The sequence below is a fragment of the Porites lutea genome, chromosome 1 (genome assembly GCF_958299795.1).
Source record: "Porites lutea chromosome 1, jaPorLute2.1, whole genome shotgun sequence".
Lineage (NCBI taxonomy): Eukaryota > Metazoa > Cnidaria > Anthozoa > Scleractinia > Poritidae > Porites > Porites lutea.
This window is the reverse complement of record NC_133201.1, coordinates 11734608-11790365: the sequence shown is the minus strand read 5'-3', so window position 1 is coordinate 11790365 and position 55758 is coordinate 11734608. Positions and strand designations below refer to the sequence as shown.

General features: G+C 39.0%; 1 protein-coding gene and 1 pseudogene across 2 annotated transcripts; both read left to right on the top strand.

Moving 5' to 3' along the window:
- The first annotated feature begins 4860 nt into the window (after positions 1-4860).
- Positions 4861-34750, top strand: LOC140945150 (ephrin type-A receptor 4-like). Of its 2 annotated transcripts, XM_073394213.1 has the most exons (18): positions 4861-5035; positions 7058-7134; positions 10913-11573; positions 13576-13719; positions 14652-14993; positions 21622-21651; positions 21808-21919; positions 22497-22543; positions 23824-23955; positions 25437-25516; positions 26350-26455; positions 26606-26667; positions 27456-27554; positions 28402-28503; positions 29530-29679; positions 31045-31089; positions 31907-32055; positions 32966-34750. In XM_073394213.1, the coding sequence occupies exons 1-18, from the start codon at positions 4927-4929 to the stop codon at positions 33201-33203; spliced, it is 2685 nt and encodes an 894-aa protein (XP_073250314.1). In that variant the 5' UTR covers positions 4861-4926; the 3' UTR covers positions 33204-34750. The 2 variants fall into 2 exon arrangements, with proteins under 2 accessions (XP_073250314.1, XP_073250320.1); XM_073394219.1 differs by lacking the exon at positions 27456-27554.
- Positions 34751-40232: 5482 nt separating this feature from the next.
- Positions 40233-50205, top strand: LOC140945139 (uncharacterized; annotated as a pseudogene).
- Positions 50206-55758: the final 5553 nt, after the last annotated feature.

Sequence of the window (55758 nt, the reverse complement as noted above, 5' to 3'; positions counted from 1 at the left end):
GCTTTGTTCTGGTTGATGAGATATAGTTTTCTTTATTTTTTAGTGGAATTTAACATCTGTTCGCAAGGCATATTCAGTGTGCGACATTATCATTGCAAGCCAACCAACTAACTGGCTAAGAACAAACTTCATTGATGTCAAGGATGCTAAAATGCTGAATGTTAAACTGACATATAGCCTTTTTGGTTGTCCAGCAGCTTCAAGTTCTTTCTGCAAACACGCGATTAGCATCTACGTGCTTCATGAAGACAAAGAGTTACTTGCAACTGATTTGGTACTGACCAATACAGTAACATATCATAAGGTAGAAACCATTGCACGTCGTCCAACGCGGACCTGCCTGCACCTCTACAAGTAAAGATTTAGAATTATGACGGTAAGATCATAACCAAGGCGAGAGGTGTGTATCTTGCATCCCCGCGCATGTGGCCTTTAATAGCGTTTCTGATATGATCTACCTAAATTTATAACAAATGTACTTCAAGAATACAATATAATTTTAAAGGTTTTAATAATTCAAGACAAAAGTTTAATGTCTAGTGAGATGGACGACAAGTAGTCTTTATTACAAAAGGGGAAACTGTCATGTCAGAAGTATTTAATATAAAGGCTATAAAGATATTTTTTAAACCCGTCACCGTTACTCCAGTTATAGGCTAGAGAAAGGATCACGTGACAAATCACCTGACTAACTCAAACGATATTTATACTTTTTAACGTTACGGATGACGTGGTCATCAGATTTTTTGTACCAAATTTCATTTCAGTTCTTCCTCTTTAACAATGACTGTTTAAACTCATTGTAGCCATTCATTTTACGTATATAAGGCTGAATGAAATACAAAGCTACTTACAATCGTAAAATAATATGTACAAAAATAGATAATAAATCACAAAGCTAGTTTAAAACTCACTAACTAACACCAACTAATACTTAAAAGGACGTGTAATAAAATAGTGAGTGCGCTTGGTCTTATAAACCGAGTTCAAGCGGTAGTTAGCTCCTGACCTCAGATGATAATAAATGCTGAACTTCCTCCAGTTTAGGGAAAATAAAGTGAACCGGGGCGGGTAGTTTTCATTCAGTTCTCTTGTAGACCTGATACAGGTGGACTCATCTCTCATTTTAACGTAGTAAGAGAAATTGCATATAAAGACTTATTGTAATTACAAAAAGGAACTCGCATAGCCCTTTTTTGAATGCTCTCGATCTTAGAAGCCAGAAATTCAGGTATGTTTTGTCCTCAAGGAGGGTACTCCAGATTTCAAGTGAGAGGGATGATCGAATGGGGGCAAAGATCAAAACCTAAAAAAATCCCTAGGGCTTCCAACAATCCTACCCCGGATTTCCGAGCCATAAAAATTCCCAGAAAGAATTAAATGATATAACACGAAAAATAGAAACATATTAAGTTTTGAATATCCCCAAAAATTAAAATCCCTGCTTAAATCAAGCTACCACCAAAAAATACTTGCCAAAATTTTTCTACCCAAAAGATTCCGAAATTGAAATCCGGAGTACCCCCCCCCCCCCGCCCCCACGGGGGACGGCGTATTATATGGCAAACAATAGTTACAAATACCTAAGCTACAATCAAGCCAGTGGAGCGCCACATTGCTTGAGAACTCTGAGAGAGTATGGCCTCTTGTTGTTTGCCCTTTTCAGATGAACGTAGTCAACATGATGGTTCCACTTCAGAGTACTAATAGAAACTTCAAGCAAAACAGTGAATAAGGCTAATTAACCATTTTTTCTAAGTAAACCAGCATGTGCCTAATAAGTCTCAAACTACTTTGATCTATTTATCCGATAACTTTATTCACTCTGCACCTCCACCAGACCCATCCCAAACACAAGTTGTACTATAATAGTGTTTCCTCCTCTTTACTTGTACTTGACTTTTGTGTTCTTTAGTTTTATAGAGACCTCAGTTTAAACCTCAATCCCCCCGGGGGGGGGGGGGGGAAGAGTACTTCAGGAATTTCTGGGTGGGGATGTGCCGCCGGGACCCTGGATACCTGAGCTAGTTCAGCTGAATTTTGCTACCCTATACTAGAGTAAACTCGCTAACCACCCCCCCCCCCCCATCCTAGAGTAGCTGTTTTCCAGAACCTACTGAGGTCACTAGCACAGTAGTCTAGCCAAAACAAAACCTTATACCACAGTCCCTTGTCTAGATAGAATCTTTAACCAACTGATTAGTTTCCTGCAAAAAAGGCTTCCCTATTCTAGACCCAAACGCTCTGATTATATACCCTATCCTAGAGTAAACTGCTTGAAAACCATACCCTTCACAGCGGCACATACATATATGGCAGTACCCCCCCCCCCGGCTCAATTCCTGATTATTACAACACAAAGGCTAATGCATTGTACGATGGTGTAGTAGAAGTGACGCTAGCAGGACACCGCGGCATGTAATACATACTGAACTGGACAACTGAGAAGCCACCACCTTAGACGGTGAAATGGCGATCATAGCTGGGATTTTTTCACATTTATTGATCCCACTAAAGTTTCTGACTGTCAGTGAGGGCCAGAACCCAACAGGCAGGATAGAAGGATGTTCCCAGTAATGCTGCGTTTCAAAAAAGGACGCTTGGTATCCCTGAAGAGCAGACCTTATTTCCCATACTTATATACATCCCACATACATTATATCGATCGTCGAGTATTATATTTTTTTTGTAGAAAGGAGTAAGTGTTTTTCAGTCAGTGATAATGAGCACTTCAATTTTCCACCAGAAAATGCATATCTAGCAGGTTTTTTGAAAACAAACCTAGCAAAATTTGTGCAGCTATCTGATAGTAAAAAAGGGCCAAAAGAGAGTATTTTTTGCGCCAGATAAGGACGAAAATAATCGGCTAAGGAATTCAAGGAAAAGGAAAGGAGAAAGCGAAGAGCGAGGAGGAAGAAAGGAGGTGAAGAGAAAAAATTAGATGCACACTTAGTTCTTATATTAGCTATTTTGGTCCGAAAAAAGACCGCTTGAAGGAAGAGGTCTATTTAGCGGTAACATTTACACAAATCCGGCTAAATATAAATTATAGTTCAATTACGCGTCTTCAGGTGCCATTTTACGAAACTTAAATTAGGGACAAAAACTGTCTTAATGTAAACTTAAACAGCAGCCTGATTTTCATTGATAAAATTTTAATGATTGCGACGATGATTTTGTTAATGAAAAGCGTGTCTTTTACACAAGAGAGCGAGAGAGGTAGGGTGATATATAAAAAACTATATTCTGTCATATCATCTTGTAAACTGATTAATTTGTAAGGTAAAAGGACCTTCTAACGAGGGCGACGTTTCGACTAAAGTTCTAGCTAGTTCTCAGCCGTAGAGAATCTGTATTGATCACCTCCATCTGACGGGTACCAGATGAATTTTAATGAATTTTCGAAATTATTCAACTTTCACAAACCTCGCGTCGTTGCTAAGGCTTTTCCCAACGCACGCGTCTAAACCATAAGGTTAAGCGCGTCTGCGACGCAGGCAAACGGCGAGATTGCGACCAATTTTTTTTTTACTCGAAAATCTGTAAGCGAGAGTACCGTAAAATTCCGAAAATAAGGCCCGGGGCTTATATTTTTCAAAGGCCCTTTTTGAGGGGCTTATTTTAGGAGGGGCATATATTCGGAGGGGCTTATCTATGGACGGAAATTTGCGTTTCAAAATCGATTGGGCTGGCCTTATAGTTGGAAGTAAATTTACCGTTTTTGCTTTGTTTTACTTTATATTTGAGGGCAATTTTCCAAGTACAAGCCCCTGGGGGCTTATATTTGGAGGGGCGATTTAACGGAGGGTTTTTTGCGTTACCTGCTTGGGGGGCTTATATTTGGAGGGGCTTATACATGGAGGGGCTTATTTTCGGAATTTTACGGTATTTGAGCAGCGAAGTCGCGAGAGTTGAGAGGGCGCAAGTAGACTTGCCTACAAGTTGAGTTCAATTTTTTTCACAAGCGAGGCGCGAGCGCGCGGTCGATTTTTTGTGTTTTCTGCGGCAAAAGCAAGCAAGAGAGCGAGAGCTGGGGCCAACTTCCGGAACCGGAAATGAAAAGAGATGGACTTTGCCGGAAAATTCGAGCGGAAAGAGGACTCGCCCGATTTCGCTGCTCAAATACTCTCACTTACAGATTTTCGAGCAAAAGATAGAGATCGCCAGGATGAGTGATAGGAAAAATAAAGAACGAAAACAAAAATAAAATGGTGAATTATATTTGCCCGATATTTTGCAACACAAACCCCCAAAGTGAGCTATACACTAGCTATAGAAGAATAATGAATATAGATACAAGACGAAAGTTACAAATCTGCGAGATTTGAATACGGGTAGGAGAGAACCCCGGGGGACGAGGTTGTTCTTTTTTTGTGCGAGTTATTTGCATCGAGGAAAACTACAGTACATTTATATCAAGCACCGGAAATGAGAAAACTTAAGAGATTTTCCAAAAATGGAATATAAGCTGTATCTGAATATTTAGAAATGCTAAGGAAGACCTAAGGAATTGTGTCGGTTTTATGAATTATCGGACCCGCCCGGGGAAAAATCACTTGTTGTTGTACTTTTACGTAAAGTCAGAAGGATTGCGAGCTATTTAGAAACCCGGGCCATAAAGAAAAAAAAATTAAGGAAAAACAGTAAACATGGCAAACATTTACATATTTTTACTTATTCAGGTACAGACAGTTCGATATGAATTCCTGAAAGCCCCATTGATTGTTTTAGCGATGTTCATTAACCCGTCCATCACAGTTAAAAATACGTGACTGTTAGCGCTGAACCAGGGCCCTTGTGTCGTATTTAGATGGGCGCGGTCGCGAAGGTCAGGCATGCTTGATTTCCGGTTCTGCGCAGTTGTCGTCCATTGACAACCGTACGAAGATCAAGCGAAGGAAGTGAAATCATACTTCAGCAATATTTATGTTTCGCAAGAAGAGTTTTGGACCTTTGCTCACAACCATGAACGGTTATTTGTGGACGTTTATCCTATGGATAACTACGGCCGTGTATCAAGCGAATGGCGAAACTGGTAAGGACGCTTTTTGTCTTCTGTCACGACGAAGTTTTTCTACGTTGATTCGTGAATCCTGGTTAAGTCTTACTAGTTCTGTAATCGGATTACCAGTTGAATTGCTTGGTTTTCTGACTGCTTAGTACGGTTTTGATTTATTTTAAAATGACCGATGAAAAATTGTGAGTTGAAACAACAGTGTATGAGTAATGTTGCTTGATGTGCATGTTTCTTTCAACTTGTTGAAAGCTGCCATAGAAGACTGGCACCCGCTGCGTGATTAGAGATTTACAGTATCCGCGCTCACATCTCTCAAAAGAGAATGAAAGACCACCAATAGCTAGGTAGTTTCGAACCACTAAACTGCTTAAGATATAATTATTTCGTTTTCTCAATTCCACTTCGCGAAGAAAATATAGCCTCCCATCTAAACATTTTTTAAGAACATCACGGAATTTCAAAATATCCGGTTAAGATGATAAGCACGAAAGGGAAAGTTCTACAGAGATTATTGGACCGTGGTATTATACAATTAGGGCTAAAATAAGAAATAAAATGGGAAATCCGTTTTCATAGATGGAAAGGTTTGAATGGATAAAATCTCTCAATAATGTACGAAATTGACAAGGTAAGAGGGCTTCCAAAATTAGTTTGCGTATATATTGGAGGAATTTTGCTCACACTCTAGGAAAGTATCAGTTTCTTCTTCAGTTTCTTGTCTTTTTTTCGAGTACTATGTCCAAGCATGGGATTCGCATGTGATAGAAATCTGAAGGAAAGACTATTAGATCTATTATTTGTAGTCACAGAGATACATACGTAGTTAAGAACCATCTATAACAGCTGGTTCCTGAACTACAAGGTTCATAATGTAATTTTGTGCTGCCACGCGATCAGAATATGCGAATGCTAGGGTAACCCTCTTGCTAGGGGTAAGCCTAGCACCAGGGTTACCCTCCCTCCTTGTAAACAGGACCTAAAACTAAAATGATTACAAAGAGTTAGTCACAGGATTTGGGCCAATCAGAAACAGAGAAATTTTTTGAATGGATAACATTAACAGGGAACTTCTGAAGTAAAATGGTCCCTAATATACTGTACACGTACAGTGTAAGGCCCAGTTCATAGATCATGCTTCTTTGCTGAGCTGAATTTATTGCCAGTAATTTTTGAATTAACATTGACAAAAATATGACATGTCAGATAAACTCTGACCCAACATCTGACTTGAAGCTGTGCTGTGATCTGTGGAGAACCTTACCCTGGGTGCCATAGGCTTTTCGTACGTGGTTTTTGGTTTCAGTCAAGTCTTAAAAAGTGACCTGTGCAAAAAGCCTCTGGACCGCCATCCCTTTGATAGTGCTGGGCCAGTTACAAGTTCCCAACTTATACCAAAACATCCAGAATGTGGATGTTTCGCTAATTTGGTTCCTTGGAGATGTTGAGTGTTTCAAATGTTCTGATGGGATTGTAATCACAAATAGGCGTGTGATCGAGACTCAGGTGTTTTGAAGGTGAAAAAGATCAAATCCAAACAATCCAAGCATGCGTTGTGTACGTTTTCGCTTTTTGGACGAGAATTGGAAATATCAGATGCCTGTATGAATGGAAGATTTAGAAGAGGCAATAGCCAAAGTCATTGTAACATTATTTTGATGGTGAGGAGGAAATAACTGCGGAACTAAGAGAGATCGTTGTAAATAATGTTCAAAGGAAAGACATATTAGCGGCTAGATTATGCTCTGGAGGGTTCTATGTTTTGACTGAGCAAATGTGCATTATTTTTGCCGCTTGTTTTATACTGAGAGGTCGTAACATGCATATTGATTTTCTGCAGTTTGTTTCTGGTCAGCATGATTTGCCCTCTGATGCGATAGCATTTTCTTTGATCTCTTTTGAAATGTAGACTTCTTGTTTGAATGTGAAGGCCTTTGATTGTGACATGTTGTGTACATGTACAAATATTAATTTATATTTAATATTTGAAAAAAACAATATTGTAAAAAATAATTATATAAAATTTCCATTTTATTTTGTCAGAAATTGTACTGAAACAACCCATTGATGGTGTACTTTGGTCGTGGCATACTACAAGGATGAGTAATGGTGGTGCAGGGGTAAGCAATACCCAATTTGTGACTAACTTCAGTTTCGTTATAATAAATTTAGAAATGTATTTTAAAACAAAATTCAAATATATTAAAGAAACTGGACATTTCGATAGCTAACTAGGTATGGATGAGTTTTATTTTAGTTTGAAATGGTTGCTTAAGACAAGAATATCAGTACAAAAAATATTGATGTTTTTTTAAAAGCATTGTGGGGAAAGGGGAGGGGCTGTAATGTTTTCAATAGCCAAATATTGTCTGTGGGTCAATAGTAAGGTCAACAGTCAGTAATAGACTTACAGTGTAAATGTATGTGAAATTTATCACCAGCTTTCGGCGCAACCGCTGACTGTTAGCCAACAGGCTGGCTGGCAGTTGGCAGCATGTTGGTAATGCGTCGGCAATGTGTCAGTAAAACTAATATTGGTGTGCATTGTCTTATATAGTACTTAATATATATGTTGTAGTTAAATTTTTATTTCAGGTAATTTTTGTTTTTCTTTTGTTTTTGGGCATAGTAATGTATGCTCATGAAGTTGAAACAAAGGAGAAATAAAAATTACCTGAGATGAAAAATTAACTACAACATATACATTACTTTGCAAAGCAAAAAAAGGAAGACTCTATAGTATGAATCTGACCAACCCAAAACAAGCCTTCCGATAGGGTGCAATGAAAAATCAGAAATTATGCAGCATTTTCAGCTGGACAGATTGTGCGTTAAGATAGGGCTATTATGTGATAAATTATGTGATTTTTTCAGGGCTAATTTACATTGTTTTGCCAGGTTTCAAAGGAGAATAACCACTTAACTGTTGTTTAACAGGCAATTTGAATGTAAAGGTTAAGGAATAATAAAACATCTACATGTATTTTAAAACAAAATTATTAAATCTGTCCAATTACCGGGTATCTTGATCCAGAAAAGAAAACAATCAGAGAGAAAGAATAAGGACACTTGTTTAACCCATTCGCTCCTAGAGATTTTGCCGAAAAACGCGTTTTGAAGCTAGTCGAGTGGTTTTCTGGTCACTGTCGTGCTATAAAGAGCTAAAACTTACCACAAACTGGTTTACAGGTCGAACACTTCGCGGTCTTCTGATCCAGATGCAAAATATCAGCTTGCGAAGTTCGGGCATGCGCAGAAAGCAAAATTTCGACATAGTTTTTGGGTTTAAAAGTGACACAGCAGTCTTGACTTTTACTTTTCGCTTTCTCTCCTCCCTTCTTTTTTTGCTTTTCTTGCCTCAATTTTTTTTTTCTCTTGCTAGGCATTTAGTAGGCTTGATTTTGGTGGGAAGAGTTTTTAGGAAAGCTTTTAGGATCTTAGGATTAGGCGAAAGGAAAGGTAGGTGGGTAATGGGACAAGATTTTCATGGAGATTTTCAGGTCAATGTCACGTGGTTTTTTGCTTGTTTCTCCGGTGTCCTTGACTGAATTGTGCTCATTCTGGTATGGTTTGAAAGATCTCTTCACTCTGCACAAGTTAGTGAAGAAAGTTGTCCTTGACCGTTAAAACTGATGACGTCACAATGGGTAGAAAGGACCTGGATCCGCACGGGCGGTTACGGGCGGTTCAGGGGCGAATGGGTTAATCAAAAAACCTAAAAATGGCCTTTTACCAACTTTTTCACCTGATTTGACATGAAATAGACAGATTTGGTTGTTTTATGCTGAAAAGTGGATTTTTTTCAAAAAGCTTGGTCCTTTGCTTAACCCATTCGCTCCTAGAGATTTTGCCGAAAAACGCGTTTTGAAGCTAGTCGAGTGGTTTTCTGGTCACTGTCGTGCTATAAAGAGCTAAAACTTACCACAAACTGGTTTACAGGTCGAACACTTCGCGGTCTTCTGATCCAGATGCAAAATATCAGCTTGCGAAGTTCGGGCATGCGCAGAAAGCAAAATTTCGACATAGTTTTTGGGTTTAAAAGTGACACAGCAGTCTTGACTTTTACTTTTCGCTTTCTCTCCTCCCTTCTTTTTTTGCTTTTCTTGCCTCAATTTTTTTTTTCTCTTGCTAGGCATTTAGTAGGCTTGATTTTGGTGGGAAGAGTTTTTAGGAAAGCTTTTAGGATCTTAGGATTAGGCGAAAGGAAAGGTAGGTGGGTAATGGGACAAGATTTTCATGGAGATTTTCAGGTCAATGTCACGTGGTTTTTTGCTTGTTTCTCCGGTGTCCTTGACTGAATTGTGCTCATTCTGGTATGGTTTGAAAGATCTCTTCACTCTGCACAAGTTAGTGAAGAAAGTTGTCCTTGACCGTTAAAACTGATGACGTCACAATGGGTAGAAAGGACCTGGATCCGCACGGGCGGTTACGGGCGGTTCAGGGGCGAATGGGTTAATATTACATGACACTGTTACACCGCTGACCACACTGCTTGTCTCAGAAATCAAAATGGCTGCCCAGATACCTCGATCGAAGGTTTCAGATGTCTTGCAAGGCTTTCTTTAGTGGTAAATCACCTTAAATAACATTAAGATTGGGAAAATGTTTCATTTAAGTTAGAATTCATTGTTTACTTTACTTGAATTTAGCGTTTTTTTTAACAAATTCTGTGATTTTCCTCAAATTGTGCAATAAGATGTGATTTGAGGTCAATTGTGCAAAATTGCACCATCACGTAAGATCAGATGGCCTGCAAAAGTTGATTAATGCTTGGAAGAAAAATGCGAAATTATTATTATTATTATTATTATTATTTTTGTCTCTATTATCGCAGTCTTTGCTGGTGTTCTTTTTGTGCATCAGCCGGGCGTAAACCATGCACCTAGAGCGTCAGTCACTCAAGTCAATCATTCTGTTCATACACTGAGCTATTATTATTATTATCATTATTATTATTATTTTTGTTACGGTCCACCATATTGTAAACTAGATATTATATTTTACAATGGAGGTTCCAGTCCTATCACATCACATACAGTAATGGTACTAAAACAAGACTTTCAGAGCATGATCAAGAAGCAAGTCAGAAATTTGTTTAAAGGACATCAGTTTTTGCAAAGGGGAAAACCATCTGTTACATTTACATAATGTAATATAATCTGTATTATTGGTCTTCAACTTTTGCCACCATAAGCTCATAATAAAGGCATCAGAACAAGACTCGTAGAGCATGGTCAAGAAGCGAGAGATTTATTTCAATGGCATCAGTTTTTTAAAGTAAAAGTTGAGGGAAAACCATGCATTAATATTATCTAAATTCTTATTGGTCATTGACTTTTGTAAACTTGATGGCTATGGGGGTGTCTGTAAATAAAGCATCAAGTGCTGGTCACGTGTATCAAGTAGCATCAAGCACAAGTGTGTGGAGGCAGCATGGCTGAGCAGTTAGGTTGTTGGACTTGTAATCCAAAGGCCCCTAGTTCAAGTCCCACCCTGACCACTAGCTGGATTTGTTGTCGGTAGTAATGAGTTGAGATCCTTGGTAATGCCAAAAAAATAGCCAACTGATTTGCCTCCTACTACAGACTGTAGTTGGGATTCTTTAATATAACTTTGTTATGACCCATTTTCAAGCTGGGAATAAATACTTTGTTTTATAATCCCTGAGAAGCCCCATAGTAGTAGTGGTTAATTGAGTACAGGACTGGTGTATTTTGATTTCTTACTTTCTTGTAACTATAACAAACTGCTAGGTTGTTCTTGCAATTTGCCTTGTGTATACATGTACTTATGAATCATGGTGAGAATATGTTGATAGTTCAGGAGAGTCTGGTGTACTCCTTATAGTACATGTTATTTGAGTTTTGAATTGATGTGTTATGTTTCTATTTTCTTTAGTGGAATTTAGCACCAAGCCAGAGGGCATATTCAGTCTGCGACATTACAATTAAAAGCCAACCAACTAACTGGCTAAGATCAGATTTCATTGATGTCAAGGATGCTAAAATGCTGAATGTTGAACTGAAGTACAATCTTCTTGGATGTCCAACATCTAAAAGTTCTGTCTGCAATCACGAGTTAAGCATTTATGTTCTTCATGTAGAAAAAGAATTAGTTGGAGTTGATTTAAACCCTCTCACGGCTAAAGAAACATACCAAAAGGTAGAAACAATTGTGCCAAAAGTCCTGCCTCCACCTAAAGAATTAAAGGAGTATGATTATGATAGTAAAATCATAACCGAAAAGGGAGGTGTGTATCTTGCGTTCTTAGACCGAGGAGCCTGTGTGTCATTATCACGTGTTATTGTGAGCTACAATTATTGCTCTGAGATTGGCAGTGTTTTGGTGAGATTTTCAAGGACAGCTGCTCCTGTGAATGACTCCTATCTAGAGGAACAAACAGGGCGTTGTACTGATGTGAACTCGATTAACAAAGTGAAACTGTCAGGAGTGTGCCTTAGTAGTGGAGAATGGAATATCACTGATGGAATCAAATGCCTCTGTAAACCTGGCTATCAGCTTGTTAATGGATCTGACGAAAATGTCCTGGAATGCAGTGGTAAGAATTGTATTTTGCTTTTACTAATTAAATAGTAGTCAAAGATTATGGTGCTCAGTCTTTAAGGGCCCTAGGCACCTAGTGAGGTTGCATATTAACAATAGTCAAAAATTTCCTGATCAGGCTTTGATCTATGAAATACATGTTCAGAAAGAAAGAGATTAACCTACAGAGTATTTAAGAAGGAAAATGATTTTTTCTTATAGCCATGTAGTTTTTCCATTTGAACTTAGTTCAATACTTTGTCAAGTTTGTTGTTTGACCCAGCAGTCAGTCTGCTCAGCCTACTTCTAGTGTTTGGATTGGCCTGTGTTGCAGCCGGCCTGCGAACTCAACTAAACCATTTATATAGTCCGTTTGTGAATTAGTGCACAAAAGCTGGTTCTAATATCCTGAAGAGTTGCAAGGACATATGTGAGTGTTTCTGATAGGCAGTTTCTTATGGGTTTCATGATTGGCCTAATTCTTATGTGTGTGTGTGATTGTTGGGCACAGTGACTTGTTAAAATCACAGAAGGGAGTTGGCAAGGATCGTTTACTGTAAACAACGAAAAAGGTTTTGGAACTTTAAAACCTCCTTCTGAACAATGCTTGGAGAGATTCTTCAAGGCCAGAATTTGCTTGTAAATTTGCTGACTGGTTTTCCAGCATCTTCCAATCTCTGCAGAAGCACCACAACATATTCTGCAATCTAGCCGACAGTTCTAATGTCAAAACAAATCAGGAAATCAAGATAATCAAGGCCAAAATTTTTTTTTTTTTTTTTTTTACTGTAGGTCCAGGCATTTCAGAGGAAATCAAAGTTATTTATTTAACAACAAAAAAGCTGAAGGCTTAATCATAGGTTATTTTATCATCTCATGGTTAACAGCATCTGTGATCAAATCTTGTCAGAAAACATCTGCAGAAACATAAACCACAGGAACTAATTACAGATCAGCTTTATAACCTCTAAATGTGAGACTCAAAGTGGCATTCTCAATTGTAGATTACAAAAATATACTCCATGAACTGCATGAACTACGCAAAAAGAGAGCAAGAAAAACCTCTGGTGTTCAAGCTGACTTTAAGGTCACATTTCACACTATCATGAGCTCAGTCTCAGTCTTGTCATGAGCTATTAATTGTGTTTGGCCTGTCAACACTTAATTCAAATTGGACTAAATCACAAACTGTGTAAGAAACTAGCCAATCAAAAATGGCAACATATGTCTTAATTTGCGACTCTGCAGGGTGCGAACATGGTATTGTGCACTAATTCGCAGACACTCTATTGGTGGTTTGCACTGTCACACTATCAAAAACTAAAATCAAAATAGTGGAATGTCTGAAGCCAAGAATTTCAGATATTATAGAATATTGATAAATTAACAACCTGGCCCAAGTCTCGCATCTGTGCAGTTTCCCGCTGCTGAGTTGTTTTTCAAAATAGAAAATTTATTTTCAAAAACAGAAATTTATACATGCAGGGGTCACTATGGGGACGCCATATTCGTGCTCATCTGAGGAGCACAAACAATACATGTAAAGCGGCCAGAAATAATGCAAACATCTGGTTTCAGTATCGCCACAGATTTGATCAGTTGTTCATTGCGAGCAAGCAGATTATTCCCCTAAAGACATTTACAGTGTACTAATACTTTCACCATTCAAAGAGCATAATATCATGCAATAAAATTATTTTTTAGCATAATGTGACGGCCTTCTCAGTCACCATATTAGCATCATGTGGAGTAAACTTGGAAAATTAGAATGAGCTACATGTACATATTGTCAAAATGGAAAATGCTATCACATTGAAAACTTGCACAGAAGTTTATTACTAAGAGATCTTTTGCTACATGTAGATGGAGATAAAACTTTAAAAGTTCTTGCGATTTTGGAGTTTGGATTGTCGTGACATCACTTGAAAACCAAGAATACTGAAGGTGCGGAACATCTGCGATGCAAACAGTGTTTGGATGGTCTTAACTTAAAATGCTCTTATTAATCCTACACGTAGAGTGTCTGAAGGGCTTTTACAAGAGTGTGGCAAACAATAGTAAATGCGACAAGTGTCCTGCAACCTCAGCATCCAATACTGGAAGAACAGGTTGCTTATGCAATGATGGATTCTACAAGAAATCTGAGTTAGCTCCTTGTAAAGGTAAATACATGTACTATACCTAAGACATATGCAGGGTTCAGTTTATCTTTGGTTCAATAATTAATTTTAATAGCCCATGGACAATATCACCCACTGAATTGATGGGTTATTAACCCTACATCTTCAGAATATTATGGTAAGCGCCAGCTGGTTACGAATAAGCTGGGGGATTGGAGCCAATCAGAAATGGCATAATATTTTGAGTGAATGATTTTTATTTAATTGATGTAAAACTCATTTACTTTCTCACTGCATCAAGACCAATGCATGTGATGCATCAGGACCAAAAAAATTCAAGAGCTTTCCTGATATGATATGTTTTGTATAATTACTTTTCTAAAGACTCAGGGCTTCCCTGGACACTATACCCTTTCAGTTGAATGGGCCACTTTATAGAAATAAACTGTTCATGTAGTGCTTTACTTGACATTTGATATTACTTTACTAGTACCATAATAATATAATGATAGTAGATGTACTCACAGTCCAGGTCACAACAGGGTGAACATGTGGATGGTTAAATGTTAAAAGCAATTTGCAACTTCAAAGAAAACACAAATCCTACTGCCTTGTATGACTAGAGGTAATCATTGGTTACGGATCCACTTTCGCCACTTATGGAAACGAAATTGAGTCAAAAGGAGTCCAGTTTCCCTGCCAAGATGCCCCTGCTAAAATAAGTGGGGGCGGCTAATCAACAGTTGCCCCCGATACCTCGAAAATCTGTGGCTTTGTACCACAGGAACACCAAGATTAGGATGCCTTCTGAAGAACACAAATATTGCCTAATATTAAAACAAACTTTACAAACATAATTAATTGTTTACGCCCATTTTGTCAGTTCAAATCACATCTGTGTAGTTTGCCTAGCTCTGGCCTGCACTGTAATTGCACTGCTTAATCAATCTCAATGAATTTTCACCTTTACCCAGCTTTACCAGCGGCACCACTCTATGCAAATGCTACTTTGGTTAAGGCAACGTATGTTGTGATTAAGTGGAAACGCTCAACTGATGACAGTGGTGGGAAGTTAAGATATGCTGTAGACTGTTTCAAATGCGAGTCCAGTAATTACAAGGATTGTAAAGAGCCATGTGGAGCAAGGGTACAGTATATGCCAAGCCAAGACAACATCACAAGTGTTACTGTGACAATAAATGGCTTGCCTCCTGACAGCTTTCTCAAGTTTCGAGTTTACTCTGTCAGTGAGTTGAATGAAGAGGAAAAAGATAGAGACAAATGGAAATATGTTATGGTATCAGTGAAAACTAAAGGTAAGAAATTATTATTATAATAATATTGTTAAGGTGTTTTGATACAGTTTTTTGGAGACCATACTGATGTCTTTCAATCGCCTTAAAAGTGATTTTTTCCTTGTCCGATCACTGCAAACTTTTCACTTGTGATTGACTATGAATTGAAGTCTGTCAGTGTCCGTCAAGTCATGCAGTTTTTAGTAAAATTATTGATATCACTATGACAATGTTCAATAAAAATTAATCCGAATTTTGCATAATCTAGACCTGCTACTGAAAATCCGACACCATGAACTTAAAGTGTGGTGTTTAGCAAATACCCTCTGAGAGAAGTAAAAAATTCTGTACCTTCAATAGCCATGTTAAGAGCGGATGTCAGTAAATATCGACCAGAGGTCTACAAAAGTGAAAATTCTCAAAAAAATTCACAAAGTAGCACTAGGTAAGCTATTAACATAAATGTAATTTTTACTTCGATCCGATAATTATTTTCCACTTACGGGGGGTTATTGATTTCGCGGCTCTCTGACCGGGTTTTCCAGGCCCAAGACCATGTGTCACAAAAAAAATCGTTTTATAATTCAAATCCATTGTAATGCGGACAAAAAATAACTTATTCAGAAGAGTACATAATTGCACACATTTTAAGTGGTGATTTACTCAGTTTGAACGAAAATGTAATATTTTGGAGATTTTTCATTATTTTCAATATTTTGAACGTTTTGGTTCAATGAAAAAATGGCAAATTTCAAAGCCCAAAATTGTCGATTGGTACCTCAATTTCAATAACGAGTCTTATACCACGTTAAAGAGCATTATCTGTTCTTTTAAAATCTGCTTTCAAAACTATGGGCAACTGAAAGGAAAATTTTTGAGGCCAAAAAATACAAGTAGTACTTTTCTGAAATTTGAGCTTTCCAGACTTGGCGGGCCGATGCTAAAAACTCAGAAAAGTGCAATAAGAAATCCGTTTGAGCAACAGTGGTTTAACGTTATCAGCTATCAGAAACCAACACGTGTTTTTGAGCGATCTGATAAAATTTAAAGCCGTTTTCCAACAAGAAAAGCAGAGTTTAGCCATCTTCTGCAACCAAACGCACTTGAAAGTCACGTAAGGTTGTCAAAGGGCAAAGCACAATAATAAACTTCAAAAAGCATGACGTTACTGCATCCAGGAATTAGACTTAAGCGGACAGAAAAATGCCTACGAGTGTATGTTTCATACCTTAGCATGGGTTTCCTAGATACTGGAAATAAAAAAACATCAAGGACAACATTGGCAAGAGCATCTTCGGCTGCTCCCAAACGACGGAGATTGTGTTACTTTTCACAGATTGACTGCTTACCACCGGTTTTTGGGGCTCGCATTTCAACGGAACGCTTGCCTTGTGTGGCGTGCGGCACGGATCTGAACTCTTCTTCACAAGACATCCACCAACAACACGAGCTTTTTTTTGGGTATTTGTCGTTTTTTCTACGAAAAGTGCGGGTAAGCAGATTCACGCGAAAACCATTTGGCTTAAAAAATGTGTTTAAAACCCCACCCTGGATTTGAAGCAAAAAGTATTTCCTCGAAATAAGCTAAAAAATACCCTATTCATGTGGTGAAAAAATGGATGATTATGGAAGGATTATCAAATTCTTTCCTAACCTGAGGGATTTCCCAATTTCCCGTGATGTAGGATTAGGGGTATGAAAAAAGCCCATAGCCTGCTCCTGTCGTTGTTAATTTCCTCAAGATCAAAAAGTTCAGTAAGAACCGAAAAAAACAGCTTAAAGGAGGTGTACAAACCTTGAACTAGCCAGGGAAAAGGGGCTTCTGATTGAGCTAAACTGTCATTAATGCACAGTGCAATTAGTTAGACCGGTTACTGTCCCCCGCACATCCAACTACAGGAACAAGTCCAGTCATTTGGGCAACCTTGTCCCCAGGGCTTTTCCCTTAAAAAATGGGTGGGAAGCCCCACCCATTTTTTAAGGGAAAAGCCCTGGGGATAGGGGGCGGGGCAAATCGAAAATAACTTCTCTTTTTTTTTTGTAAAGTACGTCATTTCTTGCACGGTTGACAAGGTGACGGCGGACTCCGTAGCTGTGGAAAGGTCCTTTTGAAACATGTCCCAGCAACATGCAGGGCATCACGAAATTGACGTCAACACCTTGAATCAACTCCATGAACAGGGAGAGGCAATAAGTCCCATCTTAACAGATGCTTGATGTCTAGACGTGAATAGTCTGTCCACAGTCATTTTTAATTTTGTATTTTGGGACCATTTGACAGCGCACTAGTGAACCGGAGCGCAGTAACGAGCCCTAACCCCATCCCATTGCCCTTGCGGTCAATAAATCGTTGCGTTTTTCATTTTTTTTATGCGCGTTCGAGAATCTCCAAAGGGAATATAGAGGGTCTTTATGCAGTTTCAGTTTATTTTAGCGACAAAAAAGAACAAAACAAAGCAAAAGACAAGTATATAGAAATACGCAGAAGCAATGTGGTAAGGAAGCCCAAAAAGAAACCATAAGGCTTAGGTCATCCCCTTTTTGTTCGTTTAGCGTCAAATAGGTTTCCTGGTTTTGGGTGGCCATGGGTCGGTTGGTGGGGTGAAAAAAAAAATCACGAGAAATGTGAGAACAGGAGGCCTGAAATACCAGCATCATTGCCGTGGAGCCTGAAAACAACAAGACATGGTCACCAAATCGACACAAACTCAATATGGCGGAAAATGTGATGGTCAATTTCATAAAAAAAGGCCTAAAAAGGGTAAAAAGCAAAAAGGATACACCACCGAACGTTTTATGCCTGGAAATGCTGTTAGAATGCTCATTTTTTAGATTAAAAAAATTAATTTAAGTCCAAAAAAAATAGACCTTGTCGTTTCTTTTTCTTGCCTTTTTAAAAATGCCAAAAAACTGGGTCTGTTGGACGACACTAAACGAAGAAAAAATTAATATAGGTATTAAGCTCCCTTAAAGTATAAAAGTATAAGTTTACAAGGCCAGGATCGAACGTATGCTGAGTAACTAAATGATAAAAATGTGATCAAAATTAAATGAAAGGCTAAGACTCTAAGCGCTGTCTGATAACGAAACGGTAAACAAGAAGTGCTGCCTCTCATTTAATAGAGACGTGAAATACTAGGAGGACCACATCCTGAACTCCAGCGAAAACCACAAGAGAGGAACGCTCAGGGCTAAGAGACTAAACAGGGGCGTAGCTACTTGTACGCACCGTTCGCACGTGCGTACCCGAAAAAGTTGAGGAGAAAAAATAAAATGAAATAAACATAACTAACAAAATCGGTTTCCAGAGAAGCGACGACATTAATTGGAGAACCGAATCTTGGATGATTTATTTATATAGCAAGCTTGATGATGTAAAGCGTGAACGCGTTGTTTTCTCCACGACCTATCTTTGCAGTAGACGAAGTAGGGCACAATTACGTCAATGTGTGGTGCTTTTGTCGGTCAAAAATAATGTGACAAAAAAGGGTAAAAAAAGTTATTTGTAAACTAAAGTCGGAGGTACGACAAGCTTGGTTTTTAATAGCTGAATTAATGATAAACAGTTGACATGAATGAACATAACAAGCCAACAGAATTAGGGAATTTTAGAGGTTGTGTCATTTCATAAACAGCAAAAATGCTTTTGCTTACAACCGTTAACCCCACCTTTAATAAAGGCACCTTAAAAAAATGTTGAGATTTGGGGTGGGGTGGGGGGGAGGGGGGGAAGATGAGGTAGAAAAAGTTAGGCGTACCTCAGGAAAAATCCTGACTACGCACCTGCTAAAGCCTGAAACTGAACAACAGGAGTCTTGACGAAATGTCCTCAGTTACCATCTGTCTGGGGTCGTACTTTCAAGGAAGCGCTGATCAAGAATCACTCATGACGGAATGAAAACTCCTTGTAACTTCCAGCGAAAAAAGGAGTGACAACAGTGGTAAGCGGGTGTTCTGTGAAATGTAACACAATCTTTGCCGTTTACGATCTTTCGGCGCTTGGATTTAAAACATTGTTGTTGGTATGTTCTCCCGTGTGGATATTTGACATTTCCAGTATATGGAAACACCATGCTAAGGTACGAACAACAGACATTCACAACATTGTTTTGTACGCTAAAATCTGATTTCATAGACGTGAAACGTTTTGAATTTTAAGACTTTTTAATATTAGTGCTTTGCCCTCCCTTTGACAACTTCACGTGACTGATACACTTGGCAGGAGTTGACAGCTTAAATCTGCCTTTCTTGATAGCAAACGGCATTAATTTATAGCAGATCGCTGTATAAACACATCTTGGTTTCTGAAAGCTGATAACATGAAACCACTGTTGCTCAAACTGATTTCTTATTGTATTTTTCCGAAATTTTAGCATCGGCCCGCCGAGTCTGGAAAGCTCAAATTTCAGAAAAGTACTACTTGTATTTTTTGGCCTCAAAAATTTTCTTTTCAGTTGCCCATAGTTTTGAAAACAGATTTTGAAAGAAGAGAGAACGCTCTTTAACGTGGTATAAGACTTGTTACTGAAATCAAGGTACCAGTCAACGATTTTGGGCTTTGAAATTTGCCATTTTTTCATTGAACCAAAACGTTCAAAATATTGAAAATAATGAAAAATCTCCAAAATATTACATTTTCGTTCAAACTGAGTAAATCACCACTTAAAATGTGTGCAGTTATGTACTCTTGTGAATAATTTATTTGTTGTCCGCATTACAATGGATTTGAATTTTAAAACGATTTTTTTTTGTGACACATGGTCTCGGGTCTGGAAAACCCGGTCAGAGAGCCGCGAAATCAATATTATTGATTTCGCGGCTCTCTGACCGGGTTTTCCAGACCCGAGACCATGTGTCACAAAAAAAAATCGTTTTAAAATTCAAACCCCCCGTATGTGGAAAATAATTATCGGATCGAAGTAAAAATTACATTTTTGTTAATAGCTTACCTAGTGCTACTTTGTGAATTTTTTTGAGAATTTTCGATTTTTCACTTTTGTAGACCTCTGGTTGATATTTACTGACATCCACTCTTAAGTTGTTTAATAAAAAAGTTCTAAATAACTCAAATTAATCTTAAGTAGCATCAAAAGGCTACTTAACATCATATTTTGATGCTCGGAAATTTTGGAATTTTTTTGAGCTTTCAGGATTGCAAGAAAGAAAATACACCAAAATTTCCTAGCATTGAAAAAATTAATGATGTTAAGCAGCCTTCTGTTGCTTGATTAACGTGAGTCATTTAGAACTCTTTCTATTAAACAATTTATCACGGCTATTTAAAATATTAGGTTTGAAATATGTTTGCGGTTTATTGAATTCAAACATACAGAATTTTTTACTTCTCAGGGAGGTTATTTGCTAAACACCACGCTTTATGTTCCTGGTGTCAGATTTTCAGTGGAGCAGGTCTAGATCACGCAAAATTTGGATTTTATCGATTTCAAAGTTTTTTGTTTATTGTTGTCATAGTGATATCGATTCTATTAAAAACTGCATTTTGACAAACTTCAATTCATAGTCGATCACTGGTGTAAAACTTTGTAGCAATTGAACAAGGATAAAATCACTTTTAAGGTGATTGAAAAACATTGGTATGGTCTCCCAAAAACTGTATCAAAACACCTTGATAACAGCACAATCTAAACTGTAGAAAATTGTATCCGCGCCGCTTCCACCGCTCGTATTTTCATTTGACAAGTGTTTTTTTGATTCTGCTTTGTGTGAAGTCTGCATTTTCTTTCTACATGTAGGAAGTAATTAACAACAACAATAACAACAATTTTATTAACCCATTCACCCCTGAGCCGCCAGTAACCGCCCCTGTGGATCCATGTCCTTTCTATCGCTTGTGACGTCATCAGTTTTGACGGTAGGGGGCAACTTTGTCCGCTAACTTAATGTGCAGAGTGAAGAGATTTTTCGAACCATACCAGAATGAGTACAATTCAGTCTAGGACACCAGAGAAAAAGGACAAAAACCATGTAACATTGACCTCAAAATCTCCATGAAGATCTTGTTCAGTTACCCACCTACCTTTCCTTTCACCTAATCCTAAGATCGTAAAAGCTTTCCTAAAAACTCTTCCCACCAAAATGAAGCCTACTAAATGCCCAGCAAGAGAAAAAAAAATGAGGCAAGGAAAGCAAAAAAAGAGGGGAGGAGAGAAAGCGAAAAGTAAAAGTCAAGACTGCTGTGTCACTTTTAACTCAAAAACTATTGTGAAATTTTGCTTTCTGCGCATGCCTGAACTTTGCAAGCTAATAGTTTGCATCTGGATCAGAAGGCGGTGAAGTGTACAACCTTAAACTGATCATGATTTTGTGGCAAGTTTTTGCTCTTTATAGCACGGCAGTGACCAGAAAACCACTTGACTAGCTTGAAAACGTGTTTTTCAGCAAAATCTCGAGGAGTGAATGGGTTAAAAAGCAGAGAAATACAGTGTACATTAAACATACATGTACACACTGTCTGCATTTAGCTAATGCTATTCGAGGCAGGCAGTGTGGGTACTCTACATACTTAAAGATATTTAACAGGGAAAATTAAAGAGATTTACAACATCAAGCAATCATTGTAATCCTTCATTGTAAACATACATAAACAATGTAATGATTATGATAATGGTATAAATTTGTTTTCTTACAGAGGAAATTTCACCTGCCACAAAAGATCCAGGTAGGATTTAATTTGTTTCAGATTTTTTTGACAGTAAAAAGATGTCACTAATTCCTCTTACAAACATAATTGCATTTTCTGATCTATAGTCATTGTTTTGTCTTCATTCTATCTGCCATGAATGACTGAATTGTGCTGCATGTGTTGTTTCTCCAGGTGATTCCTCACCATTATCTAAGGAAGTTAGGATGGTTCTGTACATAGCTGTTCCAATTGTGGTGCTAATCATCGTGGCCCTAATAGTTTTTGTGGTGTGCATGCGGCGCAGGTAAATTCAGAAAATAATTATTTAGATAACTATTATCTTTAGGTTATAATAGTTAGTAATTGATGGTTAATATTTCATAATAGATAATAATTAAAGAATTTATTAGTGAACATCAAATTATGAGTTTATACTCTGATGTAGCATAATTATACTTGTAGGAAGATTTACGCAACAATTTTTTGCCTCTGTAGAATCTCAACTTTGAAGTCCCAAGGGTGACCAACATCAATTTTGTCCTAACAAAAATCAATACATCATCAGGAGAAATTGTTATGAAAATTAGTAAAATGATCACCAAAAAATACCTTTGATATTATTTTGAAAAAAAATTTCTTATTACTTAGAGGAAATGTATGGAGAAGTCTGGAGAATTTGTATGTGTGGGATATTGTCGCTTATAGTGTTAAGGCTGTGAGATGGCTGCCTGTGTCATGATGTCTGTTTTGCATTCAAAAGGAATAGGTACATGTATACTAAAAGAATAACTGCATTACATTTCATGATAGAGCACAGTGTATAATTATCATTTATTCATTAATTAGTAAGTTTTTTTTGGATTTGGTTATATTTCTTTTAGGGACAGGATACTAAAAGGATATGGAAGACCAGGAGATAGTGAGCAAAGTAGGAAATTCACCTTTTTTTTTTCTGTGAATGCTACAATACTAGCAATTGCCCTTTTGATATTTCTTGTTACCTTTTCATCTTAATTAACATCTTAACTTTCATTACTACTACAATAATTTCCTACAAAAATAGGAATAATTAACAATTAATCCTCAAGCCGGAATGGGCTCTGAGTCAATAGCCCATGAGGCTGAAGGCCAAATGGGCTATTGACTCAGAGGCCATGAGGGCGAGAGGAATAATTGTTTTAGTAAAATCCAACTAGTTGGTCAAAAATATTGAGACAAAACAACTTGAGCTAGCAAAACGTGATTCAGCCGCCATTGTTTTGGTTTTTAAAGCCGGAGCTTATTACTACTAGTGGGCTATGACATATAGCCTAGTAGTAGTTCAACCAATCAGAATGCAGCGTTGATAATAGACCACTAGTTGGATTTTACTAATAGGAAATATTTGTAACTTGCCTTTTTCTATTTTCCTACTGCTGTATTGTGTATGTGCAATAAGATTATTTTTATTGTGTGAATTCTTAGGGGATAAATCTAGCTGCTGAAAGATGGAGGACTCCTTTGTGATTGGCACTGATGATTGATTATTTAAAAAATAGCATCAACCGACCTTAGGTGTCTGTGTTATAAAAGTAAAGGGGTATCACACCACCTCTCTGTAAGATGCAGGACACCTTTGTGATTGGCCGTTTCTTAGAGACGTGTGTCAATTTAGATTGATTAAAGAATAGCAGGGATCAACCCTAGCTTTCTGTGTTATATAGGTAGAGGGGGTGTCACACCAACCGTTCATAAGATCAAGGACACCTTTATGATTGGCACTGTCCTGGAGAGGTGTGTCAACAGATTGATTATTTAAAGAATAGCATGGACCGACCCTAGGTGTCTGTATCATAAAGGTGAAGGTGGTGCTACACCAACCTTCTGTAAGATGCAGGACACTGGCACTTTCCTGTAGAGATGTGTCAAAAGATTGATTATATAAAGAAAAGCATGGACTGATGCTTGATGTCTTGGCTATAAGTTAAAGAGGGTGTCACACCAACCCTCTGTAAGATGCACGATGTTTGTGACTGGGGTTTCACATCAATGCAATGTGTACCATTCCTCTACAATGTGCAGCTAAGCTTAACTGGCCATAGGGTATGGTACTTAGTCGAGGTGGTTTCATGACCTTCACCACATTTTGACATACATGTACGCACATGTATTATTTTTTTAAATGCCTTAATTTATTATCTATTGTTCTTTTTTTATATTGATGTAAAGTTGAATTGCCGTCTCATGGTCAGAGGCTGTATATTGACCCTTGTAATTATGAAGATCCAGAGGAAGCCTTGAAAGAGTTTGCCAAAGAGCTGGACAAGAAGTGGATCACCCTAGAGAAGGTTATTGGTGGAGGTATGTCAGGCAGTTACATTTTCTTGAGAATCGACACCACCCCTGAAAATGGTACAGGCAATGTTTTACTACATGTACGGTTAAGTGTTGATTTTGACCTAAGTTCACAGGGTTCAAAATAACATCCAGTCAACAGACATTGTCTGGCCACCAGGATTACCGTTTGTCCGGACAAACTCTCAGTCACTCCGGTCGATTAGATGGCTTTCAAATAAATAACTAAAAAAGTTGATTTATTCACTTTTATTCTGGAAATTACAGAGACTGTTAAATCATTAAATATTTTAGCTGCTTGAAGTCTCAAATTTGGAGAATACGGATGAGAAAGTTACGTTCTGCGGCTGTCTAAGTGACACTTATCGTTTTGCTATAAAATAAAACAAAAACGTGTACATCTGTAAGTACGCTAAACCGTCAACAACAAAAATAATATCGCATCAATCAACATCTACTATTAGTAACGGACAGAAACAACAACTCTCTAAAGTTGTTTGTTATTATTGAAAAAAAAAGGAATTCCGTCTTTGTTGCGTGTTTTATCATCTGCAAAATCATGAGAAAGAATACATCGCAAAATGCCCTGAATGTTAGATGAACAATGTTTCTTTCAATTTTGTTCTATCTTGTAATGCAACAAGTTTTGGAGCGTGCAAGGCAATGTTTTGTTTCGCAAGTGGCTTTTACTATAAAATAAATGTTTCAATATTTTGACTGGTCGAAGATGGTATTGACCGAGCTGAAATCTGTTTGGTTGGCCATATTTTGCCTGGCCAGAAGTGACCCATGATCGAACTTAAAATTGTTTGGCCGGTCAACATGACTGGCCATCATACAAAAATTATTTTGAGCCCTAGTTTATCTCATGTCTTTTGAGTCTGTGGCTGAAATCATTAACTGTGACTGGGTGCAAGCTAGTGTGCAGTGACTGTATGTTATGTAAGAGGCTGGTACTGTAGTAATCTTGAGGTATGAGTGGCCAGCCACTTGCTCTCTGTAAGTTAAGTGGTGACTGGGCAGAGTGACTGGGAGTGTTAAGTTGGTGGAGTGGTGCGTGGGGCTTGGAGAGAAGTTATTTTCCAAACATGCTTGATTTGGGTCATGTTCACAACGTTTTTTTTTTCTTTTTCTGAAAGCAGCACCTACAAAACTGTCTCTGTTGTACTGTATATCATACAGTACAAGGAAGTCTGAGCTTTTGAGTCAATGCATCAAAGTTTTATCATTTAAATAGAAACCACTGAGCGTGTGTAGAACAGTGTATGTGGGTTGCTTTAGTGCTGCTTATTATGCTGTAGAAGGTGGTTCTAAATCTTGAGTTTGTGGATAAGATCATTAGTGTGACCACTCAAATTGTTATTCTTTGTATTAAATTAGGCTGTCTGAGTTATTGGATCATTGATTCTTTGAATGATCAGGTTACTCCTACTGATATACTATGTACAGGCTGAAGGCCTTTCTAATTTACTATATTCCCAACTCAGGTGAATTTGGTGATGTTTACCAAGGGACATTAACACGACCAGATGAAGAACCCATTCTTGTTGCTGTCAAAACTTTGAAGGTGGGTTAATGTTTAGTTGTTGTCTTCTGTAGAATTGGCCAGTTGAAACTGCATTGAGTCAAGTAGCAGAGACTGCCGTTAACTATCGCGTAAAAGCCCTGGGCATATAAGGGGGAGGGGGGGGGGAGAGCTTATATCCAAGGAAGTTTATAACCCAAATAGGAAAAGCGTTTCGAAACAACCTATAGCAGTGCTGATTTAAAGACATTTTGTTTTGACTGTTTTTTAATTAAGGATGTTTCAAAACTCTATACTAAATCGAATCCGTTTCAATACGTTTGGAAAAGAACTGTTTAAAATAATGCTTCATGATAGTAAAAGCTCAGAAGAATTAATAATTCATTGGTTTGAGTTTTGGTGACGTCATGTGAAAACCAAGAATTGATGATTTGCAGAAAGAATCCTCTTTCATAACCATTGGTTTAGAACCTCATAACATTGTACAACTCTTACTTTTGGTTTCATTATTTCCTTGTTTGTTTAACAATATACACTTAATGTCAGATCCCAAGGGAAACAGTAAGTTTTGTTTTCCCGAGAGTCCAGGGAAACATCAGGACTGGAGGGAAAACAAATCTAACTGGCTTCCCGAGGGATCTGACTTTAAGTGTTCTGTTATATTTCTAGACTTTCACTTCAACAGCAACAAAAGAATAACTGGAGGGAATCAAAACAGTACTTATAAAAACCCGAATTTAATTTTCAAAACCACTGAATGAATGATTTACCAAGTACTTTCCTTATAAATTATTATCTGCATCGTTTTTCTCCACCACTGTAGCTGTTGTTTCTCCTCTGGGATAACTTTGATTATCGTTTCTCCTTTCGTGTAGGCTGGAGCAGCAACAAAGAACCGTAAAGATTTTATATTTGAAGCTTCCATCATGGGACAGTTTTGCGATCCAAATGTCATATATCTGGAAGGTGTTGTAACTAAAAGTAAGTGGAAATAGAGAGCCTATGCCTATCATTCACAATCTGTACGTAAATATTTGTTTTAAAAATAAATGAAAAAAAAAAAAAAAAAACCTTTTCTAGTGACTTTACTGAAATGGCCTCCAACTCTTATTTTCTCATATTTACCAACAGCCTTGCCGTTAATGATTGTTATTGAGTTCATGGCCAATGGCTCCTTAGACAACTTTCTTAAGGTAAGTTTACCAGCCTTCGCGATATAATTACTGATGATTGTTGTATCTTGAAACTACAGACTTCTAACGGGCATTATAAAGGACGTTGTTGCATAAGTTTTGCGCCTTTTTTTACCAACTGAGGCAGGTTGTATCCTATTGTAAAAAGATTGTACTCAGGCACTCTGATAATAGTTTGCGATAAAATTGTCATGTTCTATTTGTTTTGAAATCCTCTCAAGTTGTGAATGATTTACTGTATCAGTACCTATCTTGAAAGACTGGACCACCTTGATTAGCTTAGGCTTTGGCCAAACGACGAACTTCTCATGAGACGAATCAAACCCTAATTTGGGTCGACGTAAATTAAGTTAAGATCGTCTGTTGGGTCAAACGTCGAAGTTAGGACGCCTCAAACAAATCAACTGAATCAGACCAAAATAGCAATTTTAGCCGGTCAGCGAGTGTTCAGCGATAAATTTTTCCCCGAACGAGACTACTAAGAATACATTATCATACAAATTTTTAATTAATGAGTTAAGTTTGTTGCATGTGAAGATCGACGTTTGTCCCGGAGACGACCCTCAGGCGTTTTGTACGTCTGAAGCAGACGGATAGAACGTGTTAGACGATCCAAACTCATTCAGACGAACCTCATTGAGCCAGACGTCGAACTTTTCATGAACGCCGGTAACTCACTGAGTTTGGTTTGGCCTAGGCCTTAGCTACCTGCAGGTCGATCCATTGTAAATGTGTCTTTACTTGAAAATAATAAACTTGGACCTTTTTTGAAACTTGATTTTTCTTAGAAAATGGATGGTAAATTAACAATACAGCAACTGCTTGGAATGGCACGCGGCGTTGCTTCGGGAATGAAGTTTCTGTCCGAAATGAACTTTGTTCACCGGGTATGTAAATTTCAGCCAGCTTGTCCCTGGCTTATATTTTTTAGTTTGTCTTGTATGGTGATGATGTGGAGGCGTGTGTGGCCGAGTGGTTAGCACCTCGAACTCCGGATCTGGAGGTCCGGGGTTCAAGCCTAGCCCGTCGCGTTGTTTCCTTAGACAAAGAACTTTACTCCACTTTGTCTCTCTTCACCCAGGTGTATAAATGGGTACTTTCGAAATATTGCTGGGGGGTGACCCTGCGATAGATTAGTATCTCGTTCGGTGGAAAGTAGCTATGCTCTTAGGTGCTTCATGCTAATGAAACTAGGATAAGCTCCGGCCGTTTGGGCCTTTGGCTCGTGTGCGCCTCTACCTTACCCTTGTATGGTGAAATATCAGGAAAGAAAAACATTGAGATATTTTTGAAGGAAGGATTCAACATATTTTACTTCCGGCGACTTCAGAGGAAATGGTTAATCAGTCACCCAGGCTTTAGTTAGAAAGTAGCCGACATTTCACGACGCGACCACTGGTCTCCCCGCGAAGTTACGTCTGAGAAACGACTTCACTGAGAAATTCCATACTGATGATGTGTCACTACCCAGGTCTGGGTAGTGCGTCTGATTGGTCGTACCGCGTGTGACATTTGCCTCAACCAATCAGAAGCACTACCCAGATCTGGGAAGTGCGCGTCATCAGTATGGAATTTCTGCGCTCGTTCCTGAAACGTCATTTCTCGGGGAAAGCAGTAAGGCGTCGCGAAATGTCGGCTGTTTTCTTAGGCTTGGTTATACTGTATGTATAGCCGACTAAGTTGTCGTAAGCTCGATAAGTACTGGCTTTGAAGTTCTGTTGTTTTCTATTCCAGGATCTTGCTGCTCGGAATGTTTTGGTTTCAGAAACCATGGTATGTAAGGTGGCTGATTTTGGTCTGTCAAGAGAGTTGGAAGACGCTGCTTATGAAACGAAGGTATCTCACGGTTTTTTTTTGGTTTGTCAGTATCGTGTTTTGTCAATATGAATGTATGTGAGGCACGCTGTAGATATTCTTCAAGAGCAGATGCAATGTGGATATCGTTGGACAAATAATAATGTCTGATCAGATAGTTTTGGAGATCCTCTCCTACTCGTCTAGGAGACATCCAGTTTAAATACTGCACAAAGTTATGTCAGACAAGGCTTCAGATATCCACGAAAATATAATGCATAAATGCGTGTTGGGTAGGTTTGCAGACATTTCGTCTAGGCGCAGTATAGTGTGGATATTGCACAAATAAATACCACGTTTGCAGATGTTCGAGGTAGATTGCAGACTTGCCAAATCTCACGACTTTTTCTTACCTGTCTCAAGCTCTCACGAGTTGGCAACTGATTTCTCAGGCTTTTTCGAAAAGTCAAACCCCAGAAAACATTTGGAGCAGTGGGGTTCGTTCCCAAGTTAGATATGGATAGATAGCCAGCTCAATCCAAGGAAAACCTTAGTGGTCGCGTTTTTTCCTTATGCCTGCTGTGACTTGTCGCTGCCACCAAATGCGCAGACGCGCAATTTCCTTCGTTTCAAGATGGCCGCCAACAAACTTGACCATCATCTTGTCTGCAGCGACGAAAAGGGGAGTGATATATCTGGTGTGGAGGGGCGGTCGTCTAGTAGACAAACTAAGCTTTCCGGCCCTGCAACTTACATGTACAAGAGCACTTTCGTATATTTGGCGCATCTCACTACCTTTGACCCATTTCTTACTCCTTCTCCCAGCTCTAGGTTCGGAATGTCATATTTTTTTGCCTTTTGGGGGTTGGCAAATCTGTTCAAAGCCACTTTTTGTTCATTCTGTTGCCGCACAAAAGTTTCCCCTGGTAGCTTTCGTGTATTTACTTTAAGTCTACTTAAGAAGTACTAAGTGGTTTATTTTAACTGCATTAAAGTTTTGTTTTGTTTTTTTCTGTCGTCACCTGCCCTCTCGTGCATCCGTTTGACTTGACTCGTATTTTACTTCAGGGGGGTAAGATTCCTGTGAGATGGACAGCTCTGGAAGCGATTGAGTATCGTAAGTTCACAGCGGCAAGTGATGTTTGGAGCTATGGAGTTCTTTTGTGGGAAATAATGTCATTTGCAGAGAGGCCATATTGGGATTGGACTAATTTTGAGGTGAGTGGAAACATAGGTTACTACTCTGTATCGTGCTAAGTGACCTGTCTGACAGTCATACCAGTCTATACCACTCATTAAAAGTGGTTGTGATTGATATCGATGATTTATTTCAGTCATATTTATTAATGCTCCCCTCCCCAAATCCAAACAACAAAATAACAACAACAACATACAAAACCAAGCAGACAATCAAATGGAGAGCTGTTTACCGTGTTCAAACGTTTTGATGTTTCTTTTCTATATACTTTTTCATGGCATTTAAGTCCCCTAGCTCAGCTCCCTTTAATCCGGTAGCTGCAGTTGAAAACAAATAAGCTATTGAATTTATTCCGTATCGCTTTCAAAACTCATTATTCTTTTTCACAGGCAATTAAATTCGAGCTGAAGCGACTTTTTATTGATTTCTGCTGTTTCTGATCAAAAAAGGTCAGCGAAACTCAAAAAACATTCTCCACACTTTGCCACACAAATAAGGAAATGACCAGGTAATTTGCCTGCCGCGAAATAGAATGTCCTGAAATGACGTCACAATCATTCCCAGTCTTCTGTTTTCGCCGGCGCGGTTTTGTAGCTCACCGGAAGTGAAATTTCACGTTTTTGGCAGGTTAAAACACGGGGAAGAAAAATCGCTATCGAAAAAATTTTTTTGCTTTCCTTATCAAAACACTGTATAGATTCTATCAAGCAAATAAAAAAATTTCTGTCATATACACTTTAAAAGAATCATCAGCTTATTATAGGGGTCCTGTGCTTGCATCGATACTCTGGTTGGCCTGTGCAAGTGTCAGCCTCCACGTGCAGCATAACAGCTTTCTGGAGTTGTGTTCAGTTTCATCATCATCATCATCGGTCGGCTGCAGAGCAGGCGACTACGAGCTTCCTCCAGCCACAACGATCCTGTGCCAAATCAGACAGCTTGCCCGGGCCAATCATGTTGTCTGTGTCCCCCAAAAGGTGTTGAATGTATCTGAGAAACAGGGTTCGTTGCCTTCCTGGTTTTCTCTTCCCATGTGGTGGAATATACAGGGCGTACTCCTTGCATGGCTCATCATCAGGCATCCTGAGCACATGACCCAGAAACCTCAGTTGGCGGGTTCTGACATTTTCTACTAGCGGGGAAAAGAATTTAAGAATGGTTAACGGTGGAACATTTATTTCATCAGCTTAACTTTATAAAACTAACTTTACATTCACACTATTACCGGACAGCTTTTCGTAACGACACGGTGCAGTGTGAACACTTACCTGATATTGCTCGGCGCGTAGTTTCGTAAGGTCTCGGCACAAAAGCTATCCGGTATCGTTGAATTATTATCTTTGAGTACTGGCTAACTGATTGTCTGCCTTGTCTTTTTTATCAAGGTGATGGACCGAGTCAAAGGTGGCTACCGTCTTCCACCGCCTTTGGTACGTAATGGCTACGTGTTACTTTCATAACCTTTAGGTTGAAATCTTATTTTTGCTTCTAACGTGAGTTGTACTGAAACTCTATAACAGAACAGTAGCTACACTTGTAAATTACACTCACAACTGTAAAAGTTTTACCTAATTGACCGCAGTTTACAGTTCTGTTCTGTTGTTTAGGTATTTGGAAGCTGGATGTAAATCTTTGCGAACGACAGTTTAAACTCCTTATTTCGATGAAGAATCACGGATATTGTCCCGTAATTGTTCTGCTACTTCAACCTTTAATAATCCTTGGCCGGCTTAGAGCACCGGGTATAACTAGCAAAGCTAAATGGACAACTTAAATATTTTAAAGCAAAGAAGATTATCGCCATGCTTATGCATTTCATTAAAAAATAAGACAAAGAACAAACAAGCAAACAAGAAACGTAGGAGTTACACCGGCTAAGACTGATACAAGCTGGTGATTAACTGTGACAGTGATTGTAACCTTGTAAAGGAAATCTGGACGTAATAAAGTTGCCTAGTCATACAGTGTTTGTGGCAGATGAAATAGGATCCTCTCATTGTTGAAGTTTGTTTTATTTTATAAGGTTTCTAATTAATTTTCTATTGCACGTTTGTAAGCGACTCTAATAGGGGGATCACATGTCACATTCACATGATCCATAGGCGTAGACATTCATTCTACTGGAATTAAAAGCCCACGATGCTCTGAATGCTCGATAAAAATTTGTGGTTGCGTTAGTCAAAAAAGACCTAGCAGCAGGATGCAATAACTTATAGATAATTTCATTCTATTCTACCGTTATTCCAGGGCTGCCCTAAAACTATTCACCAGATCATGTTAAATTGCTGGAACGCTGACAGGAGCAAGAGGCCAAAGTTTGTTGACATAGTCAAGCGGTTGGATGTGTTAATTCGCTCCCCAGACAGGCTTAACGAGGATCCAACTCCAGAGCCAAAGTAAGGAGTAGTCGTTACATCTATATTTATTGTTGTCATATGCCACGGACGCGAGCCAGTAGAGACTTTCGTTTATTTCTATCCTTTTTTTCCTAATTTAGCCAACATTTCATTTAAATCAAAAATGGCTAAATTATGAAATAGGGTCGGAGGCATTGGTTCACTAAAGATTTGAGAATTTTTTTAAAAAATAATTTTTTTTCTAATGTTTTAAATGGATAAAAATTAGAGGGGGGGGGGGGGTGGGGTTAAAAGTATGGAGAATTTGAAAATATGGCATTTGAGGGTTTTTGAAATTTAAAATGCGAAGGGAATAAGGATCAATCTAGGTTTCTGGGAAACTGCCCACCTACCCCTGCCCTAAGCCATCATTTTATCCTAAGTTAGAAGTAAGTGTTTATGTTAGCTTAGGGGAGGGGTAGGTGGGCAGTTTCCCAGAATCCTAAATTGATCCGTAGCCCAGGGGGGTAGGGGGGAGGGTACTGCCTTTTAAGAGGCTAATGGGGATGTGCTGCTGGATGGGGTCGCATTTTCACGCCTGGATTGACTATAATGGGGTCACGTTTTCAATAGAGTTACTAGAATGGAGTCGCACATTCTCGGATTTTTGGGGGTAAGACAGTTCTTCATGTTTACGGTTAGCAAACTTACCAGAATGTTTGTACTGCAGATGAAAAGTAAAGTGTTGTTCATTCAGTTTAAAAAAATGGGTCAATTCATAAAAATAGAAAGTGACTAAGCTGGGATCTCGAAAATTACATATTTGCCCAAAAGTGATTAAGATGGGGTATATAATTGGCCACAAAATAGACTATTAAAGTAAACAGTCTCATACGTCAAGTAGACTTCATTGACTGTTTGTTTCAAAGTAGACATGTTCCAGCTCTTTTGACGGTATATCTGTTCGCAGGTCTCCGAAACTGGAATACACCGACTTCACTACTATCAAAGACTGGCTGGAAAGTATCAAAATGGGCCAATACAACGAGATGTTCAGCAAAGCCGGATTTACGCACTTACAACAGGTTGCTTCAGAAGACGAGTTGGACCTCAGTGGAATGGGAATCAAACTCATTGGACACAAGAATAAGATTCACAAGAGTCTGAAGGAAGTTAAGAAAACGCTGAGCAAAGATACGGCCTTTTGAAGCTAACCAAGTTTGTACATAAAATCAAGTTAACGATGGGCGTCGTCTCAGTCAGGTCTTTGTCGTTTCAGGCCATTTACCACGGTTTTCTTCATTTGGATCTACGGATTCGCATCTTTAATTTACACTCATATGTGGTCCAGTTATGAAGCAAGGAGTTGTTGAATTTACACTGGTAGCCCGAGTACAGCCTCGTGGCTGTACCCGAGTAGTGCTTCTATGTGGCGAACCCTTGACTTAAGGTCTGGACCCAATAGAAACAATTCTTACTTGGAGACTGGGAAGTGACCCTTCATGCTTTTAGTTTCCCCACCCCACTCCTCGTCCAAATGGTACCAAGTACTTCCAGTACAAATAGGTTTCATTTTAATGGCTACTCGTGGATTTAATTCACTTTAATTTACACAATTATTATCTGTTAGATTGATTTCGTTCATAGCAAACTGATGGCTACGTACAGACCGCTTGAGTAGTTTTCAATTTTTATGGACGTAATTTAACATTTCATTATTAGTTGAAACACCATTTTTTTTACGGCATAATAAACAGCACGGGCGAACATGTATTGTAAGTGACATTTATTGGAATTATAACACCTAAGGGTTCCAGGAAACGAACCCTTTTACTCAGCATACCAAAACTTATCTGCGACAGGAAAACTTTTTCAGTAACCTTCGGTAAAGTGAAATGCCAGGATGTTATTGACCAACCTACGAGTTTTATTTACCGCTTACATCATAATAATAGACACTACCACAGAAAGCAGAGAAAGGTGCTGTCATCAGCTTTGATTTAGATGGTCACATTTTAGAATTTTAAGCTAGAACCACCTTGTGAAACGTAGTAATGAAGAAAACCTTAACATGTGTTAATTTGCAGCTTTTGCTTTGTCTCTTGAGCAAAGCCGAGACGCAGAACAACAGAAGTTTATTTACAGCTGAAATACAAGACAAAACTGTACTAATTTTTAGCAGTAGAGAACAATGTATAGTTTTTCTTAGACTTTGAAACCAAGTAGTTCCAATGTTTTCAAAATGTTAAAGATAACTCGCCTTCGACATACATATGAAGAACTTTGCTGCATTGTGCCAGCTATTTTGATAACTAAAAGTGTCTTGTTAAGATCTACATATATATTTGAAATGGTCATAAAATTCTGACAGTATGCGCTTTCCGCCTGTCTGAAGATTGAAATATATGCTTGGTCGAGATTAGACGAGAAGTTTAGTTTTTTATTGTGCATTTGGGACAGTTTTGTACTCTCATTTCTAACATTAAATTGTGAATTATTGATATTTTCATTGGTAATAGTGACCAAAGATTTTTTTAATTCCAAGAAATAAATAATATAAGGCTTTTACTTTCTGCCAAAGAGGGCAGATAATCTCGATGTGTATAGTAGCGAAATAAATATTGTTCACACAAAGGTAGCGAAACCATGGTTACATTTAATTTAGCAAGCATGTTTTATTGTATTAGTTAAGGCCTTTTAGTACGTGTTAAATAGACAATAAAGTTCCAGAGAAAGTGGACTGAACAAAACCTGACTTTACTGGCTGCCGAGCATTAATTTTTTTTTTTAAATATGTTAAATCAGTGGAAGTTTAGTACGGTCATACATCTTGCTAACACCGCTTACACCTGTAACACTGACACTTCTCTGATTCGAACAGTACTCTGCGCTTAAACAAGTACCCACCTATTTGAATAGTTTGTCTTAGCAAGGCAGATGTTAGCCCCTCCAGATGGGTGGCAAATTGTCTATAGATAGAGCGGAAAAGTCATTACGTCACGTTGCCATGGTGACAAAATTTCTGGATGACAACAAACCGAAAACGTCGCTTCTAAAGTGAGTTCGCACTGTTTCAAACTTCATCGATGTTATTCAATTTAATTCAATTTGTCAAATATTAGCGAAACTCTCTGGGGTTAACTCCGAAAGGACCGTATCTAAGTTTAGAAAAAGAAAAAGAAAATTTTTGAGTCGTGCTCACCTACTTCGTAAAGCGGGTAATTGGGAAGTTTCACGTCGCAATCATGCAACGACAACTAAGAAACGTACACACAAGCGTGATGCACGTCCACAGTTGTTGTTTTGCGGATATAAACCACTTGCTTTTTTCCAGTTCTCTTTACCGTCGCCGGCGTCGTTCCTTAAGCTCACTATTGTTGTGATCCAGAAATTGTGCCTCCTTGGTAACGTGACGTCACACTTCTCTTTATGGAGCGTTTTCACATGACTTCACGACGGCCATATTGGTCTTCCAAAACAATGAAACGGCGGCCATGTTGGTGTACCAACACAACCCTGTGGGAATTGAACTCTTTTCTTAATATGTAAACACGTTCTTTTGTTCTCATGAATTAGCATAGATGCTGGCCACGTGAGTGAAAACGCTCGCTCTATTGACTTTCTGTCTTTGGCGATGGTACTGTACAGTGAACCTTCTTTGAGAGGGAAAACCTTGGGATCGACATTTGGCATTTAGTGCCAGTCTTTATGAATTGAGTCAAAGAAAAGGACTAATAAAGGACTACGAGAACGAACTCTAGGCGTCCGTTTCTTAAAGAGGTCTCCGTACTATGGGCAGTGTTACTGTATTTCAAAAGATATGGCTCTGTTTGAAGGAAGGTGTTAAGTAATTAACAATTATTGGACGAGGTTGGGCAAAATATCGTGACTTGTCTGGGCGAGCAGATCAATTTTTTGCCGAAGCCAAATCACAATATTTTGGGACGATCGAGTTCAATAATCGTTTTATCATTCGATCACCAAGTTTGTTTATTTAATGAACACCTTTGGGAAGCGAAGCGATCTGCCATTTTTCACGCAAGAGCGATCGCAAGAAGGAGAAAATCGTGGTTTCGTTTACGGACGACATTTAGCCAAAGAAAACAGCCGACATTTGGCAACGCTGCAACTGGTTTTCCCGAAACGAGTGCAGAAATTCGGTACTGATGATGCTTCACTACCCAGATCTGGGTAGTGCTTCTGATTGGTTGAATCAAATTTCCCACGTGCACGACAAATCAGAAGCCCTACCCAGATCTGGGGAGTGACGCGTCATCAGTACGGATTTTCTGAACTCGTTTCTCAGACGTCATTTGGCGGGGAAACGAGTGGTGTAGTCGTCAAATGTCGGCTGTTTTCTCAGGCCAGACGACACTGCGCATGGCAGACCATTATTTGTAGGCAGTTATTTGCAGGTCATGTGATGGGCTTTCGGCCAAATAAAAGGAAGAAAAATTTACATCGAATAATTAATGTATTTGTGAAGTAAACAGGACAGTGAAAGTATTTTTCAACAAATATGACCATAGGGGGTCACCTTCATAGCAACAAGCGGTTATCAGCGTAGGAGCTTTTTTCCTCAGGGCGTGACCACATTTTAGGATTTATGGAACAAAGCGAGATCATACTCTTGGATGACAGTTCCAGGCAAAAATATTAGGTAAAACCAAGAATTTGGAGGGTAATTTTTTTCGAGTGTGGGAATTGTTTTAAAACTCAGAAACAATAGCGAGAGATTTGAACAGTTAATCATTTGTCCATCACTAGATCGCTGGAGGAAACAAATAAACATTAAACTCAATTTGTGCCAATTGTAAATGGACTTTTTTTCTGGCCTTTAAAATTTTGCTAACATAATAATTTGAGTTTTGTAGATTTTTATTGAATTACCTCTTAATATTTGGATTGTTTGAGTTTTGTACGTCCTTGTAGAACTCAGTCAATAACTTAGGGCGCTTCTCATTTGTCTGACCAGCCAGAGGGAATCTCACCAGTTCATCAAAACTATCCAGCCAAATCAGTCAAATCCCATATACTACGCACGGAGATGGGTTTTCAGCAAAAACTCCGGGCTCTTGGAATGCGCCCAGTTCATTTTCGAAATGACTGGTTCTGCCATGGTCCGGCCGGCCTGCTGTGACTTTTGGAAAGCGCCCTTACATTCAATGCCGATACTCGGAAAAGTTTCTGGATTAATATCGCAACTCGCACGCTTTCTTAATCAATTTTATTTTTTCGTCTTCTGTGTACCATTGCCTTTTTCGCCGCCATGTTTTTTCTTATTTGAAACAACGAGCCGTCACGCGAGTTACCGCTGACCGCCCGCAAAACTATGTTCAGCCACCTTAACAAAAGCAGTGATGTCATGAAGCTATGTATTATTTACTCATCCAATTTTACTTAAAACCCGTGTAAATCGAGCCAATCGTGATAGAAAAATTGATCCTTGTATGAAAGGACGCTAAGAAAGCCAAACAATCCTTCGGTTTTAAAATGGTGTGAAATTCTTTAAAATTGAACCCAGCATCTGCCATTTGATCATTTTAAATTTATGTTTTTGCTTAAATCAGTCATTTTAATGAAAACAGCCTGGATTACACAAACAGTTATAATAAATTGAACGAAACATTGGTAAATTGGAAACAGTCTCATTGTTGCTTCTCCAACAGTGGCCACTAAGGGACCAGTCATAATTCAAGTTGGAAGGGGGGGGGGAGGAGGGGTGGAGGAGAAATGGGGGGCCTTCAATTTTTTTTGGATGGAATATGGGGGGCCTTAAAATGCCAAAAGATGACCTTGGGGGGGGGGGGGAGGGGGATCTTCAAGTTTCTTTTAAGTAGCATCCCTACTGAGCAGCATGATGTTTGAGTGTTAAAGGACCTGATTTAGATTCAGTTTTACACAAAGTCCTATATTCTGTAATACTAAAACAATTTAATCAGCATTTTGACAAAAATATTTAATGCTCAAATAGTAGGTGCATCAACACAACATCCATTATTGTGTAACATTGGAACAATTTCATCGGCATTTTAACAAATGATTACATGCATAAAGTCATGCTATGCAATCTCACTGTCCGAATCATTATTTGTAGATGAGGTTGATGTGGACTTACGCACTGTCTGTGTCACTGTCACATTTTTTGCTATTAGAGCATGTACTGCTCATATAAAAAGCAGTAAGCTTTGGCTGATTATCTTCTTTCTTCCTTGAAGCAGTCCTGTCGGCCTCTAACCTTTCGATGGCCTGTCTTATATCAATTCTAACACAATCACTGATATATATTTGCTCTATAACCTGTTTGAGAGGCTCTAGGTGAAATCTCTTCGTCAGTTTAGTGTGAAGTGCTTCTCTGTTGTTAGTTAGCACATTCGGAAGTGACCGAGTGAGTAAGAACGGTAAAGTAAAGAAAATATTATTTGTTATTACCATTTGGGTAGTATGTAAGAAAGGGGGGCCCTTAAATCTTTTAACATGATTGAAGAGGGACACTTAAAAAACATGGGTGCTATTAGTAGGGGTCTGGAAAAAATTTGGGATAAAAAACAATTTCTCCTCTAATCATCAGCTCAGTGATAAAACCCGCTTAGAAAACAACTCCACAACTCCAAAGTTCATTCTTTTGCCGAACTCAAATATTCCCGTGTAATCATCTTGTTGACCTTGATGGAACCAGTGATACACGTGATTGCCATATTACAATTGCTTATGACGTACATAACGCGAGCTAAATTATTCAAGATGGCGCAGAAAATGCAGACGTACGACGAAACTCGCTCGCTGAAAAGGTCACCCTTGAGTACCACAGTAACCCCAAGTGAGTACCACAGGAATCCCAAGATTATGTGTTGCGTTCTCCTAACGTCGAACGCAACTAGTATTGTCTTTTCAGAAGGGTTTTAATCAGATAATAAAAAAAAACAATCGTAAATTTTAGCATATTTCACCAACTATCTCACCATCAACTTCGTTTTCTCCTTGCATTTCGCTCTAAAATTAATCGTTAAAAGAACAAGGGCTTATCTGTGTAATTAGCGAACACCATAACTTTATGTATACTGCATGATTTTGTTTTTTTTTTGTTTTTTTCATCTGGACCATAAACAGTGGGTCAGCCAAGTTTCGAGGAAAGACGTCCTTGTAACTCATTGCATTTTCCAAATTCTGAAGGTCAAATTCCACATTCCGAACGATCATCAGATGAAACATCCGATTTATCAGCGGCTTAAAATTACAGGAAGCACCATAGCGTGTTGTTTTCCTCAAGCACGTACATTGTACAACACTTTATTGACAACTAAATGTCTTCGAAAGGTACCACCGTTCCAGTAAGCTTCGGAACAGCTCTGTCTGTTCTCTGTTTGCTTCTTTATTCTGCGGGATTTATTAGAGTCGAGGTGAAGTTTAATGATCACGAAGAAAGGCTGTTGGCTGTCGAGGAAGTCATTTCTCAAATGACGAAACATAGAAAGGCGGTCACCTCAACTGGAGGAAAAGTTTGACGATATATATATTTTTTTCTTAACAAGTTAATCCATTAACGCTAGCTCCTTTCGAATTCATCGCGGGCATTGCATTCCATGAACACAATGATTTAATTGAAACGAGGGAGGGTTTGGGTTTGGTGTTATGGTGGTGTGCACTCGTTCCCTACGGAATGGCGTGACAACTTTTTGCGGGCCATTGCTATCAACTGTCACGTATATTGTTATTAAATCGAGACGCAAGAGACGATGGCTTACGGAAACAAACTTGCACGTTGAAAAAGAAAGATCCGCAAAATTGCAAGCGATGCGAAAATATCTTGGCCCCAATTGTTCAAAATAAATCTATAGATCCGATGGACAACGCAATTGTTTCCCTACTCTGCTGGGGGTCCTTCTGGATAGTTATCAATTGCGGCGCAAACCTACGTTTGAACACGTGTTTAAACATCTAGCCCTTGGAGTAGTACTTTTAATAATGTATGGAATTTTAATTCTATTAGCATGCTTTCGAGAATTTTAAGGGCGGAAATCGGGCGCTTTAAAACTGAGTTTCGCCCATGAAACTGATATTTTCCTTGTATAAATGGCGGCTACCGGCAGGTATTTAGCTTTTTTTTTTTAATAGTCCACTTTACTAGATTTATGGCAATGTGTTTGTCAGTGAGCACAATTTTATTAATCGATAACTGAACAAAGTTGCTGATTGATTGATACTTTTTGCGTTTAATTTTTTCTCCCATTAGCCATGGGAAATTCAATGCTCCTAAAGAAACCAAGGCAAAAAGAGGAAAGTACCAATGAGAAACTGCGTAGAGTTGCGCGGCACATCACAAATAACCAACCATTTAATACGTCAGCTAACATGAAGCAGGTCTTAGAAGATGTTGTTACCTCGAGCTTTAAGAAGATATGTCAAAACACTGGAACCTGGAACGTTTGCCCGCGTGGAATGACGGGACCTCCTGGGAGAGATGGACCCAAAGGCGACAAAGGGAACCAAGGGAGGAGGGGTAAAAAAGGAATGATGGGACAGCCTGGCAGAAGTGGAAAACAAGGAATTATGGGGCCACCAGGAATAAGAGGAGAAAAAGGAGCGAAAGGCGATATTGGTGCACCGGGTATTCCAGGATGAAAGGCGAACCAGGAGAATCCATTTCGTCTCCAAAAGTGACAGTTTCGTCTTCTCATCTGACAGTGAACGAGAGTAACACTGCGGTTTTACTGTGTTCTGTTTCGGGAAATCCCGTCCCACAACTAGCTTGGTCACGTGTAGGCGGCGTGTTTCCTAGCAACCGAACAAAGGTCTCCTCAGAAGGTCTGCTGCAGTTTAATAAAGTGCGACTCGAGGACGCTGGGACATACAAGTGCGTGGCGCGAAATATTCTGGGAAGGGAAGAAAAACGTGCGAGTCTGGTTGTAGAAAGTAAGCAGTAACTGATTGTTAAGACGAAGTGATCAGCTCGTTCTGGTTTTTAGTCAATTCTACGGTCCACTAACGAACGCGGCTTTTTTGTGCCAGTTTTGCTGCGATTTCGGCGGATTTCACGGTGATTTCTCTTGAACTCATATGCGGCCCTATTTAGACCTGGCTTTCCAGCGACCGAGGAAGGCTTCGGAGGTGTCCCCTTTATAACTTCAAAACCGCTGTGCGGTCACCAAAATTACAGAGAATAACGTGCTCGTCATTTCCAACGACTAGGCATAACTTGGCTGACACAATGACGTTCAATTTATTAGCAGAAGGCAAAAGAAAGAACTGTGTGGAAAAAAGGATGTTTAGGAAACAACAAGTTCATCAAGTTATAAAATTCCGGGAGTAATTTAGACTTTTAAAAAAATAGAATTGATCATTTTCAATTCTCTCTTTTTATCTCAATTCAGTCATTAAAAAGCCTGCGTTACCATAACAGTTATAATAACTTTGATTAAAAAAATATAGGTAAATTAACTGTAATGCTATAATTAATAACTAAACATAGAAGTAAATCCTATTTATAGGAAAAATTAAGCAAAATTTTGGAAAACCAGGCTGCCAAAACTCGGTTGCCATGGTAACATCAAAGTTGAGCATCACCTCACGACGACTCAAAAAAAATGTTCCCAGAAATTAATTCATCTTTTCCAGTCGCGAGGGGGGTTTAAGAACTCCCCCGGTTTGAATAGGGTTAAGAATGTTAATTTTTGATGTGGTTTATCTTTAATCTTCTGCACGATGTTTAACAAGAACATGGAGCTGACGTGATAATTGATGACATGGCATGCACACTTTCCTTTCTATGAATAATTAATTTACCTGTGTAAACGCATCATTAGTCAACCTTTTGAAGTTTTTAGTTTATTTAAATTGCATGTTTTCCTTTTAAACTTTTTATTTCACTTAGTGAATAATAAAAGATTGACCGAAAGTTGCACAAAACAAAACGACAACAATGACTTTTTGTTCCTTTGTTTAACAGCTCGTTCTGAGTAAAATTTGGTTTAGATTTTGTCTTCTGTGAAGTCTTTGTTTGACTTGTTATTTATATTATTTTGTTTTGTATGTCTGTCTCTTCAGGTCAACCTAAGATATCTTTGTCATTTGGCCCATCTCATGTTATTAAGGGCAAAAACATTACCTTACCGGTATGTCACGTGACTGGCTTCCCGTCACCAAAGATCACTTGGCGTAAAAATCCTGGAAGCCTGGTGCAAGCAAGAACCCTTCAGAAAGATGGACGATTGTCAGTACTAGGTGTTAAAAAAAGTGATTCTGGTCTGTACAAATGCGAAGCTTCAAATGTTTTAGGACATGACTCGGCTGTTACACAACTTAACGTTGTTGAGTTGCCCCGTTTTACTGTCAGCCCACCGTCACAGCTTGAAGTGAGCGTAGATCAGAATATCACAGTCCGCTGCCAGGCCGCTGGAGATCCACAACCAACAATCACTTGGAGGAAGGAGGGCGGCAAGCTACCTGCAGAAAGATCAAGCGTCAGTGCTGACGGAACTTTGAAAATCTGGAACCTTAGAGAGCGTGAGGACCCGGGAAGATATACTTGTGTTGCCTCGTCAGATGAAATTTTTAAGGCGACTTTCTCTACTATGAAAGTAACCTTGAAGTCGGGTAAGATAGAGCTTATTATTGCAGTCGAGACTCGTTGATATGGGTATCGTCATATATCATGATCAGTACCATAGAATTTGTGGAAATAATAGGGAGGCATATATAACTGGTCTGTACTTTACCCTTTCGCCTTCGTTCTCTAAGAATGACGAATGGCAAATTTCTCAACACGTGGAGAGAACTTTGCTATAAAATTCGAGGCTTACTTTCAAGGCACCGAGACGGAAAATACCGGACCACGATTTTCTATGCAACATTCGCCAGCCCTATATTATTAAACTGGCTCGTAAAATTTAATTAATCGCGGAATCGTGAAACGAAACTCGCTCATGTACATTGAAAAATGAAACAGTTGTTTAGCATATTTTTAACATACTTTCCGCAGGCAATATCATATCACGAAAGAGCAGTCCTTACCTTTACATCGTCCGATTTCCAATCGATTTGACGCAAAAGTCGGCTATTTCGGGCGCTGTTATCATAATCAGGTCCCGCACGTCGATGATAATTCTAATTAAGCGCAACTTTGGGGCGCTTTTTAAATTGAATTCCATCCGCCATGTACACAACCAATGTAACAGGGTGGCAAAGTGGCAAAGAAGTTTTCCGTGACGCGTGATGGCCCCAAATTATCAGCGTGATGCGTGATCGGGATCACATTAGCTGCGTGAGGTGTGACCGGGCTTAGCAGGGTGCGCGGTTTACTATTTTCATAACGCGTGACGCGTGATTTTCCTTTTGGATTGCCGTGATTGGTGAATATCATTTGAAACTAGAAACACAGAAATCAAAAACAGACAGTCATGACTTCATTTTCTGGTCATTTATCTCGTTGCTCAAGCTCGCCTAATCTCCTGTCAAAATCGTACTAGAAATTCTATTCGCTATATTCTTAGCCTGTTCCAGGCGTTCAGATTGTAGAAGGCAGGCGAAAAATTTATGACGAAAAAAAAAAAAATAAATAAACGAGGGGAGACTACAGAGAGACTATGGAGGAAAAAGGGGAGAAAACTCTCGCTCTCTCCTATCATCCCCTCGTTTTCTCCGCGTACGATTTAACTCGCTCCCCACCATCTAAATTCCGCGCTCTGCTATCTGAACTCCTGGAATCGTGCTTGTGAATATAGTTAATAGAGAGGTTAAGCATCACTTTCACGTCTAACGGCAAACGCAAATCTGTACCCCTTGACCAAGTTTCCCTTTTACTTGTCGTTTACTGTGCATTATTCACTAAACATACCGTATTTATTCGATTAAACGCCACAGCGTTTATTAGATTTTTCGTGATTCGAGTGCGGCGTTTATTCTAGGGCGGCGTTAATTCAAAATTCAATTGATTTCTTGCAAACAATAGTAAGGTAACTGAACATTTGAATTTCACTTCGAGCTGAAAAACATTGTTATCAATGAAAGCAAATTTCCAAAGCTTAATTAAGATGAACTCCTTTGAGCTTCGAATGTACTGATCTTAAAACATTGTTACAATCAAGAAAAATATTTTTTTAGGCTCAACCTAGATTATCACTGAATTTGCTTTTTGAGTCTATTATTGAAATAAACGCCGCATCATGAAACGGCATTTATTCGAGGGCGACGTTTAATCGAATAAATACGGTAAATTAGTGGTTTCACGCAATTTTTTACCAATAAGAATTTTTTTGAGCTGTTTTTATCTGCTCATTTTCTATTTTGAGAAATTCTCAACTTGAATCTGCCGTTTGCCGTTTGCCGTAAGCTAAAAACTGTCTAAAAGGTGGTATTTTGAGTAGCGTTTTTAGCAATCTGGCGCATACTTAAATTACATTTGGCCAAGGGGGGAGGGGGGAGGGACCTATCACACATCACGCTGACCTTTTTTAAGGCATGACACATAACGTAAATAAGGTGCATATTTATTGGACCTGATTCATTCAGTGGGTGAGATATTGCTATGTTAAAATCGTGCAATTGCACCTTATTTACGTTATGTGTGATGCCTTAAAAAGGTCAGCGTGATGCGTGATAGATCCCTCCCCCTCCCTCCTTGGCCAAATGTAATTTAAGTATACGCCAGATTGCTAAAAACGCTGCTCAAAATACCACCTCGGTAGGTACTTTAAGTAGGGTTATTAAAGTGTATCAAGAAATGTATCAAAATAGCCATGTAATGCCGTGTATAGCTATATAGAGCGGTTTTCACTTGACTGTCGAAAGGGATTGGTTTTGGTTTTGGTTTTGGTTTTACTACGCCCTTTGGTTGGCTAGTGTATTTACTTTGGTTTTGGTTTTACGACAGTCAAGTGAAAACCGCTCTAATGTCATGTATAGCAATGTAATGCCATATATTGCCATGTATTACCATGTATAGCCATGTATTGACATGTATTACTATGTATTGCCATGTAATACCGTGTAAAGCCATGTATTGACATGTATTACTATGTATTGTCATGTATTACCATGTATAGCCATGTATTGCCATGTATTACCATGTATAGCCATGTATTACCATGTATACCCCTGTATACCCATGTATAGCCATGTATATCCATGTAATGCCATATATTTTGCCATGTATTACCATGTATAGCCATGTATATGTACATGGCTATACATGGCTATACATGGCAATACATGGCTATACATGGCTATACATGGCTATACAAGGCTATACATGGCTATACATATTAATACATGGCAATATATGGCATTACATGGGTATACATGGTAATACATGGTAATCAAGAGACTATAAAGGGGACAGAGAGGCCATCCTCCATATACACCCTATTCCATAGGTAATTCGTCTCGAGTTATTTTTAACACCACAGATCTCGAGGAGGATTAAACAACAGCCAATCACATAGCTCGAATGTGTTCCGCGTGGATGACCCACGCTGAGAGCCACGCGTCCTTCACGAAATGACGCAGAACAAAATGGGGGAAGACGCGGAGAGCGATTTTGCTATTCCTTTTGTCGACGAAAACGACTACAGCGAGATTTCTGCGAAAGCTGTGTCAGCGAAACCGAAATTAAAAAAGAATCGCCCTTCCTCTCTTACATAGAGCTAACAGTAGAGCAGGGAAATCCTTAACACACTGAATATTCTCTCAGGATCATTTATAATTTACAGTTTGAAGAGAGCAATTTCTGGTTTGATGTTTATTTTTTTCAGTCTTTATAGCGATTATTCCTACCCACCTACTTTGTCAACTGTAGGCGAACCCTCCTAAAGCTGAATTTCAAGGGACCATATTCAAGCTCAGAAAGAGAAATAAAATTTCGTCGTTGCTTATTTACGTCCTCCATAAAAAGCGAAATTAGGCATTTTCACGTCGTAGTCGTGCAAAAACGGGAAAGAAATGAACAAAAAAGTGTGTTGCACGTGCGAAGTTGTTTTTTTGCTAATTAAACCTATTGTTTCTTTGATGTTCTAGTTGTCGTCCGCGTCGTTGGATCTTAAACTCCCTAAATTGTACAAACGACCGGTTTCTATAGACCGGCGAAATTTCTCATTTTATTAAAGCACTGAGGTTACGACAACTTCGAGTTAAACTGATTTCACGGGTTGTCAAAGAGTCCAGCAATTCCTTTTTCCCAGGTGAGCGCCTACTCATTTCGCTTCAATATTCAAGAATGCTCTCGATCTTTTTACGCTTTCATTGCCTCTCGCCCGACATGTTTTGCACGGCGTTTGGTCATGCGAAACCTCCACGAAACATCCACGCCTCGCGCGAGGTAACTTTATCCCAATTCTAAAAATAACTCGAGACGAATTACCTATGGAATAGGGTGTCTATGGGGGATGGCCTCTCTGTCCCCTTTATAGTCTCTTGATGGTAATACATGGCTATACATAGCTATACATGGCATTACATGGTAATACATGGCTATACATGGCTCTATACATGGCTATACATGGCATTACATGGTAATACATGGCTACACATGGCATTACATGGCTATACATGGTAATACATGGTTATACATGGGTATACATGACATTACATGGGTATACATGTCAATACATTATTTTAAATGCAGTCTTGATACACTTTAATAACCCTACTTAAAGTACCTACCACCACCTTCCTTAAAACCGCTGACAGATCGGGCACTATAATGCGTGCAAAATTGCCCTTCTTGAGAAGTGTGGTGATGCCCCTTCGTCTTTTACTTCCGACTTCGAAGATGTGATTTTTTTCTAGATGGTAAGCGATGGAATCGTGAGTGGAGTCGGAATCAAATAGTAATGCTCTTATTCCTTCTCCTGTGATTCCATCAAGCTGATGAATTCCCTTTTAAATTTTCACTTGCTAATAATCACTCTTTTAACTCCGATTATATGACTCCAAATTAAACTCCGCCGTTCGTGTAAATCATATTCAAACATTGAGCAGCAGTCTTAAGATTTTGCAGAACACACATTTTGGGGTCCCAATAAGAGATCAGCAGTTTAAGAGCCACTGTTTGGTAATATTTTATTTATAATAGTACTGATTTAACAATCATTATAATCGTTCGAATCAAACTGTCATTTTCTTGTTTTTCAGCATGTGTTCCATTAGGAGTAGCAAGCAAAAGCTCAATTCCTGACGCTAGAATGACGGCAAGCACATACTATAATTATGAGTATTACCCATACTACGGCCGACTGAATGGCAGCAGGGGACATGGAGCGTGGTGTACAGATACCACGACTGACAGAACAGACTACCTTCAAGTTGATATGGGTAAGGAGTACACCGTTTGTGCAGTAGCAACACAGGGCCACAAGGATAGTCGCACGGGTACCACCAGCTACAAACTTCATTTTTCATCAAACGCAATCACCTGGAACACCTACAATGAAAATAATGAGGAAAAAGTAAGTTCATTGACTCACTCAGTATTTTGTCTTTCTTAGTGTGCCTTTCTTTCTTTTTTTTTTCTCCCTCTTTTGTGATTTGTTGTGACTTTACAAACATGTGTTCTGATGCGCTTTATAACAATATGGCACAATTTGTAGGAATCTAAGCGGTGCTCCAATTTGGGAAAAGTTTTTCGTAATTCGTATTAAAACTTAAAACTATGGGGAAGTATTGTTGTGGGAATGGCAGCATAAACACCAGTAATTAAAAAAAAAAGCTTTCCAATTTCATCAGTGACTTACAGGTGTACTTACTGAATTAAGTTAACGGTTATTACAGTGAAAAATAGTCGAAATCAAATAAAGAATGATCCTCGCCGTTGTGAACGCAATTTATGCAATTGCGTAAGAAGCCTGAAAAAAATTCACGACTTCAACAGGATTTGAACCCGTGACCTCGCGATACCGGTGCGCCACTGATGTTGGGAGCTGGTCAATTATGTGTTGATATGTTCCCCGCTGCCAGGGCTCAAGGCGAAGCTCTCGATAATATTTATAGTTTTCTCAAACAAAATATAAACTTGTGTAATGCTAAGCGGCGAAGGCAACGAGAACGGTGAAAAATAACAATAGGTCTAATTATCCAAAAAAGCAAATTTGCACGTGCATCACACTTTTGAACATTTCTTTGCTGTTGTTTTGCCAACTACAAAGTGAAACTCGCAGAAACTTCCTAGTTACACGTTTTATGGAGGAAATGTCGTACGTGTTCTTGTTCACTCTTTTTTTATTTTTTTCACTGCGGCTCATTTTTACCTTGGTGGCCGCCTGGCATTTCTCATTTTCTCACCGCCGCTACAAAATTTTCATGTTTTCTTCCAACAAAAAAAATGCCTTCCTTTGTTTTCTCTCTCTCGCTGTATCTCTCTGTCGTTCTTTTTCTCGTTAAACTTCGCTGACCTGTCGCCTACTTTCTCTTTTTCTCTGTCTTTCTCTTTATCTATATTCCAAATTTGAGGACATGACAATCTAAGCTTAATACTTTAGACGCTTTCCGTTTTCGTCCGTTTTCGTCTTTATTGACTCTTTAGTTGTCTCTGCCTCACAAGACGCGGGTGGCTATGCGATTTCCCGCCAAAATAACTTCGAGTTGCATTTGGTTCCCATACCTGTTGATTGGGTTAGTTTACATTGGTATGCCTGTGGGGCTACGCTCGCGTGGAGCTCCTTACTAAATAAATCACGTATAAGAACAGCAGAAATGAAATCAAATGAAGAATGATCCTCGCAGTTGTGAACGCAATTTATACAATTGCGTAAGAAGCTTGGAAAAAAAAAATCAGGCCTTCAACGGTGTTCACGAGTGAACATTGCAAAATGGCTGGTTCAAATCCTATTGAAGTCCTAAATTTTTTCAGGCCTCTTACGCAAAATGCGTTCACAACTGCGAGGATCATTCTTCACTTGATTTCATTTCCGCAGTTCTTTATGTATCTTTCACGGGAACATATGAACATATATTTGATCTGACAAGCAGAGGCAGATGGAGGATTTTGTGATAGAGGGGGCCTAGAGATATTCTTGGTTTGCAACCACGTGACAATGCGGCCATGTTTGGGGTCAAAACAAAAGAATATTTCCTCGAAGAATGTACATGAAAAAAGAGTTTAGTTCCCAGAGGAGAGAAATGCTTTTGTTCTTGACCACCAACATGGCCGCCGTGACGTCACGTGCAAACCAGCAATAGTATACGGTGGTAATATGGGCGCAATAGCACCCATCAGGACTGCGAACGAAGCGCTTTTCTAGGGAGTTTCGGGCGAATGCTCCTCTGGGAAAATTTTTGAGATTGAAGTTCTCTGAGATACAGTCTAGTACATTCTGGACGCTTAAATTTAGCAAGTGCCTGGATTTCATATTGGACATGTAATGCTGAAATATTTAATAAGCTGAATGAACTTACGGGGGAAAAAAAGCGTTCTGTAAAACAGCGCAGATTAAAGCCGAGAAAGTGACGAGTGAGGAACAATCGCGAAAATACTCTTGACAAATTCACAACCATTCTAATGTAAAAAGTATTGTTAATGTTTTTTTTTATGTGCTCTATTTTTTTTCATTGATATTATTCTCTATCGTTTGTAGGTGTTCTCAGGAAACCAGGACAGAAACACTATTGTAAAACACTCACTCAGGCGTAACGTGAAAGCCAGATTTGTTCGGTTTTATCCAGTTTCTCACTACACTCATCCCTGCCTGAGGGTCGAAATATTTGTGCTTAAATAGAAAACTGCGTAAAATCGAACGGTATATAAACACTATGGCTTGTAAAAGTAAACGTAAATTGTCTAGATTGCCCCGTGTAAGGAAATCCGGATTCCGGAATGTCAGAAATTCTTGCTTGTGGAATCAGGAATCCTGGGCTTTGGAATACGGAATTCGGATACAGCTCAAGGAATCAAGAATCCCAGTAACCATTGGAATCCAGAGTCCAAAGTTCCACTGATAAAGACTGGTATCCAGTACCTGGAATCTGGAATCCACGACGTGGTATTCAGAATTCAAGACTGTATTGGATTCCCTTCTTAAACATGCCTCCTTGTACTTTTATACTTTCTGTATCAGTTATGCTTTTCGTTTTAATTGTATTGGTCAAAATCAGCTTTGAAAAAGGGGCGTACAGAATTGGTCAGTCTTAGTTTTGGGTAATAGCTATGGCGCATTTTCAGGGTCAAAAATAAGTGTGTAGTTACCACACAAACTGAGTTGCCAAATAAATGATTCTCTTAGATGATGAGTGTCGGTTTGTGACCTGTTTTGACGTGCTGTCTTGCGATGGAATCCTTTCGTCCTGTCATGACTTTCAAATCCACACTTCTTACTCGAGTTGATTTGAGAATGGTTTACGTGCATGCATAATTACTTTAATTTGAAATCTTTTTGCAGGCTTTCTATGGAACCAAACAAAGCAATTTCTTAAATACGATTGTTTAAACTCACTCGCATTAATTTTGAAATCACTTTTTTGCATGCTTACTTGCGAAGGATTATTCGATGATCAATTTCGTAAATACGTGTTTTTTTTAAACTATCATTACTTTTGAAATCTGTTTGCATTCTTACTTGAGAATTACGTAGCAGTAGGATTATTTTATGATGAAAACATATGAAACGATTTCTTAAATACAATTTTTTTCAAATCGTCCGTTACTTTTGAAATCCGTTTGCATGCTTACTTGCAAAATATGTAACGGGAGGATTATTTGATAAAAGAAATGAAGGATCCGTTTTTACATGGGGATTTCGACTCCATGGATATTTCTACCCGCGTCACTGTCGAAAACGCGCTATTGTGCTTCACTACACCCAACACGAAACGCGACTCAGTGACTCCCAAAATGACTTTTGAATTCGCTTTCGCTGCACAACAGAATGACTTGCGAACTTCTACACAAAAAGGCCCGAAAACTCCTCCCCAGTGTCTCCGGGTCATCGATCAAAAATGGCCGCTCGTCGTCCTTGATCGTTTTTCTTAGAAATGAACTTGACACCTGAGCAATCGCATTTCTTGCAAAACCTTCGTCTACACCTAATAGATCTTTCGAGAAGATTGGAACAGGATGTTAATGAAGATGTTACTGACTATGTGTTGTTTCGGTTGCAACAAGCTTCGCTGAATCATTTGTCAAGGCTGGCAGCCAGTGTGGATTTAGATGTATTCAACGAAGTTTAAACCTCTATGCTTGTCCAAAAGGGACAATATATCAAGATTTATTTATATACATCAAGATAGATTTATATATATCAAGTTTCATATATCAGTGTTAAGACTAATTTACATACATCAAGATGTAAATTTATCTAAACAAGATTTAAATATACATATCAACATTTACACACGCGTATCAAGATCCGCATAAGAGAACATCATATGAAAGTAATATTTATCAAGTTCCGCTTACGTACATCAAGATTTGCTCGTACAAGGTCACACACACGCACATCGAGATTCTCACACATTTACATCAAGATCCACATATACATCAGAAGAGCGTATTTAACCTGTTTCACCCTTTTATCTAGTTGTCGGCTTTTTTTTTTGAGATACAGGGGAAAGATCAGTGTATTTGTTTAGTATATATTATTCTTTATCCTTTAGTATTATGCACCTATCAATGTAAATCCCGTGGGGGGGGAGTGCGGGCAAGGGGAGGGGATTTGATGCCTGAGACTTCCCCCCTGTCGGGCTTTTGATCGTGCGCAGCGACCCCGGGGTCGGGACATTTGACTTTGACCGATAAAAGCCTGGTATCAATTCAGAATCGATAACCAAGTCCGTCCCTCGAGGCTTTCTGAAAGTCATGCTGTTGGAGAAAGTTATGAAGTTTTCATTTCTTTTAATCGCCATAATCCGATACTTTACACTGTCATCTAAACAGATAATGTCTATTTTGAAAAAGTTTTTATCTTCAAGTTCCCATCTGATTGTAAACCTCGATTGAGATCGAATTCTACCATGAAAGTCAGAGGATTTTTTGCAGGTCACTGATCCGACCTATTCCGACATGTTGAGCCGATGTTATAAAGCATTTTACGTTTCATTAATATAATAGCACGGTCAATCTTCTTGGAGTGATTATGTTGTTCAAAATAAGAGATGCTAGTGGAGACAGAAAATACTTAATTACAGCGAGTAATTTAACGGAGCTTACGTTAACCTTAGATAAAAGTAGTAAGAACTTACTTTTGAAATGTTCTTTCATTCGTTTTATATAGTATTACAGTATTGTTTGTTTAGATTTTTCCCCTGGGGTGGGGGCTTTTTTGACACTTTTGATTGACCTTTCGTTTCCCACCCTGGGGAATTTGATCCAAAAATTTTAAAATTTGTCAAATCCCCACCCCTTGCCCGCACTCCCCCCCCACGGGGTTTACATTGATAGGTGCATTACATAATAGTAACTAAAGACATTCAGCGGTACTTACAGTTTTGGAATGTGGACTTGAGGAGTAGTCTTGAGTTTTTGCCAGGTAAAAGATAAAAAGGAAGATCCCGAACTTTGTCCATAACATAATAACACGTAAAAAGTGATAACCGCAAAGCCTTACGGCCAATGCATATTTTACAACGATTGTCGACTGAGGCGAAATCAAAGTTTAACAATAAACAACATAACAAGTAAGCTCGATCTACGTGTGGTCTCCTCTCCAAATCACCCCAAATTCAGTGTAGACACATGCTTATCGCAAGCATTGTTTGCCGTGCTACTGTTACTCCGCAAAAGTTTTACACCAGAACTGACAGAAAGTTTCGTGTAAACAGGCTTTCCGTCGGAAACTTCTAACCGCTTACGGTCGAAAACCACGAGCCTACAAAGTAAGGTAACGTTTGCGGTCTTTAACTCGAGTTTCAACGTGGTGGGGGGAATGGTTTCCTCTTTCGTAATTTACGTAAACGCCTGAGAGCAAACAAGGAACTTTCCGTTGCGGTGTAAAAAACAACGACGCGTACCGAGTTACATAAAATCCAGCATAAATCTATTCAAGTTGTTGCTGAAGGAATCGGGTTGGAAAACTATTTAATAAGAAATGTAGCGGCTCTTCGCAACTTTCAATGCAATGTTTTTCTAAGAAACATTAAAACACTTTGCCGTCACGCACTCTTTGAATTTCTATCAGGACTGAATTGGATCCAGCGGAGCACACAAAAGAACGCTGGTGGCGGGGAAAGAAGAGCTGAACTTCGAAGATCTGCAAGAAGGCAAAAGTAAGTTCCTGGCGGTTTTATAACCGGCAAGAAGAAGTCCTTGAACCAAAAATCGCCCAAAGTTATAGATCGCTTCGTCTTCAATTATCTTGCCGTTGATAACGCGGATCAAACAGCAGATAACAAGCACACAGGCAGCATGATTTTTCCTTTCTTTCTTCTGGCGAGTAAAACCGACAAGCCGTTGGGAGATGATACTTTTCAGAACCACAGGCAGCCCAAGCGCACTATGTGTGGGTTCGGGCTTCAGAGGTCATTTGGTCGGAATATACTAGAATTATTAGTGTATTATCTGATGCTAAATAAACGCAAAAATCTTAAAGATATGAAGTCTTCTTGTTTGTCTATCTGTACTAGTAGCCTTTAAGATAACGAAGGTCGATATTTCTTGCAATATTACATGTGATTCGGGCCCTTAATGTTCGAATTTTGTCACATGTATTCGAATCTACAACGCTAAGGAAAAAAAAAGTCATGATCACGCGAAATATTGATTCAAAAAGCTCCCTTACCTTCAGTCCATAGCCACTCTGTGTCCTACGGCCGGTTTAAACGCCGTTTAGTCGACTTTCTCTCCATCGAGTACTGAACACTCGATGGAGAGAAAGTCGACTAAACGGCGTTTAAACCGGCCGTAGGACACAGAGTGGCTATGGACTGAAGGTAAGGGAGCTTTTTGAATCAATATTTCGCGTGATCATGATTTTTTTTTTCTCTTAGCGTTGTAGATTCGAATACATGTGACAAAATTCGAACATTAAGGGCCCGAATCACATGTAATATTGCAAGAAATATCGACCTTCGTTATCTTAAAGGCTACTAGTACAGATAGACAAACAAGAAGACTTCATATCTTTAAGATTTTTGCGTTTATTTAGCATCAGATAATACACTAATAATTCTAGTATATTCCGACCAAATGACCTCTGAAGCCCGAACCCACACATAGTGCGCTTGGGCTGCCTGTGTCAGAACCAGTCAGTAAAACTCATCTGCTGACAGGCCTTTTCCTTCATACGGTTCTTTAACTACTTTTCTCTATTCTCCTTTTAAGCTGAAATTGATGCCTTCTAACGATGAATTCCCGTAGAGAAATCTCATCGCGCTTCACTATAAACGACATATGTTTAGTTACTCAAATGGCGTGATGTTAATTTCAGCCAAACGGAAAAAGGTATTAAGTCGAAGATTGACATTTAATTAATTCTTATCAATCGCTATTTTCACGCTCAGAATCTGAGGGTGAAAAGTGGAGAAAACAATGGCGTCCTTGCAGGCGTTCCTTTCCTTTCTCCTTCGTGCGCCCAAATTCCCCCTTCCCCTTCCCCTTCTAACTCCTGTCACGCAGGCTATTTGGGTCTGACCGCATGTTTGTTTCATTTACCCCTTACAAAGTTTTAGAAAGATAACAAAGATAATTTTAATTGTTTTGAAATGCTGTATTTTCTCGATTAAACGCCAGCCCTCTAATAAAGCGTCGGGATTTTCTTACTAGGAAGTTGAAAATAAAACCCTGAGACATGCATGTGCATCATAGCCTTAAGGGAAAATATACGACTGCTAAGAGGAAAAAGGGGATATCAAACACCACAGGGAGGGAGGAGGGGGGGGGGGGGGGGGAGTTAATTGAAGAAATTCAATAACTGTCAGAGTTATATTATTTCTGACGAATGAGCCCTCGAAGAAGGCAGAAATAAGTATTTTGACGGCACGAGATACAACAGGGCCTGGGTAGTAGGCCGGGTGCACCATGGGTAACCATATCGGGGTATATAAGGCTACGTATATCACGTGTACGTCATCTAGCCTTACGAACCTTAACTTCTCCTTGGTTCTTCTTAAATTTTTGTTTTATTTAATTTTTAGGAGCAACCTATATATTCTCGATTACATTGTAAAGTCCCGTAGGAAGGGTTTTGAGCTTGAGCCTTGGTTCCTACCCAGATTTCCTGCCCACATTTTTTCCCTTTGGGGTTTTTTTGGGCAGGTTTTTTCTGGCCTCCGTCTGACCGCATTTACTTCAGTTTGTGAGCGGTAGCTCAGCTCTGCTAGTTTTCAGCCTTTTTTCCGTTTCTTATTTTATGTACTTGTACAGTTATCTCAGTTTTACACCTGCTCCTTTACTTGATATATTTAGTTTCTATGTATGCTTAGGTCAGCTGTCCCGGAACCGCTCTTTAGGAGGCGACATAAAGTCTTTTTTGACGCAGTTAGCTTGCAGGCAATGTTACAGACCTCTAGCCAGGGTCGTTATCCATTTTTTTTACCCTCAATGTCCTGCCCCAGCCTTTTGTGGCAGCCTTACTGGTTATTGGGCTACGTGCCTTGTTGGGCACATTAGTGAAGATAATCCCAGTTTTCCTGGCCCTCAGCCTCTGTGCCCCTGTAGTGTTCCCGGTCCCAGTTATCCGTTGATCAGAGTTTTATTTAATTTCCCCAACCTGACTGGCACTAAGCCTGCCTGCTTATTTGGGGGATTCAGGTCGCGATCGACCAGTCGTAGCAGTTTTTTCTTTTTGCTAAGCCTCTGTGCTCCTGCCGTGTTCCCTGTGCCAGTTATCCGTTGTCAGAGTTTTA

What these genes read in the sequence shown, in the direction of transcription:
- LOC140945150 (XM_073394213.1), top strand. Translation starts at nt 4,927, where the DNA reads ATGTTTCGCAAGAAGAGTTTTGGACCTTTGCTCACAACCATGAACGGT. An exon ending in AGAGAAGGTTATTGGTGGAG is followed by an intron (nt 23,956 to 25,436) that starts GTATGTCAGGCA and finishes TTCCCAACTCAG; the next exon opens with GTGAATTTGGTGATGTTTAC. An exon ending in GGGATTGGACTAATTTTGAG is followed by an intron (nt 29,680 to 31,044) that starts GTGAGTGGAAAC and finishes TTTTTTATCAAG; the next exon opens with GTGATGGACCGAGTCAAAGG.